General features: G+C 39.7%; 1 protein-coding gene across 1 annotated transcript; it reads left to right on the plus strand.

The window, feature by feature from the left end:
* Positions 1-17,334: 17,334 nt before the first annotated feature.
* Positions 17,335-24,714, plus strand: SYCE3 (synaptonemal complex central element protein 3). Its single transcript, XM_015812135.1, has 3 exons — positions 17,335-17,349; positions 20,939-21,047; positions 24,548-24,714. The coding sequence occupies exons 1-3, from the start codon at positions 17,335-17,337 to the stop codon at positions 24,712-24,714; spliced, it is 291 nt and encodes a 96-aa protein (XP_015667621.1).
* Positions 24,715-65,844: the final 41,130 nt, after the last annotated feature.

Raw genomic sequence — 65,844 nt, forward strand, 5'->3', positions numbered from 1 at the left:
GTATAGAGTGGTGGAATATAATCTAGGTTTTTAGTTAACTTGTTTTTCTTTTTCTTTAATATATTTTACCTACTCATGTAGAATAGTATACTTTGTGGGGTTAGGGATATTAATATTTGTTTACTTATATTTGAATACTATCCTGGGATTAGGTTTGGGAAGTCCGGGGGGTGGGTGGGTGGGGGGTGGGGTTTTTTTTATATAATATTGTGAAGTACTTGTGATGTGTTTTTTTCTTATGATGAAAATAATAAAAATTTTCAAAAAAAAAAAAAAATCAACAGCAAAGAGGCATTATCTTGAATGAAGTCTAAGGAGCTTGTTCTGAATAATTTTTGAAATGCACAACACTTTTAGATTTACTGTTCTTAATGCATATAATCCTCAGATAGTGGCTTCGGTTCCACGCACCCTACCATTGCCACCAAAAACCCAATATGAAAACTCAGGAGGGAGGTAGAGCAATGCAAGCGAGATTTAGCCAACCTCCCTTTTGCTGACTGCGAGATAGAAACCGAAAGAGGAAAGAGACAAAAAAAGGAGAGAAAAATGAGCTGGTTTGAGCTCACAGAACTGGCAGACGTGCGGAGCAATTGCTCTCTCCACCGTCTGGTTTTCTCCCACCAGGTAACCCTGAAAAGGGTCAAAAGTCACCCTGGAGGGGCAACGAGTGTAAAGAGGACTTCCTACTGATCGCAGAAGGGCGGCAGCCCTCCTGTTTGATCCAGAGCAGCTCTTTGAACTGATGGGGAAAAGTTCGGCCATTAATACGGCCCATCACTAAGCCGTTACCAGCTGAGGCCAACATTACTATCAAGCACTTCGAAAGCACCGCGGAGGAATTGGGTGAGATTTTACCTTCTTTGTATCCCAAATACTTTCCTGCAAAAAACCTCTTGAAATTTCTTCCCCCTGTGAGGAAAGAGGGAAGGAAACATCTTTCTCCCATCCTCTAAAATGGTGGCATCTGACTACTTGGGAAAATAAAGCCTTGAAAAGAACAACTAAGTATTTGGGTTTGCATCTTTTTGATATTTGGGGACCCAAAATGTTCCTACTTTTATGGGGATCTGTTACCTTATTTACTTGTAAAAAAGATGAAGGGATAAAAACCTAGCCCATCCTGAAAAAGACTATAAATGCTATCGGGGACATCTTGTGGCGAAGTTTGGTACAGCAAGTGAATATTCTTGACTAAGAGACCTGCTTATAGCCCAGATCTGTCCTTGGTATTATCTAAGCTTCTAGGAACTGTGGAGGCGAACACTTACTGACTCTTGTTTAAAAAATAGCCTCCACTAAAGGACCATTCATAACTATCTCAGAAATGGAGGAGAACCAGCAACAAATTTTGGCTAATTACAAACTTATACTTGAAAAAATTATTGAAGCTACTGAATAATTAAATCTAGACTGAAAAATAAAGGCACCAGCTTAAATCTACAAAATGAAACCCTGATTCCAACTAAAGAACTTACAATTCAAAAAACAACAGAAGTGGAAGAAATTAATACCAAGACAGAGGACTTTAAAGAACAACAAGTACAATGTACTGAAAATCTAGACAACCAAACCTTGATTGCAACTAAAGAACCTACAACCCAAAAAGCAACAGAAGCGGAAGAAAGTAATACCAAGACAGAGGGTGTTAAAGATCAACAAGTACAGCATACTGAAAAACTAGACAACCAAACAACAACCATAAAATTGGACATGACTTTTTACTTAAACCAGAAGAAACCTGAGGAAGAAGACCAGACTGAATTGAAGATAAATATGCTAGAACAAATATGGAGACCTGAGCCACAATTTAAATATGGAGACCTGAGGGCAACAATTTAACGATTATAAATGGGCCAGTTCCTCTGGAAAATTAATAACCAGATTGTCTCCTTTGATTGAAATAACATGTGCAAGAATGAAGGAAGATCTATCTGATGATTTAAAGGCATTGGTATGGAAGCCTGGTTGGCATAAAAAGAAAGCTATAGTTAGATTTAAAAAATGGAGTCTTCTGATTTATGATAGAAGATCCTAATGTCTCAACTAATGGGCTAAAGGGAAATTTTGAGATGAAGGGAAATGTGAGTATAGATTTAAATATTGTTGGAAAATGATAAAAAATAAGGGATTAATTGGCTTAATATTTAGGATTTAGATTCATAAGGGAAATGAAAATTAACTATTGGAAATAGCTTCAAATTATTGTTTAGCCCAAATAATACAGATGATGGATTTGAGACAATAAAGGACACTCTATTAGTAAGTGGTGATATACTAGGATGAAAAATAGAAAATGTTTATGAAATAAATTAAGAATATATTTAAGTAAATAATATGGGTATCTTAGATCAGACATGTCAAACACAAGGCCCGGGGGCCGGATGCGGCCCGCGAAGTGGTTTCATGTGGCCCACAAAGCCATCCTGGAAACAGTGAGGGAACGGCCCCCTCTGCCTTGGCCCTGGCCCAGGCCAGCCGGGAGCCAATGTACAATTTTGTGGTGGCCATCTATGCTGAAACGCATTCAGTCTTAGCTCCATAAGCTCCCCCCCTGCATGGCCTGAGAGGAACAGTGAGGCTCCTCCAGTGGACCATGCCTTGACACTTGCCTTGGTCCAACCCCCTTCGGCCAGAGATCCTCAGATCTGTCTCACTCCTGCCCAGGCACCCACAGGCACCCTTGACGCGAACGATGTAGAGCTGGCCACACCCACCCAGTAGGCCACACCCACTCCATGCACACCCACCCAGTAGGCCGCACCCACCCTGGCCACACCCACCCAGCCTCCTGAGGGCAACCACAATGCTGATGCGGCCCTCAGTGAAATTGAGTTTGACACCCCTGTCTTAGATATTATAACTTTTATGTAGTGAAATAAAGGAAATTTGGGTTACTCGAAATGTAAATATTATGGATGTTAAAGGTTAAATTGGAATACCGTAATTAAAAATTAGGTAAAATTTAAAAACAGGATATGGATATGTATAAGCAAAAAATATATTGATAAATGTCTCAACTGAGCTTGTTATAATTAGAAATTTACTTGTTTAAATATGATATAGCAAATGTTAAGGGAAATAGAGAAGGAAGTTTTGATGACGTAACCTGACATATGTACTAAAGATTTTGTTATTGAATTATTGATTACACAAATCACCACGCTGCTTTCTAAATAAATGTAAAACTGGAAAACCAATAAAATTTGTTATATATAAAAAAACCCAAGCCATTTTCCAGAAAAAAAAGGAGAGAAAAATTAGAAGAAGAAAATACTTTATTCCCCTTGAGGGAAGTGTCTAATGGATTAAATGTGCAAAATAATATGCCAATTATTAGTTATTCCAAGATCCTCTAAAAATCTCACCTTTGGAGGAGCACTTATAGTTAGCACTCCACACCAAGTAAAAATCATATTAAATCAAAAAGCAGGATGGTGGCTCACTGACTCTAGAATTTTGAAATATGAGGCCATCCTAATGGAAAAGTCAGACCTAATTTTTACTATAGATTACAACCTGAATCCTGATCAGTTTCTAGCAGGAGAAAGGAATTTGGAACACTTTTGTGTGGATGTTATTGAATTGCAAATCAAAATCAGACCACACTTGTATGATGAACTTCTTGAAGAAGGAAAGTATATATTCATATATGGGTCATCAAGAATAGTAGAAGGAAAAAGGAGAAATGGATATGTTATTGTGGATGGACAAAGTAGAAATCTTTTAGAAGCTGGCAGTTTACCCAAAACTTGGTCAGCTCAAACTTGGGAATTACATGCCTTAAGACAGGCTTTGCACCTACTGGAAGGGCAGAAGGGAACTATATACACAGACTCCAAATATGCTTGTGGGGTAGTCCACACCTTTGGAAAGATTTGGCTAGAGAGAGGATTAATAACTGCAAAAGGGAAGAGTTGGGGCATGAAGAATTAGTGAAAAAGGTCATGCGAGCTCCGCAATTATCAAAAGAAATTGCAGTGGTGCATGTGGAAGGACATCAGAAAGAACTAGTTTTGAAGTCATAGGAAATAACTTAGCAGATAAAGCAGCAAAGGAGGTGGGAATGATGGAGGAAGCAGAACTGTTGTATGTAACTCCAGTTCTTGGAGAAATAATCCCAATATTTAGTGAGAAAGAGAAGGAAGAATTGACTAATATAGGGAAGGGAAATGGGAATTAACGGATGGATGCCAAATGCTTAATAAATTCCTAACTCGAGAAATCTTGAATATTCCTCATGAAGGGAGTCATTGGGGTTCTCAAGCTTTGGTAGACCTGTTCTTGAGAAGGTATGGATGTAAGGGAGTATACACTGTGGCTAAACAGGTAACAGACAAGTGTATAACTTGTAAAAAGATAAATAAACAAATTTTAAGAAAAACTACCTCAGAAGGAAGTTCTCCAGCTTTGAGACTGTTTGAACATATTCAAATCGATTACACAGAGCTGCCATCTAGTGGCAGAATGAAATATATGCTAGTAATGGTGGATCATTTGACAGGATGGGTAGAGGCTTATCCCACAGCAGTAGCCACTGCCTCTACTGTCATAAGGATCCTGCTAGAGCAGTGGTTCTCAACCTTTCTAATGCCGCAACCCCATAATACAGTTCCCTATGTTGTGGTGATCCCCAACCACTTATACATCGCCGGGTGCCAGGGGCGTGACCAAATGGGTGTGGCCACCAAGTGGGTGTGGCCACCAAGTGGGTGTGGCCACCATGTTGTGGTGACCCCCAACCATAAAATTATTTTCATTGCTATTTCATAACTAATTTTGCTACGTTATGAATCGCAATGTAAATATCTGATATGCAGGATGTATTTTCATTTTTACAAATTGAACATAATTAAAGCATAGTGATTATGCTTTCCTCTCTCCCTCTCTTTCCTCTCCCTCTTTCCTCTCTCTTCTCTGTCCCTTTCCTCTCTTTCCCTCTTTCCTCTTTTTCTCTTTCCTCTCCCCGTTTCTCTTTCCTCCCTCTCTTTCTCTCTTTCCTCTTTCTCTTTCCTCTCTCTTCTCTCTTTTCTCCCTTTCTCTCTTTCCTCTCTTTTTCTCTTTCACTCTTTCCTTTCTTTTTCCTTTCTCTCTTTCCTCTCTCTCTTCTTTCTCTCTTTCCTCTCTCTCTTCTATACCTCTTTCCCTTTCCTCTTTTTCTCTTTCCTCTTCCCCATTTCTCTCTTTCCTCTTTTTCTTTCTCTCTTTTTCTTTCTCTTTCTCTTTCCTCTTTCTCTCTCTCTCTCTTTCTCTGTTTCCTCCCTTTCTCTTTCTCTCTTTCCTCTCTCTTTTCCTCTGTTTCTCTCTCTTTCCTCTCTCTCTTACGGCAGCATTGTCAGGGGTTCCCGGCGCCCCCGGCCCGGCCTCTGCTGCGTCCTCAGCCGAACGGGCGGGGACGGGGAGCAGGACGGGAGGCAGCGGCTCCGGCGGTCACTGTTGCATCGTCAGGGGTTCCCGCTGGGACGGCCGACGCCCCCACCAGGACTCTGCGCTGCCCGTCCTTGTCCTCCGTCCATCGATGGAGCCGCGGTGGGGGCTGGTGCTGCGCGGCCTGCCAGCACCTCCGCCAGCTCGGCTGCTCCCCCCCAGGCACCCCTCTTCCTCCCGGCGCCCACCCGAGCTGCCTTGGAGGCAGCAGGAGGAAGGAGAGAAGGTCGAGAAAACCGCTGCCGCCGTTTCAGCCGCGACTCTGCGCTGCCCGGCCTCATCCTCCGTCCATCCGATTAAGCTGCGATGGGGGCTGGTGCTGCGCAGCCTGCCAGCCCCTCCGCCAGCTCGGCTGCTCCCCCCAGGTACCCCTCTTCCTCCCGGCGCCCGCCTGAGCTGCCTTGGAGGCAGCAGGAGGAAGGAGAGGAGAAGGGTGAGAAAACCGCTGCCGCCGTCCCAGCCGCGACTCCACGCTGCCTGGCCTCGCCCTCCGCCCATTCGATGAAGCCGCGGTGGGGGATGGGGCCGCGTGGCCCGCTAGCCCCTCCGCCAGCCCGGCTGCTCCCCCCAGGCACCCCTCTTGCCCCGGCGCCCGCCCGAGCCGCCTTGGGGGCAACAGGAGGAAGAAGGGGAGGAGGAAGAGGATGGCAAGGAAGCCGCCGCCAGTGCTGGGCCCCAGGAGGCAGCTCTCCTCTCCTACCTTTGCTGAATCTCCTTCTTCCTTCCCGGCAGCCTGGACTCTGGCGCACCTTCCTGGCCAGCAGGTCCAATGGTCGGGCTGGCTGGGGATCGCAGGGGCTGGTCTCCCTTGGGCCGCGTCTTGCGGGAGGGCTGTCCCGTTCAGCGGAGCCTCCAGCGGGCCGCTCCCAGCAGGGATCCTGGGGCTTCCCCAGTCGGCTCCAAGGCCACGAGGCCCTGGCCGCGCTTCTCCCAGAGGGTGGGGCACCCGGGCGCAGGGCCAATCAGGAGCCCTGCAGGAGGTAAGTCCGCCTGAGAGAGAGAGAGAAGGGAAGCGAAAGTGCCTGTCTCTCTCTCTGCAAATGGCGGAGGAGGCCGTGCGGAGCCCGATGCGGAGCCGTGTCTCGGTTCCTAAGACCATCGGAAATATGTGTTTTCCGATGGTCTTAGGCGACCCCTGTGAAATGGTCATTCGACCCCCAAAAGGGTCGCGACCCACAGGTTGAGAACCGCTGTGCTAGAGCATATTGTACCAAGATATGGAGTAATGACTCATATTGACAGTGACCAAGGGATCATTTACCTCAAGAGTCCTGAAAGGGGTGATGGATACATTGGGGATAAAATGGGATCACCACACCCCCTGTAACCCTAAATCTTCTGGGAAGGTGGAGAGAGCTAATGGATTAATTTTTTTAAAACAAAATTAATGCTAGAATTAAAATTACCATGGACAAAGTGCCTCCCTTTGACCCTGTTGAGATAAAGGACTAGACCAAGGAAAGACCTAGGGTTGTCCCCATACGAGATGTTATTTTGGGTACCTTACCTGGGAGGGGTTGAGAAAAAGGAAGACATAGAATTAAGAGACAACATGATTAGAAAGTATGTCCTTGATCTGTCCAGATATTTATCTGTTCTCAGGAAAAAAGGACTCCTGATTCAAGCTCCACCACTCGAATTTGCTGTTCATCAATTTCAACCAAGTAATTGGGTCCTAATAAAGACCTGGAGAGAAGAGAAACTGCAACCTAGGTGGGAAAGGACCATACCAAGTGCTGCTGACCACAGAAACAGCTATCCGAACAAAAGAGAAGGGGGGGAGGGTTGAACCTGTATAGATCCATTGAAGCTAAAAATTACCAGGAACTAAATGCAATCACTAGTTGAAGAGTTGATTGGGCTAGTATTAGCAGAATTGGTGTTCTTGGTGTGGTTGTTTGTTTTGTTCTATTGCAGGAGTGAATAAATGCCTATGCTTTTCTATGAAAAGCCAAAAATTGAAGAAATAGAACTACCCCTTCGAGCAACATAACATCCACAGGATATGCTAGTTCTGTGATTATAGGTGATAGTGTAATTGTTGTTGTTAAACAAAAGTGTGATATAATAATCACATAAGATGTGGTGGTGGGGGGAACAGGAATGTACGAATGACAGAAACATTGGTCTGGATACTGTGGGTTTGGGTCCAAACCAGTGATGGGATTCAAATATGTAAACAACCGGTTCTCTGTGTGGATGCCGCTTCCGGAAGTCCAATCTGGTCTGGGCAACAAAAAATTAGCTACCGGTTCTGCCGAAGTGGTGCGAACTGGCTGAATCCCACCACTGGTCCAAACCCTTTATGGGACAAGCCCACAGGAGTCAAGTTGTGATAGTTGCATTACCACCACCAAAAAGGAAAGGTAGACAACACAAACTTTAATTTACCATAGTTATTATGAGTGTACAGGAACGAAAAGAAAGTCTACCCATAACCAAACTATATATTCCATCTATACCCAGAATAATATAACATGTTATGATCCAAGAGGGGAGGTTAAGGAGACTTATCTGGAGATCTGGTCAGCCTTTGGGGAAAGGAAGTTGCTGAACTCCACAAAAATTATGAACTCTAACTTTCCAGTGGACCTTACTATTGATGCATGTGGGGCAATAGATCATAATCTGAGATTACAAAAGTGTGGTTCCATGAGTTGGATTCGCATGTATACCTACAATGAGAAGTACTTATGTATTCAGCATAATTATCATCACGGGACTTGGGGTTCAGTATCCCCATGTTATAACCCAACGAAGTGTATAGAGTGATGATGTGTGTCTTGGAGCACGTCCAATTATGGGGATAAGCAAGAATGGCTGTTAACCTTAAGAAAAGGAACAGCTTACTTGAACTGCAATCCTAATACCTGTAATCCAAATTTAGTGGATGGGAAAGAGCTGTTAACGACAAAAAGATTTTACAGGAGTTCGGATTGGGAATAGATAGTACTGGCTCTGACCCAGTCACTCTCATTACAATAAAAGTAGTAAAGATAGAAAAACAGAGTAAGTAAAATAAACTGTTCCATTCTTTCTACAAAGAGTTGGAAACCAAAATTGAAATACCAGCCATCACCAAGAATTTGTTCATTGATTTGGCTGAAAGAATAGTAGCCTCCCTGAATGTAACTGTTATGTGTGTGTAGGAACTAATATGGGTGAACAATAGCCCTGGGAAGCTCAAGAGTTAAATCTCAGTAGTGTAGCCGGGATGAATTTAACTTGGTCATCACAAGATAGACCACCCCGGTGGATCACACAAATCTCTATAATAGGAAAAGTGTGCTTTATCCGAGAAGAATCAAACCATTTCAACCAAACAGTAGGCCAATTGGTATGTGAAAAGGGATTCTAGATAAATGACATAGCTTACAGCTGGTGGAGTGGCAGTAATATGAGTAGACCCTCCAACCCCTTTATAAATGTAATCAACCTTAAAGAAATATGGAATCAACCTGGAAACATTTCTCTAGAGTGGAAAGATGGAATGTATTGGATCTATGGCAGATATGCCTATGTAAAACTTCCCAAGAGTTGGAATATAGCATGTGTTTTGGGCACAATTAAACCCAGCTTCTTCCTTCCTCCAATAAAACAAGGGGAGAGGTAAGGCATACCAGTTTATGATGAGATTGGACCAAGGGAAAAGCGATCAATACAGATCTTAGGTCCAAAACAATGGCATGATGAAGAATGGCCTCCTGAGAGAATTATACAGGTATATGGGCCAGCCACTTGGGCTGAAGATGGAATATATGGATACAGAACCCCTAAATATATATATGTTAAATAGGATAATAAGACTTCAAGCAGTGTTAGAGATTATTACTAATGAAACAGCTATAGATTTGAACTTACTTGCTAAACAAAATACTCAACTTAGGACAGCAGTACACCAAAATCATTTAGTTTTAGATTATTTATTGGCTCAAGGAGGAGTGTGTAGAAAGTTTAATGTGACCACTTGTTGCCTACAAATAGATGATCAAGGGAAAGCAATTGAAGAAATTACTACTAAAATAAGAAAACTAGCTCATGTGCCAGTTCAGACTTGGACAGGAATCATGGATACTTCTTGGTGGTCCCAACTAATTGAAGGAGGATGGTCAAAATGGGGAATAATATTGTTATTGTTCATAGGAGGAATATTGATCCTCCCTTGTATTCTGCCTGATGGTCAAAATAATACAATATACAATTGAATGAATGCAGGTAATCTTGGTTCAAAGGAAAAATAAGAATGGAGAAAATATTCTAGTATTGAAGGTGGATAAGTTAACCTCTAAAAGTAAAGTATTGCCAAAACTTTGAATTGATTAATGAAGAAATATATGAATAAAGGGTTTTTTTTGTAAATAGAGAAGTTGTGGATTTGAAGGGAATATAATTTTTAAAAATTCTTTATTGATAAGTTGGTTAAATATCACATAGCCTTAGTTTCTGAAAAAGGCAGGAAACTTGTTGTTAGGCAAAAATCCTGTTGTCAGTTAATGATAGGTGGTCAGAAAGCATGTTACCAAAGTGGGCCTATCAACTGGGTCCATGGAGGAGGGATGGGGGGTGTCATTGGAACCAGGAGGTATTTACATGATTGCCAGTTTTGATTGTGTGTGGCTTCTTGATTGTGTTAACAGAAGTCCACCAGCCTTTGCAAATGCTTTTCAATAAAATTTACTTTCAGTGACCTCCAAGTCTCATTTTGAGTTTAATTTTATCCCAGACAATCTGGTGATGGTATTATTTATCTTACACTGCTCTATTTTACCAAGAAGTAGGCTGTGGTCTGTTTTCTCAACTGCCTTATGAGGTCTAAGTAAACGGTGTCCACAGCATTTGTCAGGCACAAATCACCAGGAACAGGAGTTAAATTCAATGCACTAAAATTTTAATATGTGCTACTTATATACAAATATCTGCATTTTGTCGAAGAAGGCCATAGTCTGCGGCACCACAACTCTTTCCCAGTCCTCTGGTAGCCCCACTGGAGTCCAAGAGCGGTGAAATATTATGTTCAGTGGCTCCAAGATCAATTCTGCCAGCTCCTTCCGGACTCTGGGAAGTAATCCATTTACTTCCTCTGATTTAAACTGGTCTGAAATAGATACGCGTCCTCATATCATCTCCTGGCCTATCTTGAGTTGCATTGCTATTCTGTGTCCCATGGTGGTGGTTTTTGTGAGCCCTGCAGACGTGACATACCTGCACATTAAGGGAACTAAACAACCATTTCAGGAATGCATGACACAACACTGAAGAACAAACTCCGCAGGATGTGATTTGGCTGCTCATTTGCATCTGCAAGAGGAGAGTCAACTCTACTCAGGACAGTAAGGACAGATGACCACTGGTTTGAAAGACAACAGATGGACTTGCAAAAGGTAGAATGTCTTCCAACTAGAGACAGTAAAAAGACTGTGGACCTTTTTTGAGCACTTTCTCTACCCTCCAATTCCCCCCCTTCCCCCCCCCCACAATGAGGCAGTCAGTCCACTTCTAACTCAGGGCAGCTATGGGATCCTGGCCTTTTCATGCCTAAAAGTCCAACCCCCCTCCCGAATTGCAGAATGTCTGATCCACAGAACCTCTGAAAGGGGAAAGTCTTATTCACAACTTGCTTCACTTACCGGACAGCTGTCAACGAACCACCAGGAGAGTTGAGCTTCCCCCTCCAGTTCTCTGTGACATCAGGCAGACGTCATAAAGCAGCTGGATGACATCACAAAATCCCTGCAATGCAGTCAAATCTCTGCAGGTCCCCATTCTCAGGCTCTGAAATTAAGCCCCCTTATTGGCCAACTCCCTGTAGATATACACCGTTTAGTTGTGCTTAGTGGCTGGAAGATCTGAGAACAGATCTCCTTGTGAGTCCTTCTCCTGGAGAAAAGGAGCTCTTTTTTTCCAGCTGCTTTTGGCTACTTCCAATTGGTTTATTTCCCCATATGAAACACATCCTTCCTCCCTTCTTTCTCTTCTACACGTGGATACCCCCTCCCTCTCTCCTACACACCAACCAATAGCCAAGGTTGCTTTGCTGGCTGGGAGAGGGCTTAGAGAGGCCGAACAACCACCACAGAGGCCCTGCCCATTTTCTAGGCAACCTAAGTGTTGACAGAGATGACATACATCAAAGTCTCTCTCAAACCAGCTTAGTTCCTCCTAATTTACTGAGCACAACCAGAGTCAGCAATGGTCACTGGTTTATAGCACTCTGACATGAGGACCATCAGTGTGGAATAAATTAAATATGAAGGGATTGGATTGCCTGCTCCTGCTCACCATTCTCTGAAACCAGCAAGCAAGGCTGCAGATGAAAATATCCTTGTTGCTTTCCTGGCAAAATTGGAGAAATGTTTTAATGTTGCTTTCTCCTAAAACACATATATTAAAATCTCTAATCCAGTCCATAGCCCTGGATTTAAAGTTTTAAAACGTCCTATATACCTTTTCAAGACCAACTGTATGTGCTGCCAGTGACCAAGGAATCCATACAACCATACAAATGCAATTGCAGGTAGTCCTCGAGTTACGAGTGTAATGGAGCCTGCCCATTCCACTCATAACTCGAAAACTCGTGGGAGCGAATCTCGTATCTCGAACGAGATCACTTCCTTGCTCGTTAAGACACATGTGGCTCATTAAGTGAACATGAGGTATCTCAGGGTGGGGAAGGCCATGGAGGGCCTAGTGATGGAACAGGCCCCCAACGCCTCCCGACCCACTAAGACACCTCATGCTTCTCCCTCCCTTCCTGCTGCACTGGACTCACCTTGAAAAGATCCATCTCCTCTCTGTTGCAGTTCCTGCTGCTGCACGGATCTGAGGCCAGGGGACACTTCCATGTGCCTCTGGAGGCTGGATCGGGGTGTCAGAGGCCTTTTCCAGGCTGCTGCTGCCTGGATCTGAGGCTGGGGGATGCGTCTAGAGCCCAATCTGGGTGCAAGAGGCCTTTTCCAGGCAGCTGCCGCCCAGATCTGGGGCCAGGGGATGCTTCTGTGGCCCTCCAGCAGCCCGTTTCTGGGTGGCAGTGGCCTGGAAAAGGCCTCCGACATCCCGATCCAGCCTCCGGAGGCACGTGGAAGTGTCCCCTGTTGCAGAGAACAGAGGCCTAAAATACTATGAGATCATGCGAGATCAGTAGTGTGAGATCTCATCCCACTGATCTCGTGTGATCTTGTGTTACTTTAGGCCTCCATTCTCTGCGAACACACTGAAAGCCTGGAGCAGCCTAGAAAGCGAAGGATCTCGATCTTTGCAGGGTGAGTATTGAAGGCCTGGTTCCTAGGGAGACCCGGAGTGGGGGTTGGGAAGGAGGGAATAACCAGGGTGAATGTTGCAGAGCCTCTGCGGTCACTCGTGAGGTCGAACAACTGCCGTGGTGCTGCAATATTTGTAATTTTGGGACTTGCTTGTAACCACTAGGGGCGATTATTGTGTAACTTCGAACGAGCTTTAAGTAAACACTTGTAACTTGGGGACTACGTGTATTTAAACGTTAGCTTCTGATTTACTGCCATGTGTAGGCAGCTCAGCTGTTTGAGGGAGAATATTTGCCTTGCTGCAAACAACAATAGGTTTAAAGCAAACATATCATAAAACAACAAAAGAAAAAGAGTGAGATGGAAACCTGCTTCTTTTCCAAATTTTAAAAAGTTCACTTTAAAAGAAAAATGCACTTCCCTAAGAAGTGGTGCCTGCTTCTTATGCTGTGTTTTAAATTATATGCTTTAAATGCATTTTTTTAAATTTTTTTAACCTGGGTTTGTTGTTTCTAGAGTTGACCTGAAATCCTCTGCACAGCAGAGGATTAGTAAATTAGGAAATAAAAAAAAAAGCTTTTTGACATGCACCATTCCGCCCACAGACAATATTAAATAAAAGATTAAAAATCAGATGATGAAACTATAATGCACTTTGGCAAGAAGGCTTAAATGTAGCATTTTAAGCCACATAACTTTTATAAATGTGCATCTATTGGCTCTGTGCCGAATATTCCATTTGCTCCAAGCTTCACTATAGCAGTTCTCAGTTTTCTCACATTGAAAACAACAAGGTTTGGGCTGTGATAACCTCAAGGATTTCCACTTTCTTCAGGCATGAATGTAAAAGGGTTGGAGAACTTAAGAGAGCAGTGGAATTGGCCCACCCTCCACTCTCTGGTGTTCAGTTACCAGTTCTTTATCAATTGATATCTCTCACTTTTTAACAGAATGTGAGTTTCCACTTACCGCAGGGCAGAATGTTGCACAGATTCTGTTTCATTTCTTCTGCTGCCAGAAATTGTCACTATGGTTGAACTTCTTATAAGATTGGGGAAGACTCTTGGTAATTTGTTTTGGTCGCCATGGTGTTAAAAAAAATGTTGAGACAAGAGTGCAGAGAAGAGCAACAAAGATGATTAAGGGACTGGAGACTAAAACATATAAAGGACAGTTGCTGGAATTGGGTATGTCTAGTTTAATGAAAAGAAGAATCAGGGTGACATGATAGGAGTGTTCCAAAATTTCAGGGGTTACCACAAAGAAGATGGGGGGGCAACTATTCTCCAAAGCACCTGAGGGCAGGACAAAAGGCAATGGATGGAAACTAATCAAGGAGAGAAGCAACCTAGAACTAAGGAGAAATTTCCTGAGAGTGAGGACAATTAACCAGCGGAACAACGTGCCTCCAGAAGTTGTAAATGCTCCAACACTGGAAGTTTTTAAGAAGAGATTGGACAACCATTTGTCTGAAATGGCACAGGGTTTCTTGCCGGAGCAGGGGGTTGGACTAGAATACCTCCAAGGTCCCTTCCAACTTATTCTATTCTATTTCTATTTCTATTCTATTCTAAATTATATGGGAATGCATCTTTGTTTTTATTACCATTAAGTGGAGAAACTGTTCCAAATATAGCTCTGCCTTTTAGTCTGAATGAGGCAAATATAGTTATTTTTAAGCAGGGCAAGTATCCTATTATCACTTCTAATTATAGATCAATTTCCTTGATAAATGTGGATCCAAAGGTTTTAAGTGCTACTTCGCAGCCTCAATTACAAGGTGTTTTTCCAGTTGTTTGTTGGCCTACATCTTACATCCCATGGATTACATACATCCTTGTGTAGCCTGCCCATGGTTTTGGAAGAATAGCCATTCTATTATGTCCAAACATTTCACCTGTCTTTCACAAAGATAGGCTTCCAAATATCTCAAACTGTTGCTGCTAAGCTATGCTTTCAGCCACTGAAGCCCTGATTAGTATGACAACAGTCATATTCCTCCAAACAGGAGGAAGGTGATCACCAGGTGCCCTTCGGCCTCCAATAACCTAAAGGCTGGAAAAGAGAAGCAAGTTGTACCAGCCAGATAGGGGTTTGAATCTTCCTTCTATCACTTTTTCTTTTAAAATATTATTTTTCAAAATATCAATTATAGTACAAAACAAATTAACAAATTAACCTATACACACTAAAGAAAAATACCCAATTAAACAAAACTGTAAACAAAGAAAAAATTAATAAAAATAAAAACCCCCTTACTTTATATATTAAACTTATCAAAGGTACCCAACTCTGTAGGGCCCTAGAAATTACACGTATCTCTATGTTAAACAAACTCAGCCAATTGTAGCTTATTCAATAAATCATTGTTAAACAAACTATCATTTAATAGACACAAAATCAGAGCTTTTGATTGGCTGTTAGTTCACCATATCCCTGCAAAACCCAATTTCTGCTTTAAAAGAGTGAGAGAAGATAGTTCAGGGAGACTCAACTTATTGGAGCTGATGGCATGGGGACAGATTTCTTATTTTGGCTGTAATCCAAGGAGAATATAAACAGGATGTGGGTTCCTCTAACCTTCTTTCCCTTTTACTTAAATTTGATTGCATTAGGTCCTTGGGTTTCAATCCTCTTCCTATGTTACATAGTTGAAAAACTAGACAATTGAACTCAGTGGGATGAAAAATAGCAAGATTTCAAAATTTTCAAATGGCTGCTTGGACTCTATTTCAGTTGATTAAGTCATATTATTTGAATGGCTATCAAAAAGGCAAAATACATAGCCAGCACTATTTGTTGAGGAGCACAGTAACATTTCCCCAAGTGATTCTGTTTTTTTCCATTAAGAATATAAGGCAGGAGATAGTAAAACCGAAATGTGCATAGATCCACATGAGTTAAGAGCTCAGCTATGTGGGTACCTTTGTAGTTCTGTATTACCGTAGATTTTAATGGCTTTTTTAAAAACTTAATTTTTGCTTCATATCTGTTTTTATAAAGTATGTTTTCTACCTTAACATATGCTTATTAATTTTCCTATGCCCACTTTCTCCTCTTCTATTTATTTTATCATTAGAAATACTCCTGACAAAAATTAGAGAGGACCAAGAAATAAAGGGTTTAAAAATTAAGAAGGAAGACTATAAGGTCCAGGCCTTCGCTGACGATTTGGTATTTATTTTGGAAGACCCATTAGAAACCGGTTTTAAATTGATTCAAAAAATAGAAGAATTTGGTGAGGTAGCCGGGCTTAAGATTAATAAGAATAAATCCAAATTAATAACCAAAAATCTTACAAAGTCACAGGAAAGTGAACTAGAAGATAAAATAAAGATAAGTATAACCAAGAAAATAAAATATTTAGGGATCTGGCTTACAGCGAAATGTTCCTCGATTAAGGAGGACAATTATGATAAAATATTACACCAGATAAAAAAAGATTTAGAAAATTGGGAAAATCTGCAAATTTCATTTTTAGGGAGGACAGCTACGGTCAAAATGAATATATTGCCAAAAATATTATTTCTGTTCCAAGTTATTCCAATAAAATTAGGGAAAACATTCTTTCAAGAATTAAATAAATTGGTTACCAAATTTATATGGCAAAGGAAAAAACCCAGGATTAAATTAAAACTATTACAAGATATGAAAGATAAAGGGGGATTGGCATTACCAGAGTGGGAAATATATTACCAAGCATCGAGCTTAACTTGGCTAAAAGATTGGATGGATTTGAAAAATACTAGGGTTTTAACAATAGAAGGACATGACTTGCAAGCAGGGTGGCNGCAAGAATTGGATAAAATTATACATGGAACAGAAATAAAATTAATTAGCAATATATACAAATACCTATTGAAATATAAAATGGAAGACGAGGTTGTTAAAGACACAATGATTAGATGGGCAAAAAATTTCGGATATAATATAGAATTGGAGAAATGGGAAAAAATATGGAAAATAAATATAAAATTGACTATGTCAGCGCATTCAAGGAAAACCAGTTGAAGATGTTTTACAGATGGCATCTTCCACCAGCAAAGCTTGCCAAGATGTTCCAGAATAATTCGCCGACATGCTGGAAATGTAAAAAAGTACACGGAACATATTATCATCTATGGTGGACATGCCCAGTTGCAAAAAAATACTGGACTAAAAAAAAATTTTTTTCCTATGCATTCACTTTTACTTATATTTTGTGTGCTAATAATTGAACCATGAGTTTTATAAAAATATTCTTAAATTAAAACCCAACTTCGATTTTTTTTTTATCATAAATGTACTTAGTACTATAAATGAACATTAGAGTAGGAAAGTCAAATCAGAACACAGTGTTTGATGCAGAATGAAGAAATATATTTTTCTCAGTTGAACGACAAAATCATGTACCTTGTGTGTCATGAGACATTAAGCGTGCTACTGTGCGCGAAAAGTCAGTGATTTGTTTTTTCTTTAACGTTACACTTTCGATGAAAGTTGTCGGCAGAAGAACCGGGTGCAAACGCCCAGGGATCTTCCCGCTGCTGCAGCCGAGAAAAGAGGCGCGTGAGGGCGTCTCCCGCACCAACCGCGCGGCGTCCTTCCTCGTCGGGCGAAGCGGCGGAGCGGAGGTCCAGCCTCAGCGGCCCCGGGGGCAAGGCGGGGGATGGCGGGTGAGAAGGTAAGTCGGCCCAGGGCGGCTGGTCTAGGCGGCCCAAGGGAAGCAGGTCGCGCTCACATTGGTTGTGGAGGGGAACGGGCAGGCCGTTAGAAGTCGTTTGGGAGATCGGGACGGGGCTGAGGGCGGCCGAGAGGAGGCTGGCTTGACTCACTCTCCCTCCCCAGTTAGGTTTAATGTGAAGGTCGTTAATTGAAACAGGAGAAAGCGCTGCCGTCCTCCTTCCAAGATACTCAAAAGGCCAAAAAACCTTATTTGCGGGTATTTTCAAAGTCCCGCGTGTCCTCGCTTTCCAGTTTTTCTAGCCAAGTCGTTTGGCGGTAGTTGAGAAGTCTTGAGGAAGTTCGCGTTTCTTGACTCCACTCAACGACAAAACCGGTGATCCTAGTATATTTTATTTTACCTAAAATATTTATGTCCTTTCTCGTGTGTGTGTTGCGTGTGTTAAACCTCAGTGAAATGTATTGTAAAAAAAGATAAGTGGAATAAACTAGATTAAGCCAGTCTTCCTCAATGACAGGGGCGGCGACACTTTATCCCTAGGGTCCTATAAAAGTCTTGTACAAAAATTATTTTATCCTTCATGGGGGCAGGAAATAATAATGATGGTTTAATTTATACCTCAATCCGACACAGATTTTCATGGAACTAAGGTCGTTGAAGTGAATATCCTGCTGCGTATTTATATCAAGTCCCTACTTAATCGATTTGAATTTACTTGCAGATAAACATGTTTTTGTCCGCGGAGAAGTACATACCCCTGGAGTAAAAATGATAAATTATATTTTAGCAATGTTAAGTGTAACTTTCTTTGAATGTAAATGCTATTAAATGGAAAACTATAGACTTCTGACTAAATGTTAAGATTCATGTGGCTATATTGTATTACATGCAAGCTTAATAAACATCCATTAAATTCATTATGAATATATTGCTATATAAGTAGGTCATTGTAGAATTAAAGTAGTTTAGTAGATAAAACAAAACTGCAGTATTTCATTTGGCACACTTTTAATCCACAATTTAATCAAATCCAATAAATAGGTTTGAATGACTTTTTATTATTGCTGTCAATGAGATTAGTCCCTAAGTATTTCAGATTCATTGATACATGTGGGATAGCTATGTGCCTCAACCTTGAAACTATAAAGTCTTTACTTCTTCAGTTGTAAAAGGTATTCAGTATCATTTTTTCCAACTGGGAAGCAATTTACAAATTATTTACAAATCATTCAGTGTTTGGAAAATGTATTGACAGTATTCAGACTAGTGTATAAAAGTATTTGTATTCACAAACAGAAAATAAGAACAAGATCTTGTACAGTACAGACAATATTTTGCCACTCAACAAAGGAGAGATGTCTTTAGTTTTTAGCATTATCCCAGCGTGAAGAATTCCTACCAAAGAATAACTGAACTTCCAGAACATAGGCTATGTTCCCAGACTTACATATCAAAAAGATATAAATATGCACTGCCAGCATATTTTCTCTACCTCATTTCCATGACTTTACCTTTAGCAATAGCACTTAGACTTGTATACCGTTTCACAGTGCTTTACAGTCCTCTCTAAGCAGTTTACAGAGTCAGTATATTGCTCCCAACAATCTGGGTCCTCATTTTACCAACCTTGGAAGGATGGAAGGCTGAGACAACCTTGAACCAGTGAGACTTGAACTGCTGGCAGCCAGGAGTCAGCAGAAGTAGCCTGCAGTACTGCAATTCTAACTGTTGCGCCACCACTACTCTTTATCTCACCCATTCATCTGTGAGACAGGCATAAATCATCATTAGCTATACCAGTATTGTAATAGTATTTTCTCCTTTATTCTAATATTATTCAAGGGCAGCCTTAAAATGTGTAAATCTGGTATTGCTTAATAACCTGGTATAGGTATAAAAGAGGGAGAGTAATGGGTAGCATATTTCATTCTGATATAACATTCTGCTGATTTAAAAACATACAAACGGTACTACAGCTTGTACTATTTATATGTTACTGGTAGTGGAACGAACCCTTAAATCAAGGTTCCACAAAATAGTCAATCTCGACCCCCAGGTTTGATGGGACTAACCAAAGGGCAGTATTATTATTTGCACTACTATTAGTTAAAGTAGAATTTTTAAATTATTTTCATACAAAAAACTTATACAAGTCAATGAACTGAAGAGTTTGGGAAACCCGCCTTAGATCATTGAAATGTTTGAAATAGCATCTTTGGTAACTTGCAAGTTTAGCTTTCCAGTGGCAAAGCTTTCCTCTTTTGCCAGTTTTCTTTGGCCTGAGATGGTTTGGGTGGCCTTCTTAGGAAGCTTCTTATAAGCAAACTGCAACTATCCCTCCAAGGAGAAAATGCTAAAGACTCTGAGCCTCAGGATTTCAGAACATACAGAGGGTAAGGAGAAGGATGCTAGCAAAAGAGGTGGATTCTGGAATCCATGTCTTTCTCTAGCGTCCTCTCTGGAGAAAAAAATGCTAGCTAAGATGGCATGCTGCTCTCCTTCCAACAACACTGGTTGGAATTGGACCTGAAGGAAGGAAGAGACCATTGCAGGATAGTACTCAATCAACTAAGCCTGTCCAAAGGATTACCATGGTTAATGGAATTGGAGGCTGCTGAGAGGTAAAAAAAAAGAATAGGATGCATGAATTACTGCCATCCTGAGCCCACCAAAAAATTATCTACAAGTGTGACCAAAGCTTTTAAAGGATTGTATCCTGGCTTAGTATTTGACTGGAAAAGATCCACATAATCTATTTCTTCTAGGACTTTTTAAAACCTGGGCCTTCCCAGGAAAACATGTTGGAGACTGGATGAAGATTGTCCAGATATGCAGAATCCAGTGATGATTTGTTCTTGAAAAAGAGTATAGACCATAGCCTGTTTCAGGCATCAGGACCATCCATTCTCTCAATAATTCGCCACTAGACAGATCCATCCACATGTCATCTTCCTGGCCTTGATCAACCAGGAAGGGCTTGAATCAAAATCACAGGTACAGTATCCACAATACCAAGGACCTTATTCACTTCCTTAAGTTTCCTAGGATCAAAATAATTATAAATAACACAGGATCGAGCTTTAGTCAAATCCATAGGACTTGCCCAGCTGGAGTCTAACTTGGAACAAATCTAAGCAATTTGATACACAAGGTGCTGAGAATAGTTGTTACAGCAGAACTGCAGGTATCTTCTCAGTCATGCTGTAGGAATTTCTTCTGCTGCTTCATCTCCAAAAATCCTTCTGAGATTCTCCTGAAACTAGGAAGCATGCCAGAGTCTGTGCACAAGAAACGTCTGCAGTGGTGTGATCTATCTCCCTTATTCACCAATGCCTTATTCAAGCAGCAACCAAGGCCTCAATCAAACCTAAGAACAATCTCAAATGCTCTCTGAAACCTGATTGGGTTGGCACTCAAGAACTATTTTTATTGTTTCTAAGTTATGCTGGGAATCTTCTGGTTTGATAAAATGCTTAGAATAAATATTAAAAAATATTAAAACAATCACTTGATTGCATGCATTAAATATAGGTTCATACAGGTGCACTACTCTTAATATCATTTTCTCTCCCCCCTCCCCCCTGATTAGGTGGCTAAATGTGAACCCTGCGAAAGAAGTTATGATAACATGGTAAAAATGCTTGAGGATCTGAACAGGGATTTGGAAAAACTTCTGGAAGACATGGAAAAATTATCAGGTGTGACATATTCCTGAATGTATCTATATATTGCTAACAAATTGTCAATTCAGAGAAATAAGAATTTATTACAGTTTTTGTAGACGTGCATTCGGATTACAATGCTTATGAGTAACTTGTTAGACTTCAGTAAGGCATTTGATAAAGTAGACCACAACCTACTTCTTGGTAAGCTAGAAAAAGGTGAAATAGACAACATCACCACCAGATGGATCTGTAGCTGACTGGCAAATCGAATTCAACAGCACTACATCCACATGGAGAGAAGTAAGCAGTGGGGTACCACAAGGTTCCGTCCTAGGCCCAGTATTCTTCAATATAATAATGATAATAATAATATAATCATCATCATCATCATCATCATCATCATCATCATCATCAAGTTGGAAGGGACCTTGGAGGTCATCGAGTCCAACCCCCTGCTCAGGCAGGAAACCCTACACCATTTCAGACAAATGGCTGTCCAGTCTCTTCTTAAAAACTTCCAGTGTTGGAGCATTCACCACTTCTGGAGGCAGGTTGTTCCATTGGTTAATTGTTCTAACTGTCAGGAAGTTTCTCCTTAGTTCTAGGTTGCTTCTCTCCTTGATTAGTTTCCATCCGTTGCTTCTTGTCCTGCCCTCAGGCGCTTTGGAGAATAGCTTGACTCCCTCTTCTTTGTGGCAGCCCCTGAGATATTGGAACACTGCTATCATGTCCCTCCTCGTCCTTCTCTTCATTAAACTAGACATACCCAATTCCAGCAACCATTCCTCATATGTTTTAGCCTCCAGTCCCCTAATCATCTTTGTTGCTCTTCTCTGTACTCTTTCTAGAGTCTCAGCATCTTTTTTACATCGTGGTGACCAAAACTGGATACAGTATTCCAAATGTGGCCTTACCAAGGCATTGTAAAGTGGTATTAATACTTCACGTGATCTTGATTCTATCCCTCTATTAATGCAGCCCAGCACTGTGTTGGCTTTTTTGGCAGCTGCAGCACACTGCTGGCTCATATTTAAGTGATTGTCCACTAGGACTCCGAGGTCCCTCTCACAGTTACTACTACTGAGCAAGGTACCCCCTATACTATACCTGTACATTTGGTTTTTCTTGCCTAAATGTAGAACCTAATTTTTTTCACCATTGAATTTCATTTTGTTAGATAGCGCCCAGTGTTCAAGTATGTCCAGGTCCTCCTGTATCTTAAGCCTGTCTTCTCGAGTGTTGGCTATTCCTGCCAGCTTGGTGTCATCCGCAAATTTGATGAGTTCCCCATCTATCCCCTCATCCAAATCGTTGATGAAGATGTTGAAGAGCACTGGGCCTAGAACAGAGCCCTGGGGCACCCCACTACACACTTCCCTCCATGTAGATGCGGTTCCATTGAGGACCACACGCTGAGTACGGCCGGTCAGCCAGCTACGAATCCATGTGGTGGTGATGCTGTCTAACCCACATTTTTCTATCTTATCGTGTAGTAAGTTGTGATCTACTTTATCAAATGCCTTACTGAAGACCAAGTAAATTATAAAAACTCATCAAATTTGCAGATGACACCAAACTGGCAGAAGTAGCCAACAGCCCAGAAGAGAAACTCAGGATCCAAAAAGATCTTGGCAAACTTGAACAATGGGCCCTATCCAACAAAATGAGTTTCAGTGTAGAGAAAAGCAAAGTTTTACATTTAGCCAGGAAAAATCAAAGGTACAAGTACAGATTGGGCAAGACCTGGCTTAAAAACAGTAACTGTGAGAGGGACCTTGGAGTCCTAGTGAACGATCACTTAACCATGAGTGCAGCATCAGCCAAAAAAGCTAATACAATCCTAGGTTGTATAAACAGAGGCATAGAATCAAGATCATGTGAGGTATTATTACCGCTTTATAAAACCCTAGTAAGCACACCTGGAATACTGCAGCCAATTTTGGTCCATCATATCACAAAAAAGATGTTGAGAGTTTAGAAAAAATTGAGAGAAGAGCAACTAAGATGATCAAAGGCCTGGAGACTAAAACATGCGAAGAATGGCTGCAGGACTTGGGTTTGGCTAGTCTAAAGAAAAGAAGAAATAGGGGAGACATGATAGCAGTATTTTAGTATTTGAGTGGCTGCCACAAAGAAGATTGGGTCACGTTATTCTCCAAAGCACCAGAGGGCAGGACAAGAAACAATGGTTGGAAACTGATCAAAGAGAGAAGCATGCTGGAATTAAGGAAAAACTTCCTGACAGAACAATTAACCAGTGGAATAGCTTGCCTCCAGAAATTGTGGGCGCTCCATCAATGGAGAGTTTTAAAAAGAGGCTAGACAGTCACTTGTCTGAGATGGTGTAGGTCCTCCTGCTTGAGCAGGGGGCTGGACTAGAAAACCTCCAAGGTTCCTTCCATATTCCTATTCTATTCTATTCTATTCTATATATGTGCTGGATGTGCATTTTCATTTGGTAGCATTGGTCATATGTAGCACATAGTTAAGAACTATGGATTTTTATGCTAGAACAGTTTTATGTAACCTGATCTGTTTCTGCAGATTAGTATTTTATGGAGTGAAGCTTAATGTCATTTGTTCTTATGAACTTTCTTACTTTCCTTTTGCCAAAAAAATTGCTCATTTAAGTATTTTTCCATAAATACTTAAGTACCACCATTTCTTTTTATTTTTCAGAAGAATGTTTTTTTAAAAGTACTAAATTAAAATAATTTCTTACAAGAAGTATCATTTTGCATATGTGCAGACCCAATTAGAAACACACTAGTAAAGAATGTAAATTTTTGTTTAACTATCTTGGTTAAACATGGCAGGCAATTTTTTTCTGCCTTTCCATTTAAAATGTTGCATATGTATTAAGGGCCTTTAAAAACATATGGGAAAATAGTTGTCAAGGAAGCAGAGAATGTGTGTGTGTGTGTGTGTGTGTGTGAGAGAGAGAGAGAGAGAGAGAGAGATTAAATATCTTTAATCCATTACCTCTCTGCATTGAAATGCTTCTTTACAGATTAGGTTTTCCAGTTCATGAAAGAATATTGGATTATTGGAAACCTTAGTGCATTAGAAAAAACTCTGACAAAAAACCTCCAATAATAACATATTCCTGTTTTCCTCAGGAATGCATTTCAGGAAAGATTTTAATTTCTTTTTTAATGGAGCAATTCCTGATTCATTCAAAACCACACTGCTGTTTTTAATAGACTGACTTAATATTGTGTGATTAATTATTTAACAAATTTGTTTATCATATTTCTATACATTACAGCATAGTGTCCATATTAAAAGTAATCAGGAACGCACATATAGTCAGAACAAGAACTTTTGTAATTAAAAATTGTGACTAATCCTGAGGATTAGTGAAATGGTAAACTATGAATAAACTATTTTTTGTAGTATAATAGAGACATTTGAAAAAAATATTTGGAATTAGAATTGGCAGTTCTGTTACTGTTTATTTTTTATTATTTTCTCATTCATCCCATTCAAATTCATCCATTGAATTACTGAATTTATCTGTTGGGTTGTCCCAGTGCAGGCTACTTGGATGGCTTATGATATGGTGGTAATGCGCGCTAATCCAGACTTGGCCAATTCAATGAGACGTCTGGAAGATGCCTTTCTCACTTGTAAGGAAGAAATGGAGAAAAACTGGCAGGAAATGTTGAAGGAGACTAAAGGTGCTGAACCAAAACAATAACTGGTTTTGAAATCTCTGGTGGAAATTCAGACCTGGGAAGAGTTAGTCTTGAGTAGTGTGGTCAGTGTTTATTTACAAAATACATTTTAAAAATATTTTTCTGAACTGTGTCTATTTCAATTTTTATTCTTCAATGGAAATGCTTTCAAACATTTAGGTGGTATGTACAACTACAGTATGATTTTATTGTATTTTCATCATTGATGATGTCAGTCACAGAACTTATTCTTATCAAATTATCTATTAACCTGTAAAATTAATAACCTTAAGAATAGGAGTTACTGAAACTAAAGTTACTGATCTTGATGTTGCTATCTATATTTACAAGAAAGAAAAATTTATAAATTCAATCCAGTTTATTCCCAATACCATTTGTAGGAGTGCAGTTCTAAATCACAAATAAGTAAGATGGGAATAATTTGACCACAAGATGGCACTCACACATAGGATCAATTTTAGAAAGATAAATCTCAGCATGCCCACAACATAGGTTGTATCCATATAAACAGTAAAACCTCAGGTTAATAGACAATTCAGGAAAGAGATGCGATATCTGAATGTATGTTAAAGTCAAAGATGGAAATAGAATAATATAATTCCTAAGAGATGACGGGGTAGAAGATAAAACAAAGATAGTTACTTTCTTTTTTTCTGATTTGAGGCAAGCCATGAGGAGTTGGAGAGGGAAAAGTACCTTCTCACATGAGATAAAGAATACACTGAATGGCTACCCATACTAGTGAAATTAGCAGAGTGGAAGAAGATATGTTTGAAATTCTTGGCATTGATTGACAAGGAGATCAGTCATCTTTGGAAAGTGACGAGATAGAAGCATGGATGCACCAAGAAAAGGGAAAGAATCTGCTTAGCTCTCTTCTTCCCTTTTCTATGTTCAAGAGGGTGCAGGAGGATGGGAAAGTGGCAGGCAAAGGAGGAGCAGAAAGGATTCAAGACTGGGAAGTGAATCCTCACGAGAGTGAAAAGTTACCCTTGTAAGGTTGTACATTATGGTAGATGCAAAAATCATATGTATACCAAGATACAGAGGGGCTGTTTGGTTCAAGGTCTCTTTCTCTTCTTTGTGTTCAAAAGATAGGAGGGCATCTTACCTATTATGAGAGTGAATGAGTACGTTTTTATGGTAGTAACTGCACTAGTACTGTTGCAAGTCTCCAGACACAGACATGTCATGCAATGCATGCAGAGAAGGAGGCTGAAGTTCCACCCACTTGAAATCTCCAGTGAAGCTGATTGAGAAGTGACCATTGTCATGACTGCTCTGTCAGACAATACATACTATACAGAATCTGGAGACAAAGTCTTTATTGAATTTTTGTTTGGTATATGCAAAGACTGCTGAAAGGAGGTTTCTATTACATTTTGCTATAATACACATTGGCTACTATTTATTATTGCAATTTTATTATGTATACAAGTCCCACTCAGGTGATATAGTTTCATGAACGTGTACTCCCCAGGCATAGCTGACATTTATCTCCATGAATATAAGACAAGGAAGCTTCATAGAGCATGTAGTTGCATGTATTTATGAACTATTGATAATTCAGATAACATGTCTTTATAGAGGTCCCAAAGCTGCTTTTTCAAGAGGCGCTGGACTTTCTTATTTTTTCTTTGAAGACGTTTCGCTTCTCATTCGAGAAGCTGCTTTAGCTCTTGACCTAGATGACTGAGAATCTCCATAGACGTCTTTATAAAGAGTTCCTTTACATGGGAGTTGGTAGTTCAACTACAGTACATGGCAAATATACCATATTGCCAGAATAGAGTTACTGTTAATTACTTTCTAGTCATTAGTAATCACTCTTCCGTTTTTTCCTTAATTACTATGTCACCCAGTCAAAAATAGTGTGATCAGAATCCATTTCTGCACTGATACAAATGTTGAGTGTTGAACACCCATAGTTGTTTCTTAAAGCAGGAGGTACAGCGGCACACATTACTTCCATGTTTCCTTTCATTAGTCCTGTGGATGCACCTGCACCTGAAAAAAAAAAGATTAGAATTCTAAGATTTTCAGAATGATCTCTATATGAAAACATACATGTTTTTGAGCATTGTGGACATAGGAAGCTATAGGAATTCTGAGCAAGCTCCTTGTTCCTGATTCTCCCCTTCTCCCACCACAAGAATAATAGTAACAGAAAAGATGTGGTAGACCACCTGACTGCTCCAAACCTGTTTGTAGAAAAACTGGCTACAGATTATTCTTAAAACATTTTTGCAAAGGCTTATTATATCAACTGTATGGAAACAAGTGAACTATTTCACTTGTAGTCAGATATTCTTCCTTTGACCTTAAATGTGAAAACGTATTAGTTTTTTTTCTCTCTCTCTTCCCCCTCACTCACCTTGTTTAGAACAGCTTCCACTCTTCCCACATTCCTTTCAGAAACTTCTAGGCTATTAAACTAATTACTTTTGGCCATCCTACTGATATACTGTAAACAAGATTTCTTAAAAAATATTTAAAATCTCTTTAAGTTGTCTAAATTTCTATCAGCAATCTAGAACTTTGCAGGTTCAGTCACCAAAATTATGTTGTTTTGGGCAACTTGGCACTGATTAGCTGTGGAAAACAATAAAACAAAACAAAAGATTCTGTTTCAGCTTGGTGGAATAGAAACATTAAAGATATTAAAAAAAAACAACCATAGACGAGAAATCCCCACCAAGGCAGCTGCTAGCATTTACTCCTAAAACACTCAGCAGCACAAAAAGAGCTGTTGTGAGCTTTGTACATATCCTTGCTCAGCGGAACAGTAATATTTTATATTTGAAGTGCCAGAAGAGCAGAATTCCAGATGGACAAACGTAAACCAGCTATTTCAAACATGGGGGTTTTTTGCAACAAATTGCAAAATTTGGACTGTAGTGGCAGAACACAGGAGCAGAAGGAGATGACACACATAGATTAAAAAAATCCCCAGATGAATCAGAATGAAATATTTTCATTTTAAACTGACCTCTGAGTTTTCCATAAGCAGCATGGTATAAGTGAATACCCAAAATGCAATAAAGAACAAGGGTTCAGCAAGCCACCAAAATCTTTAAAAGGGTTGCTTTTAAAAAATGCACTCAAAAGCAAGACTGTAATTCCAAAAGAGCGAACTTGACTAGCCAGCCAATCTAGTGAATGAGAATGTTTTGGGGAGAGGGGAGGGAAAGGGAGAGTTGACTTTCTGAGGTCTTCTATGCTGTAGATTATGGAATTTTCAGTATATTTTAAAGATTATACAAATTTTAAGATGTGTGCCCCAACCTCAGTAGAACACAACAGAACATACATATGCACAAAAGAAATCATTTGGACTAGCATTTGTATATATTGTAGTATTGTGTAGCATAAAATAATATTGCACATTTTAATACGAAAGCAAGGTTCCTGTCAACCTTATTATTCTATTATTTTAATATATATAGTGGTGTGCACACATAAGCATCTATATCACCCCAATGGTATTACTAGTAATTTAGCTTTAATTACTGGTTTTCCTCTGCAGGCCTCATACATCTGATCCATATGAAACTCAATTTCCCAATAGCAGATTTAAAAACAAAAGATCAGTATTTTAGTTTCCAGGCAACCAGGCAATTTGTGATGATACTGATTAGTCTCTGGCATCTGAATTTTATTGTTTGCTGATGGCCAAAGCCTCGCCTGTGTACTGTATGGGTAATAGGTGATAAACATAGGTGGTCTCAAAGCCAGTGGTTGTCTGACCTGTTGGGTCAATGATTCAGCAATGCTATCATGGATCACAGGTGGTGAGTGAGCCATTGGGGTAAGCCATGGAGAAGAAGCAGAAGATGGAGACCTTGAGGAGAATGATGGATGAATCCTATTGTATATCAGCTAGAGCAGTAATTAGACTTACATAAAGTTTCTTTCTTTTTTAATATATTTTATTAATTTTTACAATAACATTCTTTAGTGATTAATAAACAGTATGTTGTCTGGGTTCATATGTTTAAAAAACAATAATTTCTATAGTTCCATAATCAATAAATTAATGATATATTTCTTTGATCTTCTCTTCATCCAATAATATTCTCCTTTTGTCAAGATTAAGCAAGTATTATTCTTAAAATTCAATACATATAAAGTTAAATATAAACCTTTTTCTTGTGTTTATCCAAATAACAGTAACATCAGCATATAGCATATAGACTTACATAGAGTTTCATCCAGCATGAATAAGTGCCATAAAAGAAACCTGGTGTGTGTGTGTAGAGGACAGGTGCTGCAACAAAGAATAGCACACATACTATATAATGTGAACCAGACCTTCAGTCCAGTATAATGTGCTATGTGCTTTGATGAATCAATGACTGAGTCCCAGCATTCTGTGAATAGCTACTTACTCCACTCTAGATATTCCATGATTTTGTTATGACATCCCAGTATCCCAAGAATGAAATCTAAGAAAAATGCTCCTGGGTTTCTGAATTTCAAAGGTTACTGTCAAGAAAACATTTAGAAGACTGGTTCAAAGGTTTGCTTCTCTTCAAAAGCCAAGACAGCATTCTGTGAATTACACAAGTGATTATTCAAGGGTGAGATGCCTAAAGTGTGAATCAGAGATGATTTTATCAGGTAGTACCTGACCAGCTTTGGCTGAATAAAAGTCCAGACAGGCCAGACCAGATTAATTGGATGATGGGAGACCACCAGGGAAGTTTGGGCTGTAAATTGCCCTGGAAGTTGAAAAAAAGTCTCAGAAAAAGATAGAAACGTTTCTATACAATATTGTTCTCGGGGAAAATACATAGATGTTTCAAAGTCACCAGGAATTGAGCTTGATTTGAATAAGTTGATTTGTTTTTGCTTTTAAACAGATAAATAAGAGCACTTCACAAACAAGTGAAAGTGCTTTGTATTGGCTTCAACTTCAGTCATTGTATCTAATAGGGAAATGTTTCACTTATTTCCAAGGTAACTATTGTCTATGACTGAGAAACCTTCCTTTCCTTTTGCCAAATCATTTTTACTCAGGAAATGGGTTTATATGAATCTTCATTTCCTGCTTCTCCAGAGCCTTCACAGTTAGGAAGCTGGAATCTGTTCTTATAAACTTCACCCACTTCAACCCACATCTTAAGAAAGTAGAACTCTTGGAAATAATCTCTTCCAACAGGAACTTTTATTAAGAGTAGTTGATTGCAGGCATAATAGACAGGATCTGAGGGATTCCCTTACATATCGATGTTTTAAGTGTCCCTCAGCAAACCCCACCCCACAATTCTTTCGGGCGATTCAGACCGGCAAATTTCTAGGTGTAAAATCCAGGAAAGATAACATCAATCCGGCTCCATTGTGCGCGATCAACAGCTCTTCACACCTTATTTTGATGACGGAGAAATAAACCAAATCCCGGAGGTCTGTATCTTTTCACCCCTCTTTTCCTATCTGCCCAGTAAGGAGGAGAAGTTCAGAGGGGCATAGGATAAGAGGCAAATGGTTACGTTGTAATGGTTAGCAGACCCGAAGGCGAATAAACAAAAGGTTACTTTGTAGTGAATAGAGGAAGTGAATGTAATAAACCCGCATGCATCTTTCCCCCCTCCCCCTTGGGAGTATGGCAGGATCCAGGGAAGGGTAAGAATTGGTTTTAGATCAGAGAAGATAGAAAGGAAATATAATTGGATTCTGACAGTGGACCTGGATCTACAACTACAATAGAGCCTACCCATTACAATTGCATGTCAGAATAGTCTTTAAGTGAGGTGACTACTGCTCTCTCCAGTGGTTATTAACTGAGCATACAGGTCATTAATGACCGTGCAGGGCATTAAGCTGAGCATGAAATGTCTTGGGTAGGAAAGGTTCTGGGAGGCATAGCACAGGCCCAGGCCCACCTGGCCTAGACTTTCCAAGGCCGCCTCCAGCCACTGAAGCACCGAATGATCTGCTTCCTGTCCCTCAAGTCTCTGGAGGCCTTGGTCAAGTCCCACAGCCTCTTCCCTATTCCCCATCACCAATTGCACAATTACCTTCAGAAGATTTCCAGAGATCATGTGAGGGAAGGCGGGCAGGGCACTATACCCCTTGGTGTTGCTAGGCCGCATAGCTCCATCTTGGAGGCAGGTGCCATTTTTGGAGGGGCCAGAATACATTACAGCTACTTTGAAAATGGCCCCTGTTTCTGGGACAGAGCCATGTGGCTTAGGGACAGAGTAGCCTGCTCTGCTTACCTAATGCAATCTCTGGAGAAGAGTAACCGCAGAACAGGCTGCTCCATCCCTAGGTTGTATGGCTCTCTTCTGGAAGCAGGCACCATTTTTGGAGTGACTGAAATGAATTGTGGCTGCTCCAAAAATGTCACTGGCTTCTGGGATGGAACCCTGTAGCTGAGGGTTGCAGAGGAACCTTAACAGCCTGCCATGTTCCCTCCTACGCACAGAGGAGGCTGTGGGACCCAGTGGAGTGGAAAGCAGGCCCAAGGCCATTAGGGACCCAACAGAACTGGATGAGAAGGAGAAACAGAGGCAATAAAGACAGGCATCAGCAGTGGAGAGAGCAGTTTTCATGCAGTAGAGCTGTTGTTGGCTCAAGGATGGTCAGAGGGTATGAGGCCAACATTGGGAAGGGACTACAATCTGCAAAAAAAAGAAACGGAGACCCAATTCAAATATGCTTTTCTCTAAATGGTTCCTTTTACAGTATTCTTGTCTTTGTTCAGTTTCTTTCTTCCTCTTGTTATCCTTTTTCATTTCTCTTCCTTCTTTGTCATCTCCTATGGCTTATTTATGATACAGAGAAGTTCTAACTCTGATGTCTCTATTCCATTATGTTTTTTAAGTTGTTCTTTTGTTTGAACTTTGTTTTTGGTCTTCCATGAACTGAAAATGGAGTAGGTCATGACCACTGGCCTTGGAAAGCCTTGTGTAGACTCACTAGGTTTCCAAACGATGGTTTCAAATTAGAATTGGTTAATAAACAATGGTTAATAATTAATTGGTTAATAAATGACTCATGTTTTGTGATAAATAATTTAAAATATATCTAACCATAAATAAATAAAACAATGAAATGAAGATTTAGTCCCGGGCACTGCCATTTTTGGGAAATGCAAAGCTCATCTTAAAAGGTGAGTTGCTGATGAGGTTGTAGTGGGTTGTAAGCCAAATGAAAATGGTTTGCATCATTTCTGTGATCTGTATAGGATCATTCAGTATTCACTGCTTTAGAAACAGAAACCTGGCAAATCTGTTTAGACAATTATTATAAAGCAAACCCAGCAATTCATCTGTCCAGTTGCCTGAAAAAAGCTGCTTCTCAGTCTTCAGCATAAATATTGTTAAATACATAAATTATGCAAAATTTTATAATAAGATGCAAATCAAACAAGAAAATCTTTTCTGCTGTTATTTCTAAAGAACTTTTGCTCCTAGCCTCTTTTGTATTTTTATTTATGGTAATGGTTTTATAGACTTGGCAAAGAGTCTGCTCAGGTAATTTCAGTTTTTACTGTTTACAATTTTACAAAGATTAGGAAATTGTGGAACTTTCTGCAAATTATGTGTTTTTAACACAAAGTATTTATAGTATAAATAAAATGTATTTATTGATATGGTTTATAATTCACATTACTTTAAACATAGCATTTATAGTTTGGAGAGATGAGCTGATACGTTTTTGATAGTAACATAACTAAAAATAACGATAGATTTAACATAGAGTAGGTTGTTGACAGTCTGTAATGAAATTTTGTGCAATGGCCTGATATTGAAGCTGTAGCTGCCAATGTTAATTATGAAGACAGTCCATGATATGCTAATTATAGACTGTTTCTAACTTGTTTATTTCAAAAGGCAGAATAGTTTTTCCAGCATATGCTGTTAAAGCTATATACACACATGCTGTAAAAACTATTCTGCATACATACATACCCATATACATACATATGTACACACACATACATACACTGAGCAGCCAAAGTTAAGCAAGGTATGCTACCCTACACACATGCTTAACTCCCTCATTTTTAAGATAATCATTGTTCCTCGGTTTATTTATTTAAAAAATCAGTTTCTAAATACGTCACAGATAGTCACAAACATTTCAATGGAACATTGTCATGACCTCAACTTCTAATTGCTACATACCAGTCTTGAAACCTATACCTAAAATTTGGACTCCATATAATGGTTTCTGATGGCTCTCATCCTGATATCGATGCCCTCTGCAAACAAACTACTCGTATCTCTGGTAGTTCTGGGCTGTTCCTTCCTTACAAGACTGATGTATTGAAAGGGACAGTATAAAAGGTGCCAGCAATAGGAAAGAATCAATAAAAAAAATGCCAGGGTAAAAAAAAGATTTCAGAAAGCAAGTGAATGGGTAACCTGATCCATTATTAGCTTTGACCTACTTAACTATTGGCAAACAATTTCCATCCTACGAATGAAGGCAAATATACGTGTCCCAGGATAATGATGCGAAATCGAATTCAGGTCGGTCACCCGGACCAAAGATTTACTCTTCCAAGCTTTCGGACTCATGAGTCCGTCTTCAGGGAATTTCTTTACTGGAATAGTGCTTTGGGCTGTTCTGTGAGTCATGTTTATGTGGTGCCTTCCTATTGGCTAATTGGTGTGTTGATGGCTGGTGATTGGCTGACGTTTCCTTGAGCTGCCAAGCCATCGGCTCCTAAGTATTTGATAGGCTGGTGGTAATTCAGCATTCCTGTTAACTGACAAGGGCCCCGCTTCCCAGGCTTCAATCATTTCCCTGGTTATCTTTGTACCTGCATGGCCAATGATCTTAGTTGCTGTGAAATTAAATATGTGTCCTTGTTCATAGCAATGTGAGGCTACCAATGAGTTTGGGTCTCCTTGTCTGACTGCTCACTTGTGTTCTTGCAATCTGGTGCTTAGCTTTCTTCTCATTTGTCCTACCTAGTCCCAGGAGCAATTCATGCAGGGGATCCGGTAAATTACATTGGAAGTATCTCCCACCTCCAAGCAATCTTTACAGTGCATAATTTGTTCTCGTATGGTAGCCTCTGGCAGTGCGCAATGCCCGCTTGCAGGTCTCCATCCTGCTTCTCCCAGAATAAAAAGGCTCTTGAGAGACAAAAAGTTCACCCAACACTAGAGCTTTCAAGAGGGCATAAATAGGCACAGTGCAGGAATGGGCTCCTGACCTCAGGCTCCCCCCACCCATGGCCATGTGCATGGATCTGTGCTTCATAGCAAATACTCTAAGGCAGCTATATCCTGGAGCAAGCCATTTAAATCGGAGTAAATCCAGGAAGTTGTCTTTCTGTGTAAACACATTTAGCAATGATATACTAAACTCATTTTATATTAGCTAAGTGTTTAGTGCAGAAATTGCTGGAGTAAAATGAAAGTGAAAATCTTTAATGTTTTTCATTAAGCAACATCACCTTCTTTAACACAATCCTATTTGCAATTCTAATTTCTGGAACTTGTTTCTGAAAAATCAGTAACTTTATTTTGTTTTCCAGAAGTTTTAAGTGTTAAGTATGTCAGTGATATTTGGCAGGGACACCACCCCTGAGAGCAAATCCAGCAATTTTGAATTGGGTGGTAAATCATTGTTTTACCATTCCTCTTTTCTATGTATGTATTACACATACATGTTTGTTCTTGCAAGACAGGCAGAAGGATTGTAACTAAGCATATAGATGTGTATAAAGATAGGTGGTCAACTGGGCAGTACATTTCATTAATTTCTCTCCAACAAACCTAATGTTTAGTTTAAGACAATAAATCATCTAGTCCAGTGGTGGCGAACCTATGGCACGGGTGCCAGAGGCGGCACACAGAGCCCTCTCTGTGGGCACGTGCGCCGTCGCCCCAGTCCTAGGCCTTCAGCTGGGTTTTATAAAACCTTTTCGCTTTAGGCCTCCGCCGCCGTGTGCAAAAAAAAATAAATGGTTCAATCAGTCAATTTCAACCTTGCGGGGGAAAAAAAAAGATCTTGCAAAGTTGGAATTGATTGATTGAGCTTTTTAGTCCCACCCAGTCTGCCGTTACCACGGCAGCCACGCCCACCCAAATGGCCACACCCAGCCAATGGGCCACACCCACCCGGCACTCGACGATGCGTAAGTGGGTTTTGGGTTGCAGTTTGGGCACTCGGTCTCTAAAAGGTTTGCCATCACTGATCTAGTCCATTTGATAATCCTCTTTAGTAATTTCTCAATGAGGGTAAGACGCAAGTGTGATGACTGGGAAGTGGAATTACCAGTCAAATGAAGACAACATAAGGTATCCCCTCCCAGGCTATATTCTGACAGGATAATAGAACTGGAAGAGAAGAATTGAACGGCGTGGGTGGAAGAACAGACCCAGGAGCCTGGAAAAAACTCCATTGATCTGGGAGTCAGGATTTAGACTATTTTTAGTGCTGGGTAGGCTGGTATTGATGGTATTATATACTGTAAACACTTTATAGAATAAATGGCCCATATTAATATCTGCTTCGATTAAACAATTTAGTTCTTTTGTTTTCATATATCTGTGTTAACCTGAGCTGTTCTATATCTTCTCCATGTTCTACCCAGCTAGGTTACCTTATAGCAGCGACTCCCAACCTTTTCTATACCCCACATCCCTAGAATGCTTCTGATATAGTCTCGCACCCCTTACAAAAGTTTGAAATAATGGCAACGAATTATGCATATACAGTATAATTTTGAAAACCCAAGTTTTTGCACCCCCTGGAATATCGTTCCCCCTGTTGGGAAGCCCTGCCTTAGAGACTTAAAAAAATTAATAAACCAGAAAAGTGTTTAGTGGTGGCAGCATAATGAAACAATAGTAAAGGAAAAGACCCCCACAATAAGAACAGTATGCAACAACATTCCATTCCCTCTCTCTTTTTTCTCCATCTTGGGCAATACATAGGGCCCACATTGAATTGCGTAGGGAGAATTAAATGTTTCTTTTGCACTTCCTCATTATATTGGAAAATTTGATTCTGAAAAATGAAACACAAAGATTATTTTTAAAAGTGTTACCCAGAATGGATATTGTGGGCTGCTATGTTAGGAGTTCTCCACTGAAAGTACAGAATTGATTATCTAGATAGTCATATTATAATTCCTTGCATGCTATTTCTTGTATTTTTCTGTAATGTGTATGACAAATAAAAATAAAATACTACTGTAATCTCTGGAATCTCATTTCTAAGCCTATGTGATGATAATTTTTATTATAGTTTATATTGGAGGAGACTACAGTGAAAGGTTAATTCATTTTGAGTATCAGAAAATTATAACAGATCTATCAGACAAGCCTCACACTGGTGATGCTTCCTCAGCACTTTTAGATTCTGAAACAAAAATGATCAGTATTCTTGGACAAGTTGTAATATTTGTTTTCAACCAAAGAGCTAGCAATGAGGAAGTTTTAATAATAAAAATGCTTCAGGGATAGAAAAATCATGAGATACAGACATGCATTTGCTGATATTATTATATATTATTTTTACACCACATTGGGGTATAAATGACAGAAGAAGAATTTCAATCACTTCCATATGGGAGCAGGAGGAAATTTTTCAGGAGAAAATATATCGACAGGGTTTTCAGTAATGCAAAAGATTTCAGGTACATCTCCAAGCCTTCCAAGCCTGCTTAAAGACTATATACATACATACATACATACATACATACATACATACATACATACATACATATTATTTTATTGGTTTTCCAATATTACATTTGAGTATTTGGAAGGCAACGTGATGATTGGGTTAATCAATAGTTCAATAACAAAATCTTTAGTACATATCTCAGGTTACATCATCAAATGTTTCTTCTCTGTTTCCCTTAACATTTGCTATATCATATTTAAGCTAGTAAATTTCTAATTGTATCAAACTCAGTGAAAACTTCATTATCACATTTATCAATACATTTTTTCCTTATACATATCTTAATAGATCTTCATAAACAATCCATATCCTGTTATTAAGTTTTATCTAATTTTTAGTTTTTAACTACAGTACTCCAATTTTAACCTTTAATATCCATAGTATTTGACTTTCGGGTAACCCAAATTTCCTTTGTCTCCCTTCATAAAAATTATAATGTTTAAAATGCACATATTACTTACTTAAATATATTCTTATTTTATTTCGTAAACGTTTTCTATTTCTCACCCTAATATATTACCACCTTAATAATAGAGTATCCTTTGTTAGCTCAAGTCCATCTATATTGTCTGGGCTAATCAATAGTTCAAACCTATTTCCTAATAGTTAGTTTTCATTTCCCTTGTAAGTCTAAGTCCTCAATATTAAACAGATTAATCCCTTATTTTTTTTTTTACTATTTTCCAACTATTTTAAATCTAATAATCAAATTTCCCCTTCTCTCAAAATCTCCCTTTAGCCCACTGGTTGACAATTTAGGATCCTCTCTAGTAAATCAAAAGACCCCAGTTTTTCAACCTAATTCTAGCTTTTTTCTTTTGCCAACCAGGCTTCCATACCAATGCTTTTAAATCATCGAATAGATCTCCCTTCATTCTTGTGTATGTTACTTGAATTAAAGGAGACCATCTAGTTGCCAATTTTCTGGAAGAACTGGCCCATTTATAATCATTAAGTTGTCACCCTGGTGGCCCAGATCCCCCTATTTGCTCTGGTATAGTTGTCTTCAATTTGACCTGGTCTTCTTCTTTCTCAGATTTCTTCTGGTTTGTGTAGAAAGTCATTTCCATTTTTAAAGTTGTTTCATTGTCTGGATTTTTGGTGGACTGTACTTATTGATCTTTAAAGCTCTCTGTCTTGGTATTCACTTCTTCCACTTCTGTTGTTTTTTGGATTGTTGGTTCTTTAGTTGCAATCAAGGTTTTGCTTTGTACATCTGGGCTGGCACCTTGGTCTTTCAGATTAGAGCTCATTGTCTCGCTTGGCTGTAAGAATAGTTTCAAGTATAGATTTTAGCATAGCCAAGATATTTTGCTGACCCTCCTCCATTTCTGGCGTAGTTGTAGATGGTCTTTCTAGTGAAGGCTATTTATTAAACAAGAGTCAGTAAATGTTCACCTCTACAGTTCCTAGAGACCAATTTCACTGCCCAGCTGCTCTCTCAGCGTTAAATCTCTCATACCAAGGTCAGGTCTGAGCTGTGAGCAAGTCTTTTTGTCAGAAATAATAAATTGCTGTACCAAGCTTCACCACAAGATGTCCCCGATAGCATTTAAAGTCTTTTTCAGATCTCGGGCTAGGTTCTTATTCAATTTAAATTCTTTTTTGCAAATAGAATAAAATAGCAGGTCCCAGTAAGAGTAGGAACTTTTTGGGTCCCCAAATTCCAAAAAGATGTAAATCCAATTATATTAAGTTGTTCTTTTCAATGCTTTGTTTCCCCTGGGTAGTCAGACGCCTCCATTTTAGAGGGTGGGAGGAAAAAGTTCCATTCCCTCTCTCCTCACAGGGGGAAGAAATTTCAAGAAGCTTTTTACAGGAAAGCACTTGGGGTACAGAGAAGGTAAGATCTCACCCAATTCCTCCATGTTGCTTTCAAAATGCTTGTTGGTAAGTTTGGCCTCGGCTGTCAGCAGCTTAGTGATGGGCCATGTTGATGGCCGATCTTTTCCCCGTCAGTTTGAAGAGCTGCCCCGGATTAAGCGGGAGGGCTTCCGCCCTTCCGCGATCACTCGGGGGTCCTCTTCTCGCTCGTCGCCCCTACAGGGTAACGTCCGACCCTCTTCAGGGTCCCCCAGCGGGAGAAAACCGGATGGTGGAGAGAGCAATCGCCCCACACATCCGCCAACGCCGCGATCGCAAACTGGAAGCCAAAAAGACTTTATATTGAGCCAGAACAATGTTGGCCAACAACAAAACTTGCAACACACAGGAAACAAACTGAAAATGATTTTATGATTTTACAGAATTCATGGACAGATTCATTCAAGAGTTTTGGCTGTGCAATACATCAAAGAGTGAATCTTATGAAAATACTGGATACACTAACAGAATATGTATTGTCAGTGTTTTGGGCAAAAGTGAAATTTTGCTGGAGCCAAAATAAAACAGATTTAATTAAACAACATCTCATATAACGAATAATAATTTATTTGCAGTTTTTCTAAATGTTTTCCCCATGATTGCAGACTCTCCTGGGCTTCTAGTCATCACCCTATGGTGAAAAGTACACTGTTTAATATTGTAAAATTAATTTCAGCATTATCACCTCAGTACCAATACACTTTTGGTGTACTGGATACACTTTTAGTCTCTACTTCAGCATATCAGTAAACAAGCAAAGCATCCAACTGACCAATCAGACATGAAAGCTATCATTTTTCTTAGGCTCAAACTTCGCACAAAGTATGGAGGTTTTGTCCTCTTTTTCTCCATTTCATAGACTGTTCCTCTCTTCAATATCCCCTACCTTTATGTTAGGATTAGGGAAAGCATGTTGTAAAAAGAATAAGTTAAAATTGTCCTTTCCAGGAATTGCCTGGAAAAAAGACAATTGGGATACACTGCCAACCATCTGGTTGAATTTGGTGATCATCTAATTTGTTCAGTTGCCCTTCTTTGGAATTTTTTCCCCCTGAAACCCAGTAGTAGGTTAAACAGAAAAGCAGGACTCTGGAAAATTGTTGATTGAAATCAGCAGCACAAAATTTAAGAAAGCTTGAGCCAGTTCTGAAACAGAACAACTAGCTTTGATATCATAGGGCTTGGATATAGGGAAGTTGCTATTAAACCAGGGCAGCCATGTTTACCAAGAACAAGGGAAAATGAGAAAATCAAGAGAAGGCAGCAGCAATCATAGATTTCCAAATAAAAATAAGTGCAGACAGCCTGCTGTACTAGTTATTGTCAGGACTGCCATCCTGCTGCATCAGCCATATTATGCTGACTGTTATTTACTACTGCTTGAAAATAGTGAAAAATGACTTGGGTCTCCTTGGATGTTCTTAGGCAGGCTCTCCTTGCTGTGGTTTATTTTGAGGCTTACCCTCACAATTTATAGAATACAGAAAATAAAATGAAAGATGGGAGGTTTCTTGTATGTGAATTAAATGTTGCTTTCCCCAATCAAACCAAGTACTTCATTCTAATATCATGAGTTGAGCCACCAAATGAGAACATTACCTAGCTGTTAACAATCCTATGCTTGAATTAGCAGATAGTATTTACCAATAATGCTACTGTATAAAAAAGTTATATAGAAGAGAAAGCCTTTTTTTGGAAATAAATGAATAAATACCAAATTCTGCTTATTTAAACTTCTCAGCGTAGAGTCAACTTACCAGATTCTTTAGAATACCGAAATACTGAGTTTGTCAGAACAGTTGTTATCTTCAGAAGGAAAGTTTTGCTGTTTTACTGTTTCACATAGGGAAAATGAATGTTGTTCTTTCTCTGGGCTTCTAGGTGGAAAGGTGGGTTTTCCTTCACACTGGGACAGTAAATGCAACAAGAATGGAAATGGATGCTGCCTGAGTGCTATTTTTTTGTCCATATCCCATTGGCCAGAGTGCAGCTTTCTAGTCACAGGAAGCTCTGTACTTAATGAGGATACCAACAGAAAGGCAGCATTTTGTCAAAGATGTGAAAATGTTTCTGAGTTTGAGGTTGAAGCTTTTGGCTGGGCAGAAATGCTTTTAAGTTAAACTGTTGAATCTCAGGTGACAATGCCCATCAAGTTAGGTGGAAGACCAGACTATCTGTATTCGAGATGTCCTTAAATTGTCAGGACACTATGCAATTTAAAGTGGATTATTAGAACCTTACACTTCTGGAAAGTGATTTTCATTTGCTTTATCAAAAAAAGCTTCAGCTGCAGATGTACTTTATTACTGAACAATAGATTTGGAACCATTTCCTGTAACAATCATGAGACTCTGCTTCATATACAACTTTCTGGATCATCCATTATTTTCATTATGCAACCCAATGACATAGTGAAAACCTAAATCCAAAGTTCAGATCCAAATTTATACAAAGGTAGAAGAGTTAATTTCAAAATTGTTCTTTTAATTATTTTGTCCATGGATATGTCTGTAGTTTAAGGAGTGCTTTATCTTAGGAATCACATATAAGAATAATAGGCCCATTTGCATTCTAAGCCACAGTGTTTTAGTGCAGTGGTCCCCAACCTTTTGGGCACCAGGGACCGGTTCCGTGGAGAAAAGTTTTTCTGCAGACTGGAGAGTGCGTGGGTTTGTGTGTTGCCTGCATCCCATGGATGGGGCTTTGCTTGTTTGTGCGGACCGGTTGCTGGCATGCTGCGGCCCGGTACTGGTCCACGGACTGGTGGTTTGGGACCCCTGCTTTAGTGAATTGCTTCACTGTAATTTTTTTTATCCCATAACAGATAAAATCCTGTTTGAGTTTTGTTTGCCTCCTGGTGACTTCTCAAAAACATCCATGTAGTTTTCTTAGCAGTAAGGAGAAACACTGACAGAGCAAGGGCCAAATGTATAATTAAATGAGCAAGTTATTTCAATGATTTATTTACAAAAAACGCATACTGCCTAATAACCAGAATCTAGGATTCACCCAAATAAAATATTCATATAGCAATAGCACTTAGACTTATATACCGCTTTATAGTGCTTTGTAGCTCTCTCTAAGCATATTTGCCATCAACAATCTGGGTCCTCATTTTATCGACCTTGAGTCAATCTTGAGCCAGTGAGAATCAAACTGCTGGCAGTCGGCAGAATTAGCCTGCAATACTGCATTCTAACCACTGCGCCACCATGGTTCATATTTTGGGACTATGAAGAGTTTATTGTTTTGATGGTTTCATCTATGATACCGGAGGTACATGTTCAGATGCTTTCTTCATGAAAATTACATTTCTAGCTAATAATTGTATATTTTTGTAGAAAAAAATGAGTAATGCCTCACTGGATGGGGATAACCATTTCACAGGGAGAATACAGTACTCCTCTAGATACAACTTAATGACCGTTTGAAGTTATGCAGACATCCCCAAACTACCTACAACCATGTTTCAAAATTATGACAGTTGCATGTTCCCCGTGGTAATTTGCCCCTACCATCTGCAGTGCCCCCCACCTCTCTCCCTCCCATCCCTTGCAGAGCTTCAATCTGCTCTCCATGCCTCCTACAAACAGCTGCCATTTTCAGTGCTCAGCTTTTTGCCCCATCAGCCTTTGGAAAACTGCAAACCTCTCCTGGCTCTTGCCAGCCTTTGAGAAGCTAGTCACCCAGCAGTGGCTTCAGGACAAGCTTCCCCAAACCTTTCCTTTGCTTAACCCCCTCCCTCTCCCAGAAAACTACAATCCTTCACTAAAGAAAACAAAACAAGCTGGGAGGGACACACTTGTTGATCTCTCCCCCCTCCCCAATTAGGTTCTAAAATTAACTCTCTGCCCTCCAATCTCTATCCTCTTTTAAATCCTCATTTGCTAAATTACTGCATGGCTGGAAAGAGGGTAAAAATTTTGTAAGTTACTGTGCCTGTAACAGCTGAAGAAAAAGTTCAGCCCAAAAGCACAAACATGGAGCAGAAACTGTATCCTAAAGGCAGGGAGCAAAAAGCTTTCCAAAGTGACAATTTGCAGCACATTTGTGCTTTTGGGCTGAACTTTTTCTTCACTTGCTATATCGGGACTGTAGAAATATTTTCTTGGCTTACTTGCTTCCTTTCCTCTACTCTTCAGCCTGGAGTCAAAGTAAGTGACTTACAGATTTTGTCTTCTTTCCAGGTACTTTTAAGGAAGGATGTTTGTAGCTTAGGGTAGAAATGAGGGATCCTTGATGCTCTCTGAGTCTGGTTGTTTTCTTGCAGATGTTTTATTACTCAAACTAGTTTCCAGGCATGCAGTAATTTAGCAAATTAGGTTTTTAACAGAGATAAAAATTGGAGGGCTGATGTGGAGAGTTTAGTTTTAGCAGTTAACTGGGGAGGGGAGGTTCAACAAGTCTATCCCTCCCAGCTTTTTTTGTTTAATAATGTGACTTTCTGGAGGAGGGAGGTGATTAAAGCAAGGGAAAGGTTTTTGAAAACTCATTCTAAAAGTGCCTTTGCAGATTTTCTAAAACCTAACAAGAGTCAGGAGAGGGTTTGCAGTTTCCCGATGGCCAGCTGATAAGAGCAGAACACTCAGAAAGGCTAGGGAACTAGTCTTTGCCAGTGATGGGATTCAGCCGGTTTGCACCACTTCGACAGAACCGGTAGCTAATTTTTCGTTGCCCAGGCCCAGAACGGACTTCCGGAAGTGGCATCCACACAGAGAACCAGTTGTTCACATATTTGAATCCCACCACTGGTCTTTACCCCAGAAAGGCCGGGGCACCTGGGCAGGAGGAAGGGCAGCAGCAAAAGTAGGAAAGGTGGGCACCCAGCATTTTCCTTCCCCATTGTTTGTTGCTGGCAAGTTCCTTTTCCCTAGGTCGTGTTCCCTTCCAGAAGCAAACACTATTTTGTTTGCTATTCATTATGGCTATTCATTATGGCTATTCAAGAAATGGCACTGCTTCTGGACATCAAGGAACAGAGCAACTTGCTTTTTTTCTCAATACGAAAATGCTTCCAGAAGGCAAGAGTCAGTCACTGGTTGACAAGGCTGGGAAGGACTTTTACCCATTATCTGTCATTAGACTCATCCGTTTTGTTTTCCTTTTCTGTAACAACGTTCACCCTACATTTGCTGTTTACATTGTTAAAGTTGTTCAATAAAAAGCAAAATGCTATTTTTGACTTTTGTAGCTTATGTTATTTCATGATCTTGCTCCATTATGTTTCTTCATCTGTCTGCCTCTGATCCAAGAGTAAAAAAGTTGTAAAAACCATCCAGAATATTGGTGTGGAAATAGTGTTAAAAGTGGAGAAGGAAGAGCAATCAATGCTGCTGCCTATGTCAGTCCATTGGAAGGCAGCTGAGGAGCAAATCCATCCATCTTAGAACAGTAATTGTCTCCTTCCCTGTGGACAGAATGGATCACGGAGGTTCTTATCAGACGAATCAGGAATCATTTCCTCTAGCTTTGTCTCTCTCTCTCACTTTCCAGTGCCTTTTCATTTGTATCAGTTGGGGTGGTTTTGAAAGGAGAGGGAAGACAGGGTAGAGAGACGAAGGACTTGAGCAGGCTTGGAGTCATGGAGGATGGCAGCTTTTGTCACCTGCCTGGAAGTTCTATCCTTCGAAATATTTCTCTCTTAAGCAACAGCAACGCCCTCTTCAGCAGGCAGAGTAGGGGAGGGGGGAATCAGTATACCGGTTCCTTACCTCCGCCCTGCTTGTTCTGCAGCCTTATGGCAGCAGCATTGGGCGCGATAAGCGAAGTGGCAAATGGTCGGATTCAGCGCAGCGTTGTGGTTTGCTGCCGGCCATGGCAATTTGCCGCCTCGCACATCGCACTGAATGCCACCGCGGAAAAAGCCGGGCAGAGGTAAGGAACTGGTATACCGGTTTCTTACTGCTGCCCTGCTTGTTCCACGGCCTCATGGCAGCGGCATTGGGCAGGAGGTGGCAAATGGCCGGTTTCAGTGCGATGTAGCTGTTTGCTGCCTTGCACGTTGCACCCAGTGCCACTGCCATGAGGCCGTAGAACAAGCCGGGCGGAGGTAAGGAACCAGTATACCAAGGCAGCTTCAGACACCAGGCAGGCTGTCCCCCCGCTACATGCCTTTCTTCGTCATTGCCCCTGCCGCCGCCATTGCCGCCGCCATCGCCCCATGAGGCTGTGCAGCCGGTGAGTGAATGCTGCCTCGTTGGGGCCTGCTGAGGCCAGCGCCCAGCTGAGGTAGCTTCAGACACCAGGCCGCCCCATGTCCTCCTCCCATGTGGCCGGCCACTGAAACTTACCACTGTCAGCTCGTGCTCACTCGCTGTCTGCACTAAATGCTGCTCCCGCCCAAAGTTGTTCCTTTTATAGCCTCACCCCACCCAGATCTCTCGCCTATTCCCAGACTCTGCATGCGCGGAGAGGGGGAGGGGAGCAGCTCTGCCTGGCGTCCCTCTATCATTGGCAATGGCGCGTGTGCCGACAGACGGCTCTGCATGCCGACTGTGGCACACGTGCCATAGGTTTGCCACTACGGCTTTTGCTGAACAATTTTAGACTGCCTTGTGGCAACCTCCTTGCAAATCCTGGACTGAATTCCTCTCTCCCTCCCCTCCTGGATTTTTCTGTTTTGCCCACTATTATAAGCAGTTGCTGGGTTAAGAATATCTGACTTAAAGATAATCCTTAGATATAAATCAAATTGCCTGTTACAAAATGGCAGAGGGCTGACATTTTATAGTACTTAAGATGGCAGGTGGCTCTTTCCTTGAGATGATGAACTGCTGAAGTTACAAAATGCTTTCATGAAGTACTGTATATGTTTTTAATAGTGTATATGCTCTGTTTTCAGCAGTTCATAAAAGTAATAAGATTCAATAGTTCATGGGAACTTTGAGGAACTTCAGCAGTTTGTTGGCTTGAAGAAGGAGAATGTAGTCCACCATTTTGAGTTGGATTATTCTGCCTTATTGTCTTTTGGCCCACTAATATTGCAAAAATAAACAATTTCTTTAAAAGGCAACAGCAACACTTTCATTTTCTGCTTCTGATAAAAGTTTGGGATGTAATTTTAGAAATCATCTGAAGAAACCTGTCCCTCAGCAAGACCAGCATTCTAAGGGATGTGAAGTGAGAAATGAGTCCATCAAGGTAGGTGGCACCTCAGAGGGTGAAAATGTTGTGCAGTTTCCCCAGGAGGAAATGTTTGGGGCTTAGGGGCCTGCACAGGCTGATGAATCTGGAGGAAGGGTGACTTACTAAGTGAATTCTTTTCCTCCTGCTGGTTCAAAGATCTTTAACTTTAACAATATTATATCCAAATATGTTTGAGAAAGTGAGGTTTTGGTTGAATCCTGTCCTTAAGGGCTCCATTGTGGCTGAGAGCTTGATATCTTGTCCTCATCTCCTAGCTGCTTCACTCATGAGTCAATGACCAGGATCATCAAATCTTGCAGTCTCCTCATGAGAAACAGCTGTCTAGACTGCAGATGGGCAATCTCCATCTCTCCTTATCCTGCCCTGGGCTGGACCTGTTGCCATATCACCGGTCTCCACTGTAATGCCATCTCCACTTCCTCAGCGATGTCTTAGTTTGCCATAGTTGTCAATCAGAAGCCAGAGAGTAGATGCCCCTCTTGCATATCCACCAAACTCTTGTCTCCATCTTCGTGCCCTTGGGCTCCTAGGCCAGGAAAAAGAAGAGAATTCTCCTCTGAGCAGATAGGACTTGGACCTATTGAAAGTTGGGCAGGGCATAATTAGCTATGCTAGCCTGAAGGGGAAAGAAAATTTAAATTACCCAAGAGGCCCAGCAGACAGGCAAGTTGCTATCCCTATCTCTCACTGCTTTGTACCACACATAACTGGGCTTTTGCATTGCTCATGAACTATGACTGAACTGTGCTATGATGAGATGGAGTACAGTTGAAGTAGCACTTTCCCAGCAAGGAGGGAGCATATTTTCAAGGAGGGAGGACAAGACAAGAGGCAACATAGCTCAAAGCAGTTGCAGAGAAGCAGAAGCAGTTAGAGAAGCTCCTCCCTAGAATCTCCCAGGGTTTATCTAAGAATAGTATTGGTTTAATCTGGCAAGGTTCTGCCTATTAGTCATCAGCAAATAAAGAACTGAACTTTTGCTGGATCTTTCTATGTCATTCTGGGGCTGGACCTGACATGAACAGACAGTTTGCCATGCAAAAGACAGAGGCCAAAGGACACTGCTGCCCAGTGGCAACTGGCCTAAGAGAAGCGACATTTTTGTGTAGATTCAAAAAGTGGCTATTGGAGATATTTCCATTGTTGCTAAGGAACAAGGTTCTGAACCGCCATTTTGTGTAGATTCAAAAAATGGCCACTGTGAATGACTCAGACACTGGAGCGTGTTGAGGAGCAGGAGAGCTTTTCTGATGGGGTCCATTCTTGTACCTAGGAAGTAAGTTCTTGCTTATTCAGAAGTAAGCAAGTTTTGGCAATGAAGCTGGTGGGAATTCATGCCCAAGCTGGAGGAAGTGGAATAATTGTCTCCTGGGAAACCCAGCCAGGCTGGCAAACTTAAGAACAAGACCCTCTGGATTCCTGGACAGACCTTTACAACTCAATATTTTCAGAGCCTTTCCAAGCAATCCTCCCACTTGTGTAATTCTCCCTTGCACAATTAAGGGCAGCTGTTCTAAAACTCCTCTGATGCTTCCCCCCTCTCCTGGATAGAGAAATTTCTTTCTCAGCTGTCCTGCTTGTTCCTCCTCATTTTACCTGGCTCCCTTAGACTTGCACCCTGGCCCACAAGGTGGAAAGATATCCAGGGACTGGCAGCGGACCCTTCTCCTGCCCAAGTCTCCATGCCTGACTTCTCCTCTGCCCCCAGTGCAGGATTCCAGATGGGTGTTTTGTTAACCACCCACCAGTCGTTAGACCATGGCCGGTGAAGCAATATCCAGTGACAAAATGGTGATTGAGGAAGGGGCTGAATGCCTAAGCATCCCTCGTTCCTTGATCCCCTCAAGGAGAAAAGGGAGAGGAATGTGTCTTCCAAATAGTGGAAGAGTGTTTTTGAATATGTTGCCAAGTGCCTGATTTGAGCATAGCCTGTTTGGAGAGCAGTTGGTCCTTATTTTGGAAGCAACATCTTCCTAACTTAAGATTTCTGAATCTGAATCTTGCATCCTTGGTTTTATCCATTGTAGTGGGATGCAGAGAGCTTTCATTTTATACCTTGAAACAAACAACTATCATTTTCAGGATTTGATGAAAGTCCATGGGCCCTCCAGGACCCACAGTCTGGAAGATATGCTCCATTCCCAATTTGGCAAAGAAGCTGCTATCACCTGAGGGATTCTTAAGCTGCCAAGAACATGGTTACACTACAGTCCCAAATAAAAAAGGTTACAAGAAACATCTGTAGAAGGGAGGGACAGATTTTATGAAATGTGTGCTCTACCCACTGGATAGAAAGATTTCGTCTTCTCCCCTTAATGGATTGGGGGGGTCATATTAAAAATATATAAATTATGGCAGGCTTTTTCTTGTTTTTTTGTGACAACACAGGATCACAAACATCTGACAGGTTTATGAAAAGAACTGTGGTTTAATATACAACATGAAACAACAACATTCAGGGAGCATATAGAATACAAGGTAGTCAGTTTTGTACAAACGGTTCAAGTGAGTTAAAGACTTCAACTGTCATTCCCCTCAGACACAGTCTCTTAAAGGGATACTACCCCCAAAATACGCTGCTGACCTATTCTCCAAACATTACTTCTGCAGGTCAGCTACTAAATTATAATTACCTTGAGAGGTCAGACCACACAGTGAAGGCACCTGGTCATGGAGTGCATGCTTAAAGTGCAATAAACTAAGTAAGCTTCTGCTGTTCTGAAGCCTAACTAAAAATTATAGCACAAAAGGTAATGGAGGGTTGGGAAAAGGAAAACAAATTTCCTGTCCCACCCGCTGGCACGGCTTGTTGCAAGTGCTGAAGCTCAGCTAACTGGGGAGGAGCCAAAGCCTGTTTGAAGCACCTTCTCCAAGAGATCCACTTCCTTTCCTTCTCTATCTCTGCCTCTGATAAAAGGAAGGGCTCATGGCCACTCTTGAAAGAGGCTCAATGGCTAGCTTTGATCTTTGAGCCCTTTAATCTTTCCCCAATGATGACGATCTAGAGCAGAAGAGGTAGGGTCTCTATACGATAGAGGAGATCTTCAATGAGTTGGTTAGTCATGACCATCTCCTTGCCTTTGCAAAGGCAGAAGCCCTGTCTCTGTGGATTTGTTGATATGTCAGCAGATGAATAGAATGAGGGAGGCTGGGGTGATAGTTTTGCATCCTCTCTTTTTCTCCTTCACCCTCTCTCTGCTGCTTTTCATTATGCTGAGTAATTTCAGTTAGCTGACATAGATGGGAACTCTGCTAGGCCAGGGTTTAACTAATGGTTGGTTTTGAAAAAGGGTCAGCAAAGAAAGAACAAAAGGTTATCTCTGTTCCTTCTTCCACTGATAGTTCCTCATGAGTAAAGTGAGGACAGTTGGATTTGCCAATTAGTGCAATCTTTCCAATCCAACTGCCAGATGCTCCTGACCTTGAGTTGCCTCCCTTAGTCAATATGGCCAGCCCTGATTTGACAAACCTAAATCTGAGAACCTCACATTCTCTCTAATTTTCCAAAGCAAACAGTCCCCTTTAGCCCTGTATTCAGTAGAAGAAAGTTTGGATTGTAATTTTAGAATTCATCAAAAATAACATTGCCTTCAGGTAAGACCAGCTACCTGGGGGACATAAAGTAGGAAATGAGTCCCAAGCTATCAAAGAGGAAGGGTTCAAAAGCTTTGGGGTATGCTCAGGCTGAGGATTTGTTTTCGAGAGGGTGGCCTAACAGATCCCTCCTTCCATTCCACCCACATTTGGGACATTTCTCCCAGGACCAGGAAGAAACAGGGACATGCTGCAGAGGCGGTATTGGAGGCCAACATCTCTTCCAGCCAATGGATAAAGAAGGATTTACTGTTCTTCTTCTGGATCTCATGAATCTAGTTCTTTTAATTTTTATCTAGCAGTTGTCTGGAATTAACTTTTCCAGATTAGGTACCTGCTGTATTTTAGACATGTTTTTGATTTGGTATAAAGCCAAATTCTAAAAATAAATATTTCAGTGAATATAAACATAGAAAAGGGGAATCTTTTTATTTTAAAGCTTTTCCTACTTTTTAGTGTGTCTGACTTATAAAAGATCTGGTACTTATTAAGGTTTTGTTGAGATTCTTGCTCTACTACTTGCAGGTGTACTGAAGTGATGTTTCCTTCTATATTGGTTTTTTTTTCTTATGGTCTGGTTCTAGGAGTTAGCCTGTTGTTCTCTGTTGCCATTTGGAGAATTATATTGTAGAAGAGGAGTACTTTTCAGCAAAATAATTACTTTGTGATTGTTAGTACTTGGAACTTACAGTTCCAGGGTTCACAGCTATTCTGCATTTGGCGATGGAAATAATTGTGTCCACTGAAATATATGCAAATGTCTTTTTAAAATTGTGCAGTTACTTTTCTAAATGAAGACAGGAATAAGAATTGGGGGGAAAATGATGTACCTTGGAATGGAATATAAGAGGTTTAAAGAGAGCATGATGAAAAGCCATAAATGTGAGACAGGCCATAATTTTTAATTTTCAAAAGTGGACTTCTTAGAGTAAAAAGAAAAATAAGTAAAGAAAAGTTGTTGGAAGAATAAAAGTGATCTGAAATAACAACTATTTTTATTAGATAAAATTTATGAAGCAGAGATGCAGCCTAGAAATAAAAAGGAACTTCCTGACAGTGAGAACAATTAATCAGAGGAATGGCTTGCCTTTAGAAGTTGCTCCATCACTGAGGAGTTTAAGAGATTAGATAACCATTTGTCTGAAATGGTATATGATTCCGTCCAACTCTTCTATTCTATTCTATTCTATTCTATTCTATTCTATTCTATTCTATTCTATTCTATTTATAATTTCAGAAAACCTAAAGGAAAAATATCACAATTTACTAAGATATATGCTGACAGCTGCATTGGAAAAAGGGAATCTTGATACTATCAGATTCGGAGACCAAAATGAGAGAATGGCGAAATGGACAGTATATAACTGTAATAGTAGTAGTCTAACCAAATTGAATGACTGTCTTATATATTATATATTATAAACAAGACAATGTAGACACTTAGAATATGGTTTTGAGGAAAAAAGTTATGAGCAGTAAAAAATAATAGATGAAAAGACTTAAATAGATACTAACAACATTCTTCAGTATTCACTGTAAAGAAAAAAATATCCAGATTGTGGACAGTGGTTGGAGAAACCAGTGGAAAGGAATGAGAGAATGTGTAAGTAAAAAGTTTTTATTTATGCTTAATATATTTGTTTGTTTCTTTATATTCTACTATTACTATATAATGCAGATGTTTTCCCCTTTACAATAAATAATGAAAGTAAGTACAGTGAAAATAGAATGACTGCAAGAAAATATGAACCCTATATGAAAAAGAGGAAAAATTAATCTTTCAACAAATTGAATGGAAAGTGAAAGTAAGAAAAAAGGATGTGGAAGCTGCTTGGAACAGTGAAAGTAATTGCATTATAAAAGTTAAAGATATGTATGGAGTTATACAAATAGAAAGTGGAAAAAAGGATGCTGGTTAGAATAATGAACCAAAAGAGGCTTTGAATGAGACAAATACTTGGATGTATTGATGATGCAAATACGATGAGATGTATATTGTACAATTTGTATCTAAAGAAAAAGATGACTCCAGCAAAAATGGGATCAAAGACAGCAATGTATACGAAAAGAAAGACAGAAAATGCAGAGTAATTTCAACGCAATTTTTTTAAAGCTGTTGGGAGTAATTGAAAAATGCTACACAAGGAGCTTCCAGAGGAGTACATAAGTAAAAGTGGAAGTGAAGAAATAATTTCAGATAAAACAAGTCAGGGCATGCTGGAAGCTCCCTTTTAAAGTACTGCAGGCTACTTCTTCTGACTGCCGGCTGTCAGCAGTTTGGCAGTTCGATTCTCATCAGCTCAAAGTTGCCTTCGCCTTACCATCTGAGATCGGTAAAATGAGGACCCAGATTGTTGGGGTCAATATGCTGACTCTAAACTGCTTAGAGAGGGCTGTAAAGTACTATGAAGCAGTTTATAAGTCTAAGTGCTGTTGCTATTTATCTATTAAAATATGGAATAATTGTCCAGAAAAAATGGATAAAAATGAAGTTATTAATGGTCAGAGAACATTAAAAAATTAAGATTGGAAGAGAATATGATATAATTGGAAATGGATATTAAAATATGGGTGCAGTTTGCTGATGAAGTAGCTTTTGCAATTTATTCAACATGACACTATGCAAAAACAACCCCTAAATTATTTGTAGCTAATGTTAAGATAGGTTACATGCTGCAACAAGGGGTATGAATTTGCAATTAATGCATCAGAGACTAAGATAGTTGTGTGTGACAGGGAAAAGAGAGTGAACAAGAGGAAATTATATGTAAATAACAAAGAACAAAAGCAAGTAGATGGTTTTGTGTATCTTGATACAGTACCAATTAAAAATGGAAAAATGAATGATGTTAAGATTTGCAAATGCTGGTAGAAGTGGATAACATGTACAGTAGTGTGTATAAAGAAATGAATTTTGAAATAAGCAAAAATGACTGTATGGGACTTTTTGCCTATTTTATTATATGGCAGTTAGATCCAAGTCTTATGAGAAACATACAATTGCAATTGCATTGCATCTGAATGCAATGGGAATGGGGAGCTTGAGAAGTGTGTGCGATATAAAAAGAGGTTGTATGCTGAATGATTAGAGGCTAAAATAAAAAGAAATCAAGTATGCTGAAATGATTAAATCATATAGAGGGAATGAATGTGAGAATTGCAAAATAAATATATGAAGATGGGATAGAACAAAGATGTTGAGACTTTGGAGGAAATTCAGAAAAGAGCAACTAAGATGATCAAAGGCCTAGAGACTAAACATATGAAGAACGGCTGCAGGACTTGGGTTTGGCTAGTCTAAAGAAAAGAAGAAACAGGGGTGACATGATAGCAGTATTCCAGTATTTGAGGTGCTGCCACAAAGAAGAGGGGGTCAAATTATTCTCCAAAACGCCAGAAGGCAGGACAAGAAACAATGGTTAGAAACTGGTCAAAGAGAGAAGCAACCTGGAATTGCCCTCAACAATCATGGGCACTCCATCACTGAAGATTTTTAAGAAGAGACTAGACAGTCACTTGTCTGAAATATGGTATAGATTTCCTGCTTGAGCAAGGGGCTGGACTAGAAGACCTCCAAGGTTCCTTCCAGATTCTATTCTATTCTATTCTATTCTATTCTATTCTATTCTATTCTATTCTATTCTATTCATAGGACTGGAATGGACATTGGATGTCTTGTAGTCCAAACTCCTGCTCAAAGCACGAGCCTTTACTATCCCAATCAAATGGCTGTTCCAGTCTATTTTTGAAAACCTCCAGTGATGAAGCATTCACAGCTTCTGTAGGCAAGCTATTGCACTGATTAATGGTTCTCGCTGTCAAAAAATTTCTCCTTATTTGAGAGGAAGTTAAAAACAGAAAAGTAAAGTTTGGATGGAATGTATGAATTTATTAGAGACAAGTGAGAAGTAAAAAAAAAAAAGTATGAAATGGTGCATGGATGTGATGGAAGCAAGAACAGAGTGCAAGAATATATAAAAAATGAGAGGTATAGCAAATGTGGGTGTAGTCTAGATCTGGCTGAATTTCCTTTTCTCATGTCCTTTGTTTTGTCTTTTATTTTACTATTTCTTTCTTTTTTATGCTTTACACACTGTTGTTTATGTCAAAAAGGAATAGACATATAGAAAGTAATTTTCTTTTGTAGATTCTGTAGTAATTCTGCAGAATTACTCAGTAGTGCAATAGTTTTCATTTCAATTAAATTTAGAATTGTACAATTTATTTACAAGGACAGCTAGCTACTAAAAAGACACATTGAGAAACACAGAGGAACACTGCTTTGACATAAAATAGATTTTTAATGCAATTGTAGAGCTAAGCATTTTATTAATTCGAATCTTCTAGACATTATTACTTTGCTGAAACTACCACATTATATGCTATTCAACTTGTTTAGAATAATTTGAATTGAAATCCATCATTTAATTTTTAAAATTCCCTTATTTTTTCTTTCACCCAGTAGAGGGAGCTCCAACATAAGAAATATTTATTTGAAATGAAATGTTCAGTTGAGTTGACAACTGTTCTTCAGGATAAAAAAAATAGACACAGATAGGCTACTCCATTTCATCTGGAAGTCTTTATAGTTGTAGTCATTTTTTGTATATTTTATCAATAATGATAACAAAAGGTTTGATTCCTTATCTGTAACAGAACAGGAAAATAAAAGCTAACAACAGACAGATCAAAAATGGACAGGCAACTACTACCTCATAATAAATTAACCTACAAGTTGCTATCATGGATTAAATTAATTTTTCTCAAACAATATTAATACGATAAATGTTTTATCTAAAAGGGAAAACACTTTTTTAAGTTGATAAAAGAAAGAAACACATATGCTTTAAAAAGATACCTATTGAAAACAATAATGTAAATCTGCCAGAATGTAAACATTGTGGTAAAAAATGTATGGCCTTGGATAGCTAAACAAAAACCACACAAAAATATTAGTAGTCACAGTATATTTGTGAAAAATGTATCATGAGCTCTGGAAAAAGTTCAAGAAATATTTATGATATTACATTTTTAGACAAAATCTGGAAAAAAGCAATCGCCTCAATTCATGCTCTAAATGACAAAAAGGTGGGTATATGAAAGGTTTTTTTCAATTATTTCTTGAAATTGCCGAAGGAAATATCCTAACTGGTATCCTATTGGTCCTGAAGAACTAGAAAGTTCTCTTGGGGGTACAGGTGTGTCAATCTATATTTTAGATCCATGCCAATCCTGGTTGGTCATAATCTCCAGAGAGAGGCATTGGATGGATCTGTGAAATGGTAAATGTTTTCTTGAAAGAGGGATAGTTCCAGCATTGAAGTGTCCCCCCTTCCTTAAGGGACTATTGCTAGATCTCTGAGATATGCATAATTTTCATCCACTTAAACATCCCCTAGTTCAGTGATGGCAAACCTTTTAGAGACCGAGTGCCTAAACTGCAACCCAAAACCCACTTATGCATCGTCGGGTGCCGGGTGGGTGTGGCCCATTGGGTGGGTGTGGCCCATTGGGTGGGCACACTGCGGTGGTAACGGCAGGCTGGGTGGGACTAAAAAGTTCAATCAATTAATTCCAACTTTGCAAGATCTTTTTTTCCCCACGAGAAGTTGAAATTGACTGGTTGATTGAATCTTTTTTGTTTTTGCACACGGCGGCGGAGGCCTAAAGCGAAAAGGTTTTATAAAACCCAGCTGAAGGCCTAGGACTGGGGCGATGGCGCACGTGCCCACAGAGAGGGCTCTGAGTGCCGCCTCTGGCACCCGTGCCATAGGTTCGCCACCACTGCCCTAGTTGAAAAGACCACAGTACAGCTCCAAAGGGTCCTAGAGGAAGTGGGTTCTCTGGACTCCTTCCAATCAGGAGTCAGACAGGGATACAGTACTAAGACAGTTTTAGTTACATTTGTTGATGGTGGGCTTAGGATGGTGACCTTGATCTATCAATGGTTTTTAACTCATTCAGCCATATAATCCTAGTGGATCAGCATAGGAGATTGGGAGAGGGGGCACTGTTTTATCATGCTTCTTCTTCCTCTAGGGCAATTTCAGTTCATGATTGGGGGAGTAGTCCATGCTAGACTCCTGTTTTATGGGTTGTCTCAGGGCTCTACCCTCTCCTTTTTAACATTTATATGAAACTGCTGGGAGAGGTCATCCATCAACACACAGTGTAGTCATTAATCAAAATAGAGCTGGAAGGGACTCCAACCTCCTGCTCAAGCAGGAGACCTTATACCATTTCAGATAAGTGGCTGTCCAGTCTCTTCCTAAAACCTCCAATGATGAAGCACCCACAACTTCTGAAGGCAACCTGTTCCACTGGTTAATAGTTCTCACTATTAAGAAGTTTCTCTTTAATTCCAGGGAGAGAAGCAACAGGTTGCTTTCAGAAGTTGTGGGTGGTTCATCACTGAAGATTTTTAGGAAGAGACTGGATAGCCACTTGTCTGAAATGATATTGGGTCTCCTAGTTTCCATCCATTGTTTCTTGTCTTGTCTTCTGGCACATTGGAAAATAAGTTGATTGCCTCTTCTTTGTGGCAGTCCCTCAAATACTGGAATATTGCTATCATGTCACCCTAGTCCTCCTTTTTTCTAGGCTAGCCATATCCAATTCATGTGATTTAGTCTCCAGGCCTTGAATCATGTTAGTTACTCTTCTCTGCGTTTTTTCAAAAGTCTCAACATCTTTTTTTAATGTGGTGAGCAAAACTGGATGCAGTATTCCAGGTGTGGTCTTACTAAGGTTTTATAAAGCAGTACTAATACTTCATGTGGTTTTGATTCTATGCCTCTGTTTATACAATCAATGACTATATTACCTTTTTTGGCTACTGCAACACACTGCTGGCTTATATCTGATTGTTCACTAGGACTCCACGGTCCTTCTCACAGTTTCTGCTATTGAGCAGGTTTCACCTATTCTATACTGGTACATTTGGTTTTTCTTGCCTAAGTGTAAGACATTGCTTTTTTCCATATTAAATTTCATGTTGTTGGACAGGGCCCATTGTTCAAATCTGTCAAGATCTTTTTGATCCTGAGCTTGTCTTCTGGGGTGTTGGCTATTCCTTCCAGCCTAGTGTCATCAATAGAGTCACCTGGCTGAGTTGGGCGGCTATATTGAATGAATAAATCAATAAATAAATATTCTAAGGATATTGAATTGCATATATTTGTCCCCTGTGAAACTGTCAATATATTCCAGTATTTGGAGGCTGTGGAGATATGGATGAGTTTGGGGCTTTACACATTCTGGAACTGGAAGGATTTCATCTTTGTCTCTCAGGCAAGTGGCACTGCTTTGTTCAGATGTGATGCACAGTTTGGGGGTCCTTCACAGGTAGCAGCTGTAACCAAGGTGGTCTTTGTATAACTTTGTCTTAATGACAGTTGAAATCATTAGTGGCTCAAAGGTACCTGCTCATGGTCATTCATGCCTTAATTGTCTTGTGAGTAGATTATTGTAATATGTTCTACATGGGGCTCCTCTTGAAGACCATCCAGAAACTTCAGTTGGTCCAGAATGCAATGATGCAGGTAGTAATGGGCATTTCTTATATTTATGTAGCATCTCTTCATCACAAACTACACTGGCTCTCAATAGGCTTCTGGATGCAATTCAAGGTATTAGATATCATCTATGTAGTATGTATGACATAGGCCCAGTTTTTTTGTGGAATCATATTCTCCCAACAGTATCTGACTGGCAGGCAGGACAGACTCTGGGTCCCTTCTCTAAAAGAATGTCATCTTATGAGACCTAGGAGACATGCCTTTTTGTTGGCAGACTCTGATCTTTAGAATGATTCCCCTCCTCCCATATACAGTTGGCTGCAATCCTGTAGACCTTTAGAAAGTAATTTCTCACCCCTCAAGCATTTAGGCTAAGATGAGTAGATTGGTAGTATACAATACATTTAATTGTTTTGTTTTACTGGCATTTAATAATATGCTATTTTTTTTGTATTCTTTAATGATTTTATATGCTGCTTGGTCAAATTGTTTGAGTTGGTGGCCATATAAATAAATGATTCTTGGAGATATGAATGAGGTTTTCTTCTCAACTGGCAAACCTCCCCAAACCTCTAAGCCTGTATATCATTGCTGTCTCTCTTGGATGTGTGGAGATATATTTATCCCACAGAGAGAATATTTATTATTCTTCAGTTTAACACATATTCAAAGATAGACATGTGTTGGATTTCTAACTTCTTGTTAACCAAGCTCATAAATGTGTAAGTGGCATCTCTTTATCAAGATCATAGTCCAATGATCGTAAGATTAGACAGAGAAACTTCCAGATCAAAAAGGTGGAGACTTAATGATTTTTATATTACAAGAGACTATTATACTCTAGTGCTATCAGAAATTGTAGATTTTTCAAATCAATTTCACTTCTGATATCTCTTTATTCACAGTATGGGATGTTAGCAAAATATTCATGAGATGTTTGTTGATCTCTCTGGCATCAAATTAGAAAGCATAACATGAAGAAACAGAAGGATTCATTGGTCTAATGATCAATGATCTAAAACCATTAGAAAAAAAGGCATAAATTCAATCTAGTTTCAGATTTAGAACAAAAGATAAGTAATACAGAATTAGGTAGAGATAATGGAAGTAAACAAGTTATAAGAAGTTAATCAAGAAACGTATTTTCAAAAGAGCAATAATTCAGATAAATTGACCTATCAAATATATAAGAAACAATAAAAAACTATTATGTCTATTCAGGATGGAGTTAAACATACTTCCAAGACAAAAGAGAGCAATTTGTTAATCATTATTTCAGATTATAAAGCAGATGTCATCCCAAAACATTAACAAATATTTTATTAAAACATTATTTACAAAATTTACAGCTCAAGAAAAAGAATCCCTTAATCAGCTGAAGACAAAAATAAAGATGCAGGACTCAATGATATTTCTGCAACAGGTTTTTCCAATAACTTTTGGTTACATCATTAACTGAAGTGATGAATGGGATTTAGGAACTATCTTAATCATGCAAGGAAATTTTAATTTTAATTTTTTTAGATAAAGAAAAGAAAAATTTGACTTGCCCAGAGTCATTCCAAACTATTTTATTATTAATAGTAGATGATACATTTTTCATGGCAGTACTAAGTGAATGATACATTTTGATCAAATTGGATTTTTTCCAGAGAGATATGAAAGTCATATTTTAAAAGTTATTGATAAGAAACAAAGAGAAGAAAGAAAGAAAGAAAGAAAGAGAAAGAAAGAAAGAAAGGAACTATGGTTTTTCTTGATGTAGAAAAAGCCTTTGACAATTTGGAATGGCTTCCATTTTGCAGTTCTGAAAAAGATGAATTGTGATCATATTTTTTCACTTGGATACAAATATTTATAAAGAACAAAAATCCATGGCAACATAAATGACTCTTTAACATAACAATGCACCATCTGCAGGGAACACAATGTCACCTCTTTTCCCCATTTTTATTTTTACTGGCATTAGAACCATTAGCAATGAAAATATGTCAAGATAATATTTCGAGAATTACATTAGCAACTCAAGTTCATAAATTGAAATGTTGATGATGTACTCCCAGTAATCAAGCCAAATGACTCCTCTGTACTCTTAGTGACATAAAAGCAATATGTTTTTCTGCAAATTATTATTGGATTAATGAACAAAAATACCCAAATGTTGACATGAAATTTAGCAGAGGAAGAAAAGCAATATCTGTACATGGTAACAAAGTTCCACATTACTGTAAAAAAGTTCAAATACTTAGGAATTTACCTGAGGAAAAAACAAGAAGGTATATTTAAAAATAATTGCTTACCAGGTTGGAAAATTATAACAGATATTTCTACATGGGAAAAACTTTGTCTTAGGTAGGCAATATAATAGCTTTCAAAAGTCATTAGATACACAGCTGGAATAATGGACTGGACTCAAGCAGAACCAAAAGCCCTAGACAGGACGATCAGAAAAATAATGACAATGAATCGTGCCCTTCATCCACACAACAATGTTGACTTGCCAAGGAAAATAGGCATTTGTGTGTGTGGGGGGGGGGGGAAGGTTGCAAGTACCCCAAACATCCAAAGAAGAAAAAAGTGGCATTGGAAGAATGCCTGAAGGATTGTGAAGAAGATGCACTGAAGCTAACATACTATGAAGGCTCACTGAGTTCTGGAAAGACCAAACTGGCCTACATCAAATGAAGAATAGAAAGAGACATGGCAAGGCAAACTATCACATGGCCAATACATTTTTAAAAAGTAGGGAGGGGGAATAGGTATGAGAGTCCAGCTAGTCATAACAATAATAACTCAGCCATGGGAACCAAAGGACATTGGGCCCAGAGCTGATAGTGTTTTGGCAGGTTGGAGAGCTGAGGAGAAAGCCTGCGCTTCAAGCTAATTGAGGAATGTGATTTATGACTGTTTATTGGAGGAGGGAATTGCACTTTGTTACTTTGTATCCAGGAGAGGGGAATTTAGTTTCTGGTTTCAACTATGTTTCTCAAATAAAAGATTCTTTAAGGTAAACAATGCCTTGAAGTTCTTTTGAAGAGTTTCATCTGCTGGAACCATGACATTAAACCAGAAACTAACAATTTTACCTATCTATCTTGGGGTCCCAATCCCCAGTCACTGTCCTTAGAGTTGAGGGATAGACCAACAAAGATTCAGGAAAAGGAAGGGATGCCTGAAACCAGCACCCCGGCAGTGGCTGCTACCTCAGGGGAGGGAGCGCAGGCCAGTGCGCTGGTGGAAAAGGATCCTTTTCAGGTCTCCCAGATGGGGGCAAGGCCCAAGCCACGAGGACAACTGATCTGGTCGTCGGAATGGACCTTGCCCAGTGGAGACTCCAGACACCTCGAGATGGCCTTGCCACAATCAAGTGCTTTGAAGGTGGACGAGGTCGAGCTGCAAAGAGGGGCTTCCCACAAGAATGGTACCAGGCACCAATAAGACTGGACGTCCAGCTTGTCCGCTATAAGAAACCCCCACCGCAAGAAGCCGGGCTGAGGCCAGATCAACCCAAATGGCCGCCACCCCCCCTGAAAGCCTCCAACCACCATAGCTACTGAAAACCTCAAGCCACCTGCAGGCCCACCGATTAAATGCTTCAGATGTGGACAACAGGGACATCGAGCAGCGAGTTGCCCAGTCCCTTACCCTCAACAGCAGAATAGACCGGGACCACCAGCGAGGAAGAAACCAGCCCAGTAGCCGGCGAAAGAGAAATCCAACTGGATCACGCAGGAACCCGTTGCCCAAGTGACATCCCCCACACAGGAGAGTGCTGAGACTCCCAAGCTGGATCTGCTTCTGCTCTACCCTCCTATGACAGCAATGACGAAGGAGAGAATGACCCGATGGTGAGTCGACCCGTTCCACCTTTCTCTTTGCCTGTCAAGCTCATAATCCCTAAGACAGGAGTGCAGGTAGATCTGAAAGTGCTAGTGGATTCAGGATGCTCCCGGTGCGTTATTAGTTTGTCACTTGCCCTGAAAATGGGCATATGAGCAAGGCTGCTCTCCAAACCCATGAGGTTTGAGCAAGCCGATGGCTCCCTAATGGGAGGAACTTTAATCACGCAATTAACTGAACCCCTACGCTTAGAAATAGGTGAGCACTGGGAGTTCATTCGCTTTCTGGTGGCTCCGAAAATGACTGAGGCTGTGATCCTAGGGCTAGCCTGGTTAGACAAATGGAAGCCATTTATCTGGTGGGAGAAGGGAATGAGGACTGTGAGGTTACCTATAGGACCCAAGCCCCCTCTTAACTCGACCAACGTTACAGGAGAGCTCAGCCCACCTAACGAGCTAGCACAAATAGCTTCCCTGTCTCAACCAGGCAAGCCACTCATCTGAAGCGAGTACCGGGATCTAGTGGAGGTGTTTAGTGAGAAAGAATGCAACACCCTGCCTCCCCACCAACCTAATGATTGTGCTATCGAACTGTTACTGGGAGCCAAACTCCCACGACCGAGAATGTACGCTATGTCCCCCTTTGAAATGGAGGAGATGCAGCAGTATGTGGACAAGAACCTAGCAAGAGGATTTATTGAATAGGCCAAGTCTGCCGTGGGAGCTCCAGTGTTATTTAAAGAAAAAAAAGATGGGTCGCTTTGCCTCTGTGTGGACTATAAAGGTTTGAACGCTGTGAGCATGTAAAACAAATACCCCCTCCCCCTAAGAAGGCACCTGGACTTCTCGTAGTAGCAAGACAGACTCACTATGAAGTGAAGCGTATTCTTGATTCTAGAATTTTTAAAGGGAAATTGCAGTACTTAGTGCAATGGAAGGGGTATCCGTTGTCTGAAGCCACCTGGGTGAAATCTAGCAATGTAAAAGCTGACAGACTCATTAATAGATTCTATAAGAAACATCCTAACAAACCTAGAGGCAATCCTTATCCTATGATTTTGTTTGCATTACAGGATTTGTCCTTTTTGTAAGGGGGGCCAAATGTCAACGCTGCTAACATTGGATGTTCTTGCTTTGACAACAGATGGAAATCCAGCCATTTTCTCTATTGCTTTTAGAATTAGTTGCTGCTGGGAGGGGGAATAGGGATGAGAGTCCAGCTAGTCATAACAATAATAACTCAGCAGTGGGAGCCCAAGGACATTGGGTCCAGAGCTGATAGTGTTTTGGCGGGTTGGAGAGCTGAGGAGACAGCCCGCACTTCAAGCTAATTGGGGAATGTGATTTATGACTGTTTATTGGAGGAGGGAATTGTACTTTGTTACTTTGTATCCAGGGAAGGGGAATTTAGTTTCTGGTTTCAAGTATGTAGTGCCAATACTTTGTTTCTCGAATAAAAGATTCTTTAAGGTAAACAATGCCTCGAAATTCTTTTGAAGAGTTTCATCTATTGGAACCATGACAATAATAAGAAGTCCCGACAATGGCTAAGAGCAGGAAAATTGAAGTAGAGATAGAGGGGCTAATTCTGGCTGCACAAGACCAAGCCTAAGAACAAATGCATAGAAAGCTAGAATTGAGAGGACAAGAACAGATGGCAAGTGCCTCCTCTGGAAAAAGCTGAAGATACAGCTCATTAGCTGCTGCAAGAAGATCACACAGACTACAAGGAACAGCATGATAAAGAGGCAACAATAATGCATTGGAATATCATTTGCCTGCAAGCAGAACTAGTGGGACCATAAAATAGACAAAGTAACAGAAAATTCAAACAGACAGTCAACTGACACATAACACTGCAGACTTAATAACTATCCATAAGAAAGACAAAAAAGTCTGGATAGTGGATGTAGCAGAATCTGGAGACAGCAGAATAGAAGAGAAAGAACTATAGAACATCACAAAATACAAAGAGAAGTAGTACAACTAGCAAAAGAAAGCAAAGATAGTACCAATAGTAATAGGTGCCTTGAATGCAATCCCAAAACTTCTGGAGTACCATTTGAATGCCATTGGCATTGACCAATCACCATCAGTCAATTGCAAAAGACAAGCTTTACTTGGGAGAGCTTACATCCTGCAACAATACCATTAACACCATCAAACAACACCTGCCTATCTCAGGTCTCTGAAAGGATTCATTAGGTGGATAAAAATGCCAAATTCAGTCTAAACATCTGGCTGACTGTGCAAGCAATCATAATGAGATTTTTCATCCTGCCTTATATATATATAAAACTTAAAGCAATAACATACAGTACCAGCCTATTTTCTTCACAACAACAACCCTGTGAGTTGCTTTTGGGCCAGTCACTTTCTTTCAGCTAAACTCATCTCACAGGGTTGTTGTTGGGGGGGGGGGAATAGGAATAGGAAGAAGTATTACGTATGTTCACTGCCTTGAGTTATTTACAAAAAAAGCCAAGATGAGAAGACATCTATCCGCCTTTCATACCAAAGGCAAGCATAGAATTTAATCTCTGAGTTTTTACACCAGCATCTTCAGTATTACACCAATTGGCTCTCTCTTTTTATTATTTAATAAGAAATTGTTTGAATGTTTGGGTAAATATAGAAAAATAATGGCAGATTTTTCTATAGGGTTTCCTGCCTGAGCAGGAGGTTGGACTAGATGACCTCCGAGGTCCCTTCCAACTTTATCATCATCATCATCATCATCATCATCATCATCATCATCATCATCATCATCATCATCATCATCATCATTATTATTATTATTATTATTATTATTATTATATAGAGGAAAGCATAAGAAATTCCTCACTGGAGGGATAATAATGCATTTTAAAGTACAAATCAGAATCAGAATTGAGCTGGAAGGGACCTTGGAAGTCTTCTAGTCCAGCCCCCTGCTCAAGCAGGAGACCCTATACCATTTCAGATAGGTAGCTGTTCAGTCTCTTCTTAAATACCTCCAGTGATGAAGCACCCACAAGTAAATTTGATGAGTTCCCCTTCTATTCCCTCATCTAAGTCATTGATGAAGATACTGAAGAGTACTGGGCCTAAAACAGAACCTTGTGTTACCCCACTGCTTACTTCTCTCCATGTGGATGTAGTGCCATTGAGGACTACTCGTTGAGTACAATTTGTCAGTGAGTTACAAATCCCTCTGGTGGTGATGCTGTCTATCCCACATTTTTCTAGCTTACCAAAAAGTAGGTTGTGGTCTACTTTGTCAAATGCCTTGCTGAAGTCTAAATATACTATGTCCACAGATTTCGTTGGTCTACTAATTTAGTCACTTTGTCAAAGAATGAAATAAGATTGGTTTGGCATGATCTGTTTTTAACAAACCTGTGCTGGCTACTAGTTACAGTATAACTTTATTTGTTTCTAGATGTTCACAGATCTGTTTTTTGATTATTTTTTCCAGTATCTTCCCAAGTATTGATGTCAAACTGATTGGTTTGTAGTTTCCTGGATCTGTTTTCCCCCCCTTTTTTGAAGATGGGAACCACATCAGCTCTCTTCCAATCCTCTGGTAGTTCCCCAGTGCTCCAAGATTTTTTAAAGATATGATACAATGGTTCTGAGATAACATTTGCCAGCTCCTTTAGAACTCAGGTCCCGTTGATTTATATTCATCAAGATCAGACAGGTATTTGTTTACCATTTTCTTGCTTATTTTATTTTTTATTTCTGGTCTATTTTTTATAGTTATGTTTTTGATAGGTTGGGCTATAGTTTCTTTTTGTGTGACGACTGATGCAAAGAATGAGTTAAGCAGCTCTGCTTTCTTTCTACTGCCTGTTACTTCTCTTTAGTGGACCGACTGTTTCCTTGACCTTTTTTTGTTATTTATATGTTGAAAGAAACTTTTTAAATTATCTTTGACTTTTGTTGCAAGTCTTTGTTCATTCTGAGCTTTTGCTTTCCTGACTTCATCTTTGCAGAATCGGATATCTGCTGATATTCTGCCTTAGTTATGTGTCCCTCTTTCTATTTTTTGTATTTATCCTTTTTGTCTTTCAGTTTATAAGAGAGATATTTGTGCAACCATGCTGGTTTCTTCTTGGATGTCTTGTTTTTCCTTTTTAGTGGTATTGTGTTGGACTGGGCTTTTATGATCATATTTTTCAGTGTTTCCCACACTTCTTGAGTTGTTTTCCCCTTTAAGAATTTTATCCATGAAATTTTGCTTAGATTCTCTCTGAGTTTGTTAAAATCAGTTCTTTTGAAGTTTAGGACACTGGTTAGATTAAATTCTATTGTTTTTGTTTGCATTATATTGAATTCCAGTATGACGTGGTCACTCTTGCCCAAGGTTCTGGCATTTTCAACTCCCTCTATCACTTCTTCTCTATTAGTAAGAATTGGGTCCAGTATAGCTTTTCCTCTATTTTCCTCCTTCACCTTTTTGGATGACAAAGTTGTCAGCTAAGTTGGTTAGGGATCTGTTTGATCTCCCAGCTTGATGCAGAGTTTGTCTCCCAGTTGATATCAGGGTAGTTAAAGTCTCCAGTTACTACTGTGGTATATGTTTTACTTTTTATCCCTTGTTCTTTTCTTAAAGATTGTATATTTTCATTAAAAAAGAAAGAAAGAAAGAAAGATTCTTGTCAAATATTGAGCTTTTTCTTCAGCCTTTTTTGTCTCGTTTCATGACTGACATGATCACTATTCACCCACTTCCAACACTGCTTCTTGTCCTATGCATTTCCTAAAATATCAACTGCTTCTGTTGCCCAGCTCCCGTCAAACTTTATGCTAGGAATTATTTTAAAAGCTGCATTGCCCATTTCAATTTGTGATTGTTAAAGTGTGCTAACCCTGTAACCCATGACATATGAAAAAATATAATACATTTTGTAACGCAAATAAACCTGGAAAGTGGCTGGCCTACCAACTACGAAAGAAGCAGAAGTTAAGAATTATAGAGAAAATAGATTATCATGGTAAAATGACATCCCAACAAAATTTGGTTAAAAAGAGTTTTTGGGATTTTTATTCTAAGTTGTATGCTTCTGAAAAAATACAACTTGAAGAAATAGATAAGTATTTACAGGAGGCACATTTTCCTAGGTTGTCAGATAATCAAAGGGGAAAAATGAATAGTTTAATTACATCTGAGGAGATTAAGGGGGCGATTAAACAAGTAAAGGTTGGTAAGGCTCCAGGCACAGATGGATTTACAGCAATTTATTATAAGATGTTATTTGAATAAATGATAGAACCATTAAAGGAACTGTTTAATAGTATTTTGTTGGGCAAAGAGGTACCTCCTACTTGGAGGAATGCTTTTATATCTTTAATACCAAAGGAGGGTCAGGATTTGACACAACCTAAGAATTATAGACCTATATCTTTATTGAATATAGATTACAAGATCTTCTCAAAAGTATTGGCAAATAGATTAATGCAAGTGTTGTGCCAATTGATTCATAGTGACCAATCTGGATTTATAACTGGAAGATATATGAAGTATAATGTAAGA

Source organism: Protobothrops mucrosquamatus, unplaced genomic scaffold, assembly GCF_001527695.2.
Source record: "Protobothrops mucrosquamatus isolate PMUCROS unplaced genomic scaffold, P.Mucros_1.0 scaffold69, whole genome shotgun sequence".
Classification (NCBI taxonomy): domain Eukaryota; kingdom Metazoa; phylum Chordata; class Lepidosauria; order Squamata; family Viperidae; genus Protobothrops; species Protobothrops mucrosquamatus.

Coding starts and splice junctions, on each gene's coding strand:
- SYCE3 (XM_015812135.1), top strand. Junction 21,048..24,547: donor AGACATGGAAAAATTATCAG/GTGTGACATATT, acceptor GGGTTGTCCCAG/TGCAGGCTACTTGGATGGCT.